Below are 52,485 nucleotides of genomic sequence, written 5' to 3'. Positions count from 1 at the left end.
TTTTTTTTTTTTTTTTTTTTTTTTTTTTTTTTTTTTTTTTTGAGATGGAGTTTCACTCTTGTTGCCCAGGCTAGAGTGCAGTGGCATAATCTCAGCTCACCGCAACCTCTGTCTCCCGGGTTCAAGCGATTCTCCTGCCTCAGCCTCCTGAGTAGCTGGGATTACAGGCTTGTGCCACCATGCCCAGCTAATTTTTGCAGTTTTAGTAGAGATAGGTTTTCTCCATGTTGGTCAGGCTGGTCTCGAACTCTGAAGGGGTGGCCTGCCCCTCCACACCTGTGGGTGCTTCTCGCTAGGTGGAAATGAGAGACTTGAGAAAAGAAATAAAGACACAGAGACAAAGTATAGAGAAAGAAAAGCGGGGCCCCAGGGGACCAGTGCTGTGCTTTCAGAGGACCCACACTGGCACTGGTCTCTGAGTTCCCTCGGTATTTATTGCCAAACAGATAAGGGAGTAAATAAGCAGTAAGGCATACAGGTACACGGAGCTGTTGCATTTTCCCAGGATCGGGCAGGAGACAGATGTTTTTCTTTTACTGAGATTTAAAGGAATGGTACTGACCTTTAACCACAAGCAGGCTTTAAACATTTGCCTAACAAAGCACATTCCTTACCTCCCAAAATCCTTTCAACTTTAATTAGCACAGCAATGTTTCTAGCAAGGACAAGATTGGGGGTAGAGTCACAGATTAACAGCATCTCAAATACAGAGCCAAATGGAGTCTCTTAAACCTACTTCTATCTATAATAACACAGTAACAGGCTAACCTATCTTTTCCCTACAGAACTCCTGACCTCAGGTGATCAACCTGCCTTGGCCACCCAAAGTGTTGGGATGGCAGGCATGAGCCACCATGCCTGGCCCAAAGGAATGTTACTGAGTAACCCCTTAGAGGTGATTTCTTCCTGAAAGAGAAGAAAACAATGAAGGGAGAGTCCTGTAATCCTATTTTATGTCTTACTTCAATGTTTCTCAAACTTCAACCGCTCAAATATCCTTTTTCAATGTTTGCCCTGTTTCTGCAGCAACGATTAATATCGTCATGATTGCTTTCATTTCCACATAACATCCCCACATTCTTATTTACTTAATAATTGTATTTAAAATGAATTTGTTTTCTAAAACCATTTAAGAAGTACCTGTAAATGGAAACTTTACAGCACTCCTATGAATGGAAAACCAGTTTCAAGTGCCATAACCTAAAAGGGAAATAAAATCACGATTAATAAATTATAGCTACATGCCACCACTAGGTGTGGTAGATTGAGTTATTGGGTCCAATTCTTCATTATCCTGATGTAACATAACACATTCTCTGTCTTGCCATAGCCTCATGGCAAGTCAAGGGATGGAGTACAGATGTGTTATGCCCATGGGCCTTTTCCCTTTGTTGATTGTGCTTTGTATACTTTCACTGTAGTAAATTGTAGCCGTGCGTATGACTGTGTGCTGAGTCTCTCTTGAGTCCTCCTCCCAGGAAAGCATCAAACCTGAGAGTGACCTTGGGGACCCCAACACAGGCCTCAAACCCTGGACCACAATTTTATCAGGAGGTGAGTGCTGTTGACACCTTTCTGGGGCGGCATGACTAGCTAGGAAAAGAAAAATTAATGCAGGGCTGAGAATTCATCCACTCATTCATTCATTCTTTCATTCAACTAATATTTGTTAAACAACTGCCATGTGAAGATGCTGCTCTGGGTAGCTAAGGCAACTGATGTCTGTGGCCTCATGGAGCTTACATTCTAATGATGAAAACAGACAATGTCAAGTAAACCAATAAGTGCAAAATGAAATATAGTTTGTGCTAAATTCTGTGAAGTACTAAATTCTGTGAAATAAATCACTGTGATAGTAACTTTGAAGCCAGTTTAGACGGGGATGGTCAGGGAAGGTCTTTTAGAAAAGGTAACATTTTGAGCTAAGAACCGTATGGTGGAAAGGAGACAATTATAGTTGAATCCACATTAGAATGCGCTCAGCACCACGGACAGAGCACACCAGCGGCAAAGGCCCTGAGGCAGCGGCAAAGGCCGTGAGGAACCAACAAGGAGGTGGTGGCGGCCAGGGCGACCAGGAAAGCGAGAGTGTAATGGGATGTAAGATAAAGAGGCGCCCGGGCGCGGTGGCTCACGCCTATAATCCCAGCGCTTTGGGAGGCTGAGGCGGGCAGATCACGAGGTCGAGAGATGGAGACCATCCTGGCTAACATGGTGAAACCCCATCTCCACTAAAAATACAAAAATTAGCTGGGCGTGGTGGCGCGCGCCTGTAGTCTCAGCTACTCAGGAGCCTGAGGAAGGAGAATCGCTTGAACCCGGCAGGCAGAGGTTGCACTGAGCCGAGATCACGCCATTGTACTCCAGCCTGGGCGACAGAGTGCGACTCCGTCAAAAAAAAAAAAAAAAGATAGAGAGGCATCCAGAGTCGTGAAAGCCACAGGAAGAGCTTTGGATTTTATTGTAGGTGTATTGGAAAGTAGTGGAAAGTACTGAGGAATGGTGTGATAGACTGTGGTTTACATTTTCCAGGGGTCACCGAAACTGCTGTGTGGGGAATGCACTAGAAGGGGCAATAAAGTAGGATGATCAATTAGGAGGCTCTTGCAGTAAACCAGGTGAGAAGCAACGGTGGCCTGGAATAAGGCAGTGGCAGTGGGGATGGAGAGCAGTGGGTAGATTCAGGATTTGCTCTACAGGAGGAGCTGAGCGAACTCACTAATGGCTGGAGTGTGAGATATGAGAGAACAAGAGGAATCAAGGGAGACTTCCGGGCTTTGGGCCTGAGCAACTGAGTGCTCTGAAGTGCACTAATTGGGATCAAGTTTATTTCGTGGGGAAAATTCAGAGTTCCCTTTTGGGCATGTTAACTGTTGGATGCCTGCGTTTCTGAGGTCACCTCCAGAAGAGCCTGGATTACCCGAATAGCCCCATCAGAGCCTCCAGGGGTGAGGGTTGCAGTGTGGGCTCAGGAATCAACTCAGAAGAGCGCCTACATCTAGCACAGGTGGTGGTGAAATGACACTTGTTCCTATCCATGTTGCAGAACCAGTTCAGCAGGGCTCTCCCTGATGCTGGAATAGTCCAGGCACACGCTACCCTGTGAGGCTGGGAGGCACTGTCCTGCGAGGCTGGGAGGCTGCTCATGGTGCTGAACCATTCTGGCCTGAGCTGCCCGGGGCTCCGATGGATATTAGCAGGGCTGTCCGTGGTGCTGAACCATTTCCAGCAGGGCGTACCCTGCGAGGCTTGGGCTGTTTGCGGTGCTGATCCATTCACATCACGAGTTGCCCTGGGGGCTGTCCGTGGTGCTGAATTTGTCCGGTATGAGTTGTCCGCAGTTCTAAACCATTCAAGCATTAGCGTTTGGTGGTGCTGACGCTGTACACAGACTAGCAGAAGATTTTTTTCCTCTCCTTTAAAGAACCCATCCGCCTGGGGAAAGCCCTGCTGTTGCCTGGAAACAAAGATCTCTGGGCTGTGGAGAGCATGGGATGAAAGCAGATGAGGGCAAGAACTGCAAAGTCATTTTTAAGTGACAGCTTTGGTTCTCAGGACAGCAAGGCCTGGCTACAACCTGATTGAAATTATTAACATGAAGTTTCCCAAACAGCTCCGAAGAGGGGGGAAAGTACAGAAAGGAAATTCAAAGAAAGAGATGCCCAGGATTCAGGCTGTTGGTTATTCTGTGTTGGGAGAAGCAGTGGAGTGGGGGAGGAGAGGACTATATAAGTATACGTGAGTTATTGGCAAAGCCCTATTTTTTATGTTGCAAGCTGGGGTCACAAGAGGGATGTTATTGTAGATTTACAGAAATGCAGCATGGCTACAGTTTCTCATGCTTCCAAATACAACCCATCACATACGTTGTAAACTGTGACTGTTATTTTAGTGTCGCTTTAACTGGTGAATAGACACACCCATCATCTTTTTGTCAGGGTTAGTCTTGAATTATGTGGGTTTTGAATCGTACACCCTCTGCAAGAGTGAGTCCTTCACAAAATCAAACCTCTCTTGAATTGTTGAATGGATGAATAACTATTCTTCCCAATGATCTGGTCACTAGAAAAGGCACAGCTTCCACAGTCACTCAAGAGACAGACATTTAAAAAGCACTCACTATGTGCTGGACATTGCAGGTGACACCCCGTATGCCTGAAGCATATCCTCTATGCCTAATAGGATGATATTCACAACTCTTCAAGGGCCAGAGAACTTTGGGGCTCTGACTTTGAGCTCTTTGTTTACCTAGAACCACTGTGATATGGCTCTTCACTATCTTTCTATTGTATCCTCTAATGAAGTTGCTGCCCCGGTGAGTTTTGATATTTCAATTTCTCAAAATAAGCTGGAGTTCATTACGTCATGAATATTTCTTTTTGCTTACTATCTGCCTTGTTTCTAAAATGGTACAGACCCATGATGGTAGGGGCTGTGTGTTTCTAATTTACCTCTGAGCCTCCAGAACCTGGAACATGTCTTGGCACATACCAGATGGCCTATGAATGTTTTGAAACAGTCGAATGAATGAAAGACGGTGTTTGTAAACGTAAACTATCTCAATGTTTTAATGCTGGTAACTCATTACATTAAAAGGAAAATGAGTGATCCACACTGTGCTCATCAGTTGGCAGGATGCAGTCTATGATCTGCCTGGTTGAGACATTCAAGATCATAGACCCCTGCTGAGCAAGACTCTGCCATAAGACCACTTCATGGGCCGGTGACCTGTTGTTCTATCCTCTAGTACATCTGCTGTGGCCCATAAGGCAGGGTTCTGTGGCACCAAGCAGGGATTCCTATCAGTAGGGACCATCCCACAAGGAGAGGAATCTACTTCATGCTTTTTGACAACTGCAGGGAATTAATCACATTATGTGGATGTATCTCCTTTATGTGACTGTCTCCAAATGGTGATCATTGGGGAGCCTCGGATCCCCTCGAGCAGGTCAGCTTGGAAATGGCATATCCAGGATTAAACCCAGAGCAATATGTCCCCAAAGACATTCTTGTTTCACTACTACTAAAAAATTTTCCATTTATTTAAGATGGGGTTGCAGGGGGAAGAAGTATGATTGAAATGGGAAAACTCACCTTGTTATTTAGAACCTAGAAGGATACAAGTACTTGGGGGTGTATGGGGTAAATCATACAAGGGCAGTGAGCTGCCAAGTCTGCTTAGAGAAACAGGTTCTCCTAGCCATTTCCAGCCCACAGGGTTTTCCTGCAGTCTCGCTAGAAAAATGATTCCAAAGACAGAATCACTACACATCAAGTAACATTTATTGAGAGCTTAATGTGTCCTTACCAAGATCCTGTTGGTTGGGTGTTGTTATTATACTCATTTCACAGAACAAAATAGATTGTTGTGGATGGATATGAAAAGGTCTCCAAGACACATCATTTCATGGGAGGATGCGGGGAGCAAGTTGCAAAACTACAGATGTAGTCTGACGTGAATTACGTGAAAACCCATCAACACATAAAACAATGTCGATATTTTCTGTGGGCACACAGATATGTGTAAAAAGTCTTCACAAGTTAAAAACACAAAAAGTATTTAAAAGAAAAAATCACAAGATTACCAAGTTTACCAAAATTACATTTGTTCTTTCATGATAAAAAAGAAAGCGGTAATAATATTAAATGATTAAATGATTACCACATCCAGAAAGTTTGTGAAGTCTCTTCAAATCTCAGCATGGCAAAACTCAGAGATATTTATATATATATTGCTAAGGAGTCCAGCTTACAGGAAGTGCTCAATGTTTTATTATTTGGGGACCAGGACTAAACAGGGTGAATCAATCTGGTATGTTTGGTCAACCTCAGGATGCAACCTAATTTTTCTTCCTATCATATGTCATGAATGTGATGATTTTCTTTTCAAATGTTTTGCTCATAAAACAAAGAAGTTAAGAACTTTGTAAAGAAAGAAGAAGAAAAGCCAAAGATACCAACAATTGTAAGACACATTTCAATGTGAGAGATATTAAAATGTAAATAACTAACAACTCAGCATCAATAAAATATGATTTACTGGCCGGGCGTGGTGGCTCACGCCTGTAATCCCAACACTTTGGGAGGCCGAGGTGGGCGGATCAGCCAAGGTCAGAAGTTCGAGAGCAGCCTGGCCAACACGGCAAAACCCCGTCTCTACTAAAAATACAAAAAAAAAAAAAAAAAAAAAAAGCCGGCATGGTGGTGGGCGCCTGTAATCCCAGCTACTTGGGAGACTGAGGCAGGAGAATCGCTTGTACTTGGGAGACAGAGGTTGCAGTGAGCCAAGACTGCACCATTGCACTCCAGCCTGGGCATCAAGAGCAAAACTCCATCTCAAAAAAATAATAATAATTTACTTATCACAACTTATCCAATAACAACAGTGCATATCTCATAGTATGCAGATGGTAGGCATTTGGCATGGTTATTATGGAATGGGTAATAGTAACCAGGTTCATTCTATGTATAAGAAAAGTGAAGCTGAGGATCAATGCATACACACACACACCTCAAGAGAATTCTATGCTTTCTCTTCCTCTCAAATCCCTGCTCAGTCATGGGCACTGGCTTCAGCTGGCTTGCTGGAGGATGAGATGCCCAGGGAGGAGACGGGAGTCATCTTGGACAAAGTTATTCTGGACCAGGCAGCCCACAGCTGACCACATTTGAACACATGAGGCCCGCTGAGGCCAGAACTATCCAATTTAACTTAGCCCAAATGGCCACGTTCATGAGCTAATAATGCTTGTTATTTTAAGTCACTAAGTTTTGGAGCGGTTTGTTACACAGCAAAAGCTGACTGATACATTTTATATACACAACTGACAATCAGCAGAGAGCACTACTGCTGGTACACGTTATATACACAGCTGACAATCAGCAGAGAGCACTACTACTTCTATATAGGTTGTTAATTTATTGAAATGTTTCTGTGAAAGTCAGTAAATAGCTGCTCACTGAAAGCCCCTGAAGCCCCCTCACTTAAAGAAAACACAAATAAGACACATATTGTTCTTTGTTTTGATTTAATTCTGTAATTCAGAACTCCTACCATATTCAAATATTCAACTTATTTCTCACCCAGCTGAATCCTGATATATTTAGCCAGTCTTCTAAAGATGGACTCTTGGGTGTTGCCAATTCTTCTAAGCAAAGCATCAGTGAACACTTGGATGAAAGGAGAATGTCTTCCTTAGATACCTATGTAACTGTCTTCTCTTTGCCAAGTGGGTCTCTGCTCAAATGTCACCTTCCTAGAGTGGCCCCCTCTGACCACTGAAGTTGAGGTGGCCTCCGCCTTCACTCTCCATTTCATCTCATTCTCTGGTCATATCCAGAAATTAGGAGTGGTGGTTCCATATGGCAAAAGACTTTGGTTTGTTCATTGCTGGGTTCCCAGACCCTGGAACAGTGCCTGGCACAGAGTAGGTGCTCAGATGTTTGTTGAATGAATGACTCCCTGCTCACCCCCAAAGTTGATTTCTTGGGATTCCTACTTATCAGAGGGCACAGAAGTTCTGAGTATTTATATATTAGGTATTCACTCTCTTACTTCCTTTTTTCACTTTCTTTTTCCTTAAAACAGCTACTCACCCACCACTAAGGGGGAGAGAAAAAAATAGCTCAGGCTCCTTCCTGACCCAAATTTCTCCTCCTCCTTTCCACATGCATCTGCTCACACCAACCTCTCTGTGCTACATTGGATCAACAATGAAAAATGCCAACTTCACACCTACCTCTTCCTTCCCTCCATTTCTTTCCACCTCTCAATCTCTCTGTAAAACAGGTGATCAGCTATATATAAACATTTACATCCCTGTAGGCATCTCTTAAAAGAAACTTGCTCCCAAAAAGATCCCCTTATGAATTTTCATGCCTTGAAAAAGATTTACTGGGCAAATAAGTACATGTCACGAAGGAAATGGAAAATCTATTGAGCCTTATCGGGTGGCGCTGGGGAGGAGGGAGTAGATGGATGGATATAATTCCTAATATTTGTCCCTGGTCTTGGTAGACAAATAAGCACCAGGGAAACTTGTTCTGATAACAGACATGGAGCTTGGTCATACTTAAACCTTACATCAACCTTAGGAGATGATAATGAAAGTATTATTGGCTGGGTGTGGTGGCTAGCACCTGTTACCCCAATGCTTTGGGAGGCTGAGGTGGGATCATTGCTTGGGCCCAGCAGTTCGAGACCAGCCTGGGAAACACAGAGAGATCCCATCTCTACAAAAAAATTTTTTGAAAAACAGCCAAATGTGGTGGCATACATCTGTAGTCCCACCTACTGAGGAGGCTGAGATGGGAGGATCACTTGAGCCCAGGAGGTTGAGGTTGAGGCTGCAGCGAACCATGATTGTGCCATTGCACTCCAGCCTCAGGACAGAGCAGGATCCAGTCTCAAAAAATAAAATGAAAGTATTATTACACTGATAATGATAACAACACATAACAAAACTTCCCATGTGTAAGTACTGTTTTTTTTTTTTTTTTTTTTTTTTGAGACAGAGTCTCACTGTATTGCTCAGGCTGGAGTGCAGTGGCATGATCTCAGCTTACTGCAACCTTCATCTCCTGGGTTCAAGTGATTCTCACATCTCAGCCTCTCAAGTAGCTGGGACTACAGGTGTGCACCACCACACCCAGCTAATTCTTGTATTTTTAGTAGAGACGGGGTTTCACCATGTTGCCCAGGCTGGTCTCGAACTCCTGACGTCAAGTGATCTGCCCACCTTGGCTTCCCAAAGTGCTGGGATTGCAGGCGTTAGACACCACATCTGGCCGTTAGCCACCACATCCAGCTGTAAGCACTGTTCTAAATGCATCATTGTGTTACTTCACTCTGCCTTATAGTGTTGTCAAGAAGAAGTGAAGTAACATAAAGCAGATACTATCGCTATCCCCACTCTACAGATGAGGAAACTGATGCACCAGAGAAACTAAGTCACTTTTCCGAAGTTCCTCAACAGAGAAGCGGCAAAACCAGCATCTGAATGCAGTAGTCCGTCTCCTGGAAATGGCAACATGATGTTGCTACTTACACTTCATTGGTTAGAAGCGAGTCACATGGCCACACCTAGCTGCAAGGGAGACTGGGAAATGCAGCTAAAATGTAAGGGTTCTAGCACTATGGAAGAAGGAGGGACCAGATGTTGGGAAAAATGAACAGTCTCTACATACCCACCCTGGACCCTTGAAGATCTGAAAAATCAGAAGTTTGCAGTTATTCCTCAGGATGGGTCAGGGAGTAACTGAGATAAGTGTTCTTATACATTGGTGGTGGGAGTACCAATAAAGACATTGCTCTGGGAAGGTGCGTCAGTTAGCTATTGCTATACAACCAACCATGGCAACATTTAAAAGCTCAAAACAGAAACAACCATTATTTACTATAGTTCATGAAGTTATGAACCAGCTAGACAGTTCTGCTCATCTGTCTTTGGCTGATCTTGGCTGGACTTGCTCCCATATCTGTCCACAGCTTGGACTGTGAGTTGGGGGTTGTGCTGGCTGGCCTAGAATAACTTTGACCAGGATGACTTCCCCCATGGGCCTGTCATCCTCCAGCAAGCTAGCTCAAGCCAGTGCATATGGCTGAGCAGGGACCTGAGAGGAGGAGAGAGCATAGAGGCATCTTGGGGCTTAGCCTGTGAATGGACATGCCATCACTTTTTGGCAGGGTTGGTTTCCCGGAGGCCTCCCTCCTTGGCTTATAGATGATTGGCCCTTCGTGCATGTCTGAATCCTAATCTCCTTGTAATTACACCAGCAGATTGGATTAGGGCCGGCCCTAGTGACCTCATTTGACCTTGATCACCTGGGTAAAGGTCCCATCTCCCAATACAGTCACCGTATTGGGAAGTACTGGGGTTAGGACATCAGCCTATCAATTTGGTGGGGAGCACAGTTCAGCCTGCAACGCTCACCAGCCCAGACCCCTTCAGAGCTGTGCTCTCCTATTGGAGACCTAAGATTGATACAGTGGAGTTGGATGCTGTGTTGGATCATAAATCCCATTGGCTTTACTTTCTTTTTATTATTATTATTTTTCCATAAGTTATTGGGGTACAGGTTGTATTTGGTTACATGAGTAAGTTCTTTAGTGGTGATTTGTGAGATTCTGGTGCACCCATCACACTGCACCATATATGTTGTCTTTTATCCCTCGCCTCCCCCTCCCACGCTTCCCCCCCAAGTCCCCAAAGTTCATTGTATCACGGATTCACCTTCAAAACCTACCCACAATCCATTACCTTCTCACCACCCCTGCCTGGTCCCAGCCACACTCACCCCTCGCTGGGACAACTGCAGGGGTCTCCCCACTTCGCCCTTGCTCCATTCTCCCTGACCCCAGCCTGTTCTCCACACAGAAGCCCTTCATGTCCCTCCTCTACCCATAACCCTCCATGGCTCCCACCTCACCCAGTCAAGCTGCAGTCTTCACCCTGCCGGCCAGCGCCCCACCTGATCCGGCCCCTGTCTGCTCTCCGTCCTCTTGTCACTCTGCCTCAGCTGTGGGCAAAACCCCAGGCCTCTGCCCTGGCTCTTCCTTCTTCCTGAAACACTTTCCCCCATATCCCTACCCACCTTGTCCTGCCTCTGAGTTTCTGCTTTCCCGTCTCCTCCTCAGGGTGCCTTCCCCCTCCACCTTCTTAAATCTGGAACCTGCCCCGACCCTCCACATAGTACCCTCCTCTTTCTAAGATTTTTTCTCCATGGCTTTAAAAAAAAATGTCACTTCCCAGAAGAACATCAACCCCACAAGGCAGGGGTTTTGTAAGTCTTCTTCATAGCTGTTTCTCCAGTCCTTAGAACTTTACCTGCTTCAAACAGGCACAGTCTGTGTGTCTTCTAATATAATTTATTCCAACACAGTCTGTATGTCTTTGAATATAACTTAGCCATGGAGGGTTATGGTCAGAGGAGGGATGTGAAGCGCTTCTGCGTGGCGAACAGGCTCAGGGTACGGAGGATGGAGCAAGGGTGAGGCGGGGAGACCTCTGCAATTGTCCCAGCAAGGGGTGAGCATCGCCAGGACCAGGCAGGGGTGGCAATTTATTCTGTTACTGTCATGGCTCAGATTTGCCACCCCAAACAGCTGGGAATTTAACCTTTTAATCCTGTACCTGATGTCTATATATGCTGGTATCACCCTGGGCTTTGGGTAGCAGGGAGGGCCAGCCTCTCCTCAAATTCTATGTTTTCTTTTTGGGCTGCTGTAACAATATCACAGACTGGGTGGCTTATACACAACAGACATTCATCGCTCACAGTTCTGGAGCCTGGGAAGGCCGAGGTCAAGGTGCCAGCAGATTCAGTGTGTGGTGAAGGCCCATTCCCAGTTCATAGATGGAGCCCTCTTGCTGTGCCCACACATGGAGGAAGGAGTGAGGGAGCTCTCTGGGGTCCTTTTCATAAGGGCACCAATCCTATTCACGAGGCCCCACCCTCATGACCTCATCACCTCCCAAAGGCCCTATCTCCTAATACCATCACCTTGGGGGTTAGGGTTTCAACATGTAAATTTTGGAGAGACACACACATTCAGACCATTGCACCTTTCTTTCAGGGTGTGGAGCTGGTCCTGGGAATTGGCTGACCACCTACCAGAGACTGCACTTCCCATGACCCTTCACGTGCAGGAGAGTGCAAGGAACACTGCTCACCGGTGGAAGGAGAGGAGAGCTATGTGTCCAGAAATGGCTTGGCCCTCCCCGGTCTGCTGCCCAGATGTCTACTTGAGAAATTATGGGCTCAAGATGGTAGAGGGAGCTTGGATCCCTGAGTCACCCCGTGGAGTAGATCCTCCTGCTGAGGGACAGCAGCAGAATCAGACTGATGCATGAGGAATACTTTCCAGCATGGGATGTCTCCTGGTCTCTGGGGCTTGTTGATGCATCCAATCCATGCCAACCAGCACGAGGTCTGCGACCTCACCCAGAGCCTCACCCCTGTGCATAAGATGCTAGGACCATCCCCAGGTACCAAGCGAGCTCAGCGAGCACCAGCTCTTAAGTGGTGGAACTAGCAGCTGGGCCCAGGATTCCCTGACCTCAGACCCCACCTGATTACTTGGTGGCCCTACACAGGCTGCAAGCCAGGAGTCAAATCTCCTTCTTCCCCAGGGGTATTTTGTGAGGCCTGTCTAGTCCAGGCCCAAATCGCGTATCTTTTTTGTTTGTTTGTTTTGAGATAGCCTCTCACTCTCCTACCCCGACTGGAGTGCAGTGGTACAATCATGGCACACTGCAGCCTCCAACTTCTGGTCTCGAGTAATCCTCCCACCTTGGCCTCCAGAGTGGCTGGGAGGGCAGGCACACATCATCACACCTGACCCAAAACAGCGTTTCTTAATAAATATGTAAATTTGTTGCCATTTAGACATCAGAAATATTGCACATAGCCGGGCGCGGTGGCTCAAGCCTGTAATCCCAGCACTTTGGGAGGCTGAGATGGGCGGATCACGAGGTCAGGAGATCGAGACCATCCTGGCTAACACGGTGAAACCCCGTCTCTACTAAAAAATACAAAAACTAGCTGGGCGAGGTGGTGGGCGCCTGTGGTCCCAGCTACTCGGGAGGCTGAGGCAGGAGAATGGCGTAAAACCCAGGAGGCGGAGCTTGGAGTGAGCTGAGATCTGGCCACTGCACTCCAGCCTGGGCGACAGAGCGAGACTCCGTCTCAAAAAAAAAAAAAAAAAAAAAAAAAGAAATATTGCACATAAAAGTCTGGCTTTTCAGCTCCATGATCTCAAATAAATTATTAGTGTTGTGAGCCTGTTTCTTCAATCGAAAGAGAGAATAGTATTACCCTATATTAATAATGTATGTAGCTCTTATATGTATGTAGCTCTTATATATAAATATTTAAGACTCTATACAATATAAACTTTCTATTAATAAACAATAGTATTTATAATAAAATATTATTAGGGCGATAAGGTGTGTGCTGGATAGTGCACCTGCTTGACTCAAGTAACTCATGTTCATGGCCCTACACCTGGCCTGTCAGGGGTCATAGAAAAGTCTGTGATCTCGGAGAGGATCCCTAGCTCACCTCATGTAATTTGGAAACTGCCACCACACTAGGATTCTGAAGGAAGAGCTTCCTTCTCTCCCCCCTATCTGAGGCTGTGAGCTGAGGCCCAGCCTCTCAGTTGGACCATTCTCAGGCCAGGAATCCGCAGCTGCCAGGGGTGTCCACCAGGAGGCCCCTTCGTCACGCTCTGGGGCAGGCGCACCGGGTTCCCGGGTTCTGATTGGGATTCTAGGCGGGGAGGAGCAGAAGGGCCTTCCCTCTGCAGCCTGGGTCTTCTGAGGCTGCCCCTCAGTCAAGGCCTGGGTCAGGAGACTTCTCCAGCTGCCCACGCTAAGGCCGAATGCAGGGGATTATCTCTGGCTGGGACAAAGGTGTATGAACCATGCCTTTTATTTTCAGATGCTTTGATATCTTGGAGGTTTGCCGACCTTGGAGGGACTGTCCCTCCCAGATCTGGGTGATTCCTAGAGACGGCAAACAACCCCGCTGACAGCGTACCTTTCACAAGCAAATCACCCAATCCAGAGCCCACACCTAGCAACTCCCCCACTGGGCTCCCACACTCAGGGGCTCTGTGCACCTGTCCTCATCACCCAGGGCTGAGAACTGGACAGCCAGGGCAGCCCCTGTGCCCCAGAACCGCTAAATTACTCAGAAAAGCCAATCCCGCTCCTTGCTATGGAAGCCACAGAGAAGCTCCTGCCCCTGTCTTCCCCCAGCCCCTCTGCCTCCTGATCTGCCCTGGGCTTCCCTGTGTGGCCTGGCACCGCCCTCTCCTCCCAGGAACTGTAGCAACTCTCTTTTCACTCCCTGGCATCTCCTGACCTATGGGCCTCACCTCCATGGAATAAGAATAAAACCCACATTTAAAATCAGACAGGGGCTGTGGACAAAAGGCTGAGGAATCCAAGTCAGATCCAGGTCTCTAGGGACTACATTAGGCCCAGAGAGGAATGGGCTGCTGCCTCAGAAAACTCACTTGCTTATTCATGATTCAGCCAGGAAGCATTTATTGAGCACCTGCCATTAACTCTTTCATTCGACACACATTTACTGAGAACTCACTATGTGCCTGTGCCGTGCCAAGTGCAGGGGAAACAACAGTGGGCAGAACCAGTAACATCCAGATCTCTACCTGAATGCCCTGTGGAGACGGATGGCTAAGAAAGAAAACAGGGGCTGGGCGCGGTGGCTCAAGCCTGTAATCCCAGCACTTTGGGAGGCCGAGACGGGTGGATCACGAGGTCAGGAGATCGAGACTATCCTGGCTAACACGGTGAAACCCCGTCTCTACTAAAAAATGCAAAAAACTAGTCGGGCGAGGTGGCGGCGCCTGTAGTCCCAGCTACTCGGGAGGCTGAGGCAGGAGAATGGCGTGAACCCGGGAGGCGGAGCTTGCAGTGAGCTGAGATCCGGCCACTGCACTCCAGCCCGGGCGACAGAGCGAGACTCCGTCTCAAAAAAAAAAAAAAGAAAAGAAAGAAAGAAAACAGGTATCGATACAGACTGCAGTGCGTGCGACGGGGAATACGAAGCAGGGGAAGAAGGGTCATCAGGGAGGGCCTCCTATCAGTTAGGGTTCTGCAGAGAGGCATTAGTGATACAACTTAATATATTTACATATGTCCTATCATATAGATGGCCTTTAGATCATATATATCCCATATAGATATATCATATATATGCTATTATATATATTATGTATTTATTATATATACATTATGTATCCTATATATATATTTTTTTAGACAGAGTCTCACTCTGTCGGCTAGGCTGGAGTGCAGTGGCACGATCTTGGTTCACCTCCGTCTCCCGGGTTCAAGTGATTCTCCTGCCTCAGTTTCCCAAGTAGCTGAGATTACAGACACATGCTACCACGCCCAGCTAATTTTGTATTTTTAGTAGAGACGGGGTTTCACCATGTTGGCCAGGCTGGTCTCAAACTCCTGACCTGAGGCCTGTCTCGGCCTCCCAAAGTGCTGAGATTACAGGCGTGAGCCACTTTGCTTGCCCTTTTTTTTTTTTTTTTTTTTTTTTTGAGAGAGAGAGTCTTCCCTTGTCACCCATGCTGGAGTCCAATGGCATGATCACACCTCATTGCAACCTCTAATTCCTGGACTCAGGCAATCCTCCAACCTCCGTCTCCTGAGTAGCTGGGACTGTAGGCACACGCCACCACACCTGGTTAATTTTTCTAATGTTTTTGTAGAGATGAGGTCTTGCTATGTTGCCCAGGCTGGTCTCAAACTCCTGGTCTCAAATAATCGTCCCACCTTGGCCTCCCAAAGTGCTGGGATTACAGGTGTGGGCCACCATGCCCTACCCTATATATATCTTCTACATATCCTTTTATATACCTCATATTTCTTGTTATACATATGGCATATGTATACTTTTATATATAAATAGATTTAATTTAAATAAATGGCTCATGCTACTGTGGGAACTGGCAAGTCCCAAATCCATAAGGCAGGCTGGTAGGCTAGAAACTCAGGCCAGAGTTGGTACTGTAATCCTGAGGCAGAGTTTCATCCTCTCCAAGAAACTGGTTTTGCTCTTAAGTCCTTCAACTGATTAGATGAGGCCCACCCACATTACAGATAATAATCATTTACTTAAAGTCAGCTGACGTGGGCGGCATCCACGTCTATAAAGTGTCTTCTCAGCACCACCAGGACTCACTGTGTGATGGGACTGCTGGGCACTGGAGCCCAGCCAGGCCAACACGTGAAACTGAGCATCACGGACCTGAGGAAGCTCAGTGTGGGTGCCGGGCCAGGATGGGAGAGTCCCCTTCGGTGGGAGTGGGCTGGGTCAGCGCTGGGACTGGACGAAAGCACAGGGTGGCTGCAGCAGAGTCAGGAGGGGAGCAGGACGGGAGGTGGGAGAGGCTGCGTCACACAGGGGTTTGTGAGGAGTCTGGCATTTACTCTGAGTGAGTAAAGGGGTCATTCAGACCCCACCCAGCACCCACAACCTCTACCTCAAGGCCAGGCTTGGGTCAGGCCTGGGGACGCAGGGACACCGGGCCCCGCGAGGGTGAACCCAAAGGCCAGCACATAACCCCAAATAGTGCCTTGGACAGATGTATGGGATAGGAGACTTGTTAAAAAGTAGGTTCCTGACCTGCTTGATTCCTGCCAAATCCACATTTTCAGGAGGGTAAATATAATTTGGCTTCAGTAAGTATCCAACTGAGGAACTGGGGGGTTGAATGGTGCCGTGGACTGCAGTCCAGCTTCTGGAGTCAGACTGGGTTTTAATCCAGGAGCTGTGTGACCTTGGGCAGCTGGCTGAACCTCTGTAAGCCTGTTTCCTCATCTGTAGAGTGGGGGTGATGAGAGTACCCCCTCAGAGGTGGACAAGGTGACTCCATCAATGTGGCCGCTATTCTAGCCCCCTTGGGGTTCCTCTTGGGGAAACGTGGAGCCCCGAGTGGGGAACTTGCCCGGGAGGCAGGAGACCAAGGATGTGAAACCCACCTGGTACCACAACATCCCCCCGAGAGGAGTCTCAATGCCCTCCACATCAGCTTGGGTTGCAGGGAAAAGAAATAGGAGGGACCTCTGAGGTGGCCCGGTTGGTTCTCTGGATGGGAGAGGGGGGCTGGTGGTGGTGCGGCCTCGGTCCCATCTCTGCTTCACACACTGGGAAGTAAGGAAACCAAGGCCAGGAGTCAAGTCCTGGGAAATTCAGTATGTCCATCTCTAGAAGTAGTCCAGTGTAGGCAAGGAGCACGGACCTCAGAGTCCAGGTGGACCCCAGCTCACACCCTGGCCCCTCCACTTCCATGCTGTGTGCCCTCAGGAAGTTCACCTTGCCTCACTGAACCTCAGATTCCTTATCTGTACGATACACACATGAATCCCTATCTCAAGGATCTTGTGAGGGTTAAATGAGCCATTTTATCTCTCCAAAGGGCCTTAGAAGATCTTCTCCTTCCATTTTGTCACTAAACGGTAGTGAGATCTTGTGTACATATTAGCTAATAATTGTTGACCAATGTAACACCCCATTCTCTGCAGTGCATACATATTCTCATTTATTCCCACAACAGATGCAACTAAAACAATGTCTGATCAAGACTTGCTGCTGGAAACCACCACAATCCCACGCGGGAAGCCAGCCTGAGGATGATGCTAACTCATGAAGGGAGAGCCAGAGAATCACAGAGAACCAGAACTATGGCTCCAATGAGGAGAGCCTGGATCAAACCCACCCTGAGGCCTACTTGACTGCCAGAATTTGAAACACGGTCCACCTTGGCCGGGCGCAGTGGTTCACACCTGTAATCCCAGCACTTTGGGAGGCCGAGCAGGTGGATCACGAGGTCAGGAGATCAAGACCATCCTGGCTAACTCGGTGAAACCCCATCTCTACTAAAAACACACAAAATTAGCCGGATGTGGTGGTGGGCGCCTGTAGTCCCAGATACTCGGGAGGCTGAGGCAGGAGAATGGCATGAACCCAGGAGGCGGAGCTTGCAGGGAGCTGTGATCACACCACTGCACTCCAGCCTGGGCAACAGAGCGAGACTCCATCTCAAAAAAAAAAGAAAGAAAAATGATCCACCTTGTTTATACATGCCAGAGTGGCTGTTTTTCTTACTTGCAGAATGTGCTTGCTGATATAATTTTTTTCTGTATTATTTCTTCGTGTACACCAGTGTCAAGGAGTGTGGAACAACTGGAAATGCCAGGACATTAGCAACCAGTAGTATCAAATTGTAAAAGAAAAAGGATGGTCTAAAAGGCCCCAGAGAAAGTACACTTTGGGGAACACTCATGTGTAAACAGAGCTTCAATCGGCCTTAGGAAACTCACTTGAAGTTACTGATATGGTCTGTTGGTGCCTCCCCATATTCACATGTCGGAAACATGATCCCCAGTGTAACAGTATGAAGAGGGAGGACCTTTGGGAGGTCATGAGGTCAGGGCCCTTGTGACTGGGATTTGCACCCTTATAAGGGGCCTGAGGAAGTGTGCTGTTTTCAACCACGTGAAGACACACATCAAAGCACTACCTATGAAGAACATGGCCCATCAGACACCAAATCTGCCAGAGCCTTGATCTTGGACTTCCCAGCATCCAGAACCATGAGTGACAAATTTCTATTGTTTATAAAAATTACCCAGTCTAAGGTCTTTTGTTACAGTAGCAGGAAGGGACTTAAGACAGTTGCCTTCACATTTAGCTGCAAAAATCACTATAAAAATAGTCTGTGCTTAGATATATATACTTATTGAATCCATGCATATTTAATCCTGAATATCAAACCTGCTGTTGTTTCTTTTCCCTCTTGCCCCTCCCACAATCACTGAAGGCGATTTTGACCAGACAACTGGCCAAAACAGAAGACTGTTTAAAACGACATAGTCTCCCTTAATTAGAAGTTTTATTTTTAAAAAATGTAACAGAACACTCTAAGAAACTTTGGCATTCAAAGCAGTAGTTACTGTTATTTGCTAACGTTGAAAAAAAAAAAATTTTTTTTCCCCCTCACAAACAACCGGCAAACTCCTGCCTACTTCCTAGCTTGGTGGCTTCCGGCGCGCACTGCAGGGAAATGGTGGGTAGAGGGATAGGAAAGCCCTCACGCTCCTAACCCACTGAGACAATGCAGATGGTGACAAGCTGCATCTGGACTCCAGGGTGTATCTGACAAAGGGGGAGATGCCTCCTCCCTCCCCTCCACCAGCTCCACTTTCCCATGGAAGAAACAGAGATGTGGAGGCAGGCATGACCTGTCCAAGCTCGTAGGACAGTTACTCAGAGAGCTCGTCTGGAACCCTGATGTCTGTTACCAGCGGCCATGGCTCAGCTACAGTGAACCCTGAAATGTCCCCAGATACGTCCGACACCAAGGGGCTTGCTTTCTGAGGCTCAGTAAGGAGGGGGCATGTGTGATCAGCCCCTCCACAACCCCACATTCCTGAGGTCCCCTGACCCCGGGTCCCCACCCCAGGGGAGAACTTCTCACAGCACTGCTGACAAAGCACGCATCCCTCTGACATCCGTCCTCAGCACCGCCAGGGAGAGCCCCGCACCGCGGCGGGCGCTCAGATGTGAATCCGCAGGTGGCGCGTCAGGTTCGTGTTCCGGCTGAAGGTTTTCCCGCACTCGCCGCATCGGTAGGGCTTCTCGCCCGTGTGGATCCGCTGGTGCACAGTGAGGGAAGAGTTCTTGATGAAGGACTTCCCGCACTGGCCGCACCTGTACGGCTTCTCGCCGGTGTGGATCCGCTGGTGCTCGATGAGGTAGGCGCTCTGGCTGAAGGCCTTGCCGCACTCGCCGCACACGTACGGCTTCTCCCCGGTGTGCCCGATCTGGTGCACGATGAGGGACGAGCGCCCCGTGAAGTGCTTCTTGCAGATGTAGCACTCGTAGGGCTTCTCCCCGGTGTGGATGCGCTGGTGCTGCGTGAGCGAGGAGTTCTTGCTGAAGGCCTTGCCGCACTCGCTGCACTCGAACGGCTTCACCCCGATGTGGAAGCGCTGGTGCTGGATGAGGTAGGAGCTCTGGCTGAAGGCCTTGCCGCACTCGCCGCACACGTAGGGCTTCTCGCCGGTGTGGTTCCTCTGGTGCAGGGTGAGCGAGGAGCTCTTGTTGAAGGCCTTGCCGCACTCCTTGCAGGTGTACGGCTTCTCCCCGGTGTGCGTGCGCTGGTGCTCGGTCAGGTGCATGTTCTGGCTGAAGGCTCGCCCGCACTCGGGGCACACGTACGGCTTCTCCCCGGTGTGCGTGCGCTGGTGCACGATGAGGTGCATGTTCTGGCTGAAGGCCTTGCCGCAGTCCCCGCACGCGTAGGGCTTCTCCCCCGTGTGGATCCGCTCGTGCTGGGTGAGAGAGGAGGTCTTCCGGAAGGCCTTCCCACACACGTCGCACACATACGGCTTCTCGCCCGTGTGCGTGCGCTGGTGCACAGTGAGGTTCATGCGCTGGCTGAAGGCCTTGCCGCAGTCCCCGCAGGCATAGGGCTTCTCGCCCGTGTGCACCCGCTGGTGGATGGTGAGGGACGAGCGCTCGATGAAGTGCTTCCCACAGGTGTCGCACTCAAATGGCTTTTCTCCCGTGTGGATCCTTTGGTGCTTTATCAGGGACGAGCTTCGGCTAAAGGCCTTGCCACACTCGCTGCAGTCATAGGTTTTCTTCTCCACGCAGGGCGTGGGGGGCTTGCTGAGGTCCGAAATACTGGAGAAGTTCTTGTCACGCCTTAGGGGTGGACAGGCCCCCTTTTCTGTGGGGTCGTCCAGCCGTGGTGGAACCAGGACACAGCTTTGGTTGGCAAACGCCTTCACTTCATGACATCCGGGTACTGAGCCCCCCAAGAGTTTGTTCACCTGGGGAATTCCTAGTGGCTCGCACTGGGCACCCGCATCTCCCCGCGGCCTCTCTGGCCAGCTGTCTGGTTCCCACACTCCTTCTGAGCCAGGACCCCTGGCACCGTTCCTCGTCGGTCCCCCTGTGGCCACCCCAATAACAGAGGGTTTGTCTTCCGAAATGTCATTCTTTGGATCCAACTCTTTCATTTCAGGTCTAGTCTCCCAGTCTGAAAACAAAACAAAACAAAAACAGAAGATGCAAATATATGTAGTTAAAGATGCTGGGAGTGAGGAATCTCCACAGCCGGAAGAAGCAAATGAAACCGACCCCAGTGAGGCCCAAGGCACAGAGCGAGTTAGCTAAGAAGAACGTTGGATCAGAGAGGGAGGGAAGTGGGAGGCATGGACCTGAGGCCAATGTGGTTTATGAGGCAGAGTCAACACAGGAGGTGAGCAGGGAGAGCAAATGTCCCTTCAGAAGAGGGAGGACAGGGGCACCAGGAGCTCGGAAAGGGCACGCCTGGAGAGAAACTGCAGCAGTGAGCTGGGCTTGCAGAGAGCCAAGGGCGGGCTCTGCAAACCTGAGTAGGAATTATTGCAGCCGGCTACTGACTTGCAGGGCCTCCTCACCTCATCCCACAGACCCACAACCAGTCATGCTCCTCAAGCAACAGTTTTTATCAGAAATAGTAAGATGGCCAGGTACAGTGGCTCATGCCTGCAATCCCAACACTTTGGGAGGCCGAGGCAAGGATTGCTTGAGACCAGCCTGGACAACAAAGTGAGACTCCCTCACGCGCCCCCACCGCCGCCTCTACTAAATTTTTTTTTTTTTAATTAGCCAGGCATGGCTGTTGTCCCAGCTACTTGTGAGGCTCAGGTGGGAGGATCACTTGAGCCCAGGAATTCGAGGTTGCAGTGAGCTATGATCACGTCACTGCACTCTAGCATGGGTGACAGGGTGAGACCCTCTTAAAAAATAAATTAATTTTGAAAAGAAAAAGAATAAAGAAATAATAAATAGCTAGCATTTACATGGCACGTGTTGGTTATTCTCTACTCCTTCGACCCACTTTCTATTCTCCACCCTTCTCTGACCTGCCCTGTACTCAGGATGCTGACTTTAACCACTGGCTTCCTGTGTGTTTGGCCGAAGGCAGGAAACTGGAAGTGAAATGAGAGAAAAATCGGGCATTTCTCCTGCCCCTTGGCCACTTCCCTGGTGTAACTGCCCTGGGGTTGCTGGCTGCGAGATCCCCTCCCCTGGCTGGGGCTCTGGCTCCTGCTAGCTCATCATGTACCTGCCCTGGCTGGCCCCAGACCTCCCGCACCCCGGCCCTCTTGTCAGCCTTAGCACTAAGAGTGTTCGTACACACAGGACTGCTCACTTGAGCCCATAATAAACACATGACCTGAGGTCTCACAATTGCTTCTGTTGCTCCGTCACACCCCTCTCTGCTGCCTGGTTCTTGGGTGGCAGGCATTCCGTGGAGCTTGGGTTCAGACCCTCTTCTCTGCTCATCCACCCTGCCTGGCTAACTACCTCCGTACCCACAGCTTCAATCACCTTCCATGTGTATCCTGTTCATTTCTAAACCTCGATTTCTAGCCTAGGTGGCTCTCGGGAGTCTAGACTCTAAATCAGGGGACTCATTCCCAACATTTAAAAGTTGCTGTCCATGTGGCTGCCAGCTCATAAAAAACATGAACACACAGCCACATGGAGCCTCATTCTTATGGGCGACAAGACGCTGCATGGGGCAGCAGCTGTCCCCCTACCCTATATAAATGATCCACCTGGTAGTTCCTGAGGCCACCTGAGTTTGAGACCCCTCTTCTGAATCACACCAGACCTGCAAAGCCACACGAAGTGAGTCTGGATCTAAATGTTATCCACAGGCTGATGCTGCTCAAACATGCACCTGCAGCCCAGACCTGCTTTCTTGGCTATATCCAAACTGTTCAAAAAAGCCCAGCATCTCAACTGGATAGCCCAAGCCTAATACATCCGATACGAAACTTGGGATTTCAGACTTTCCCCACGAAAACCATTTTTTAAAAAAGCAAAGCCCATCAAAGAGACTTAGTAAAATAAATGAGACACGGAAGGATGAATGCTATGTGATTCCACTCATCTGAGGTACCTGGAGGTCGCAGTCCCAGAGACAGACGGCAGAACAGAGGATGCCGGGGGCTGAGGAGCGGGTGGGAGTTGGTGTTTAGGGGATAGGGTTTCACTGGCGAGAGATGAAAAGAGTTGTGGGGATGGATGGCGGTGATGGCTGCACAACAACGTCAATGTCCTTAAGGCCACTGAACTGTACTCTTAAAAGTGGTTAAAATGGTACATTTTATGTTCTATATATATTTTTCACAGTTTTAAATATAAAATTTAAAAAATTGTTTTAGAGAGACTTAGCAGACACCCTGACTTGCCCTTTCCCTCCCACCGTCCTGACCGTTGGCAAGCGTCGCTGTGCGCAAACAGCCTGGATCAGACCAAATCCCCCGGTCCCCACTGACAAAAGAGCTGGCTGGCCACCACGGGTCCTTGCCAGAAATGCAACAGCAGCTCCTCTCTCTCCTCCCCACCCCATTCTCACCCCTGCGATGCGTCCTCCACTCCTCCAGGAGTGTGGTCTTCTGAGGAGTCAGATCAAGCCCTCCCGTGGCCTTCCTACTGTACTGAGAATGATGCCAGCACCTTCAGCAGCCTCAGGGCTCTCAGCACCCAGCTGGCCTTCTTAAGTCGTCCCCTGCCCACCCTCCCTCCCAACTTCTCATCACCATTCTCTCCCTCTTGTCCGTGTGTTCTTCCTGCCTCAGGGCCTCTGCACCCACTGTCCTGTGGACCTGCCATGGACGTCCTTATCCTTCAAGCCTGTTTCCCCACAATCCCGCGGGAGCCTTCCCAATCCACCCTACATAAGGAAGGAAGGTCCTCCTGCCCACTTCTTTATGAACACTCAGTGACCTGTGGCAATTTTTCTCTGCCTGTCCCTTGATCTGCTTATTATCGGCCCCCAGCAGGAGTCAGCTCCACTAGAGGCAAGGGCCTTGCTCACCCCCCAGCTCCTCACACAGCCTGCACACGGAAGGCACCAGATAAGCGAGTATGGAGCGCTGGCAACACGCCTGGCACAGTGCTAAGCAATTTGCATGGATCTCTGGAGACCCTCACAATCATACTTGAGTTACGTACCGTAGTAGACAGTTATGACCATCCCCATTGTGCTGACGAGGAAACGGAGATTCCAAGAATGGAGTCAGAGATGTACTCAAGGGCACAGCAGGATTCAAGCCCTAGCAGTGTGGCCCCTGAGCTGTGGCTCCTGAGGAGTGGCTATATTACCATGCATCACTTTTCCCATCTCAGACGAAAAGAGCTGAGAAATACTTAATGCAGGTGAACGATAGTGGTTTAGAGACCCTAGTCAGGGTGTGGCACAATGCCCAGATGTTGGCACAGATGGTAGTGTGGGATGTAGACTCGGTGGAAAGAAGACTGTCTCCAGGGGTGATGGTGAATTTGGTTTGGGGCCCAGGGAGTCTGAGACGCTCTGGAATATGAGCTGGCAGCGATTGGAGAGGACCAGGAGTCTTGGTTGTGAATACAGCTGGAAGTCTCCTGGAGTGAACATGACCTCGGGAAATCAGGAGAGTTGGGGGAAGAATACCAGCAGAGGGACGGGGAGAAGGAAGCCACTTCCCTTTCACAGGTTAAAACCCTGCAGTAGAGATCATCTGCAAACAGCAAACACTCAGCGCTGAACCATGACAGTTGTGAAAACACAAGTCCACCCCACCCAGATTAAAACTACCTGATCACACCTTTTCTCTAATCAGGTCAGCAAAAGAACAGAAAGTCTGATGGCAAGGCCACTGTCATGGGAGACATCCCAAGCTTCTGCACAGGGCAATGTCGCCAAAAGCCGTTAATGTGCAAAATGCCATTCATTCCTTTTGATACAAGTGTAGGTGCACTGTTTTTTCACATTGCTAAATCTCTTGTCCTTCATGGTTTTTCAGTTTTCTGTCTTTCTATGCTTGTTTCTGATTACAAAGTAATTTACACTTGTTTTTAAAACATCAAACGCCAAAATGGAACGGAGAAAATGGAAGTCTCTGTAATCTCAGCACACTGGGGGGCTGAATCAGGCAGATCACTTGGTCAGGAGTTCGAGACCAGCCTGGCCAACGTGGTGAAACCCTATCTCTACTAAAAATACAAGAATTAGCTGGGTGTGGTGGCGGGCACCTGTAATCCCAGCTACTTGAGAGGCTGAGGCGCCTGTAATCCCAGCTACTTAGGAGGCTGAGGCAGGAGAATTGCTTGAACCTGGGAGGCAGAGGTTGCAGTGAGCTCTGATCATGCCACTGCACTCCAGCTTGGGGGACACAGCAAGACTCTGTCTCAAAAAAAAAAAAAGAAAAGAAAAGAAAATGGAAGTCTCCTGTAATCTTACTCACCAGAGTTAACAGTTTGGTTTATATTTTAGACTCCCCTCCAACACATACCTTTAAAAAAATACACACGACACACCTGTACATGCACACACACATTTTTCCAAATGGGGTTTTCATCCAAGATGGAGTATAAAGGATGAGATTCCCTTGAGCCTAAAACAAAATATATAAAACAATGGATGTGAAGACACTGAATATCAGGCAATGAAGTGCAACAATCCCTGAGACAAGAAAATCAAACAAGGTGGGTCCTACGAGTGCCCCAGCTTACTGCCTGGGAAGTTTCCAGGCTCTGACAAAGGAAAGGTAAATTGAGGTACAGTCTGGCCAACTCCCCAAGTTGAGGAGATGGAGCTGAGAGACCAAGGCAGATAGAGTTCCCAGACAGACTAGAGAGGAATGAGCTGCACAGAGAGTGTTCCGAAGACCTGCAAGGAACTCCCTCCAGTATTCAGCAGAGTATTGGTCAAAACATGCAAGTCAGGAAACTACCCAACACAGGAAAAAAACCATCTGAAAGGATTTGAAAACAGTGCCCAGAGCTGACACAAGGCTGAGAAGAGTGCCTTTTCCTACCAGACTGTAAAACTTTGTCATTCATGGGGTTTTGGGCAGAACACCCAGAATGGTCTTTAGGAGAATGTCATTCTAGACTGGGCACGATTCATAAAAGCAAGATCTGAAAGGATGACATTGCTTGGTATTGATGTAAAGGCAGACAAACAGATGGACAGAACAGGATTCAGAATTGGACCCACACTTGTATGGACAAGTGATTTTTGACAAAAGTGCAAAGGCAATTCATTGGAGAAAGTGGTCTTTTTAACAAATGGTGTTGGACAACTGGACATACATTTGTTCCCCCTCCCCACATACCCCAATAAACTTGGATTAATACTTTATATCATATTAAGAAATTTAAATAGATCAAAGAACAAAATGTAAAACCTAAAACTATATAACTTACAGAAGAAAACCTCTGAGGCCTTGGGATAGGCCAAGATTTCTTACAAATGACACCAAAACCAAAAAATTGATAAACTGGACTTCATTGTATTAAAAACTTCTGCTCTTCAACAAATAGCGCTGGGGCACCTGGATGTTCACATGCAAAGGAATGATGCTGAGCCCCTTTCTTACATCATTCACAAAAATTAATTCAAAATGGATCAAAGACCTCAGTGAAGAGCTAAACCACTAAAACCTTAGAATAAAACACAGGAATAAATCTTCATGACTTTGGGTTAGACTGTTTAGATATAATGCCAAAAATACAGGCAACAAGAACAACAAAAAATAGATACATCGGACTACATCAAAATTTAAAACTTTAGAGTCAGAAATAATGCCATCAAGAAAGTGAAAACACAATCCACAGAATGGGAGTAAATATTTGCACAGCATATATCTGATAAAACTTGTATCAAGAATACATAATGAACTTTCAAAATTCAATAATAAAGAACCCAACGGGGGGAAAAAAAAAACAGGCAAAAGACTTGAATGGATACTTTACCAAAGAGAATATACAAATATCAAATAAGCTCATGAAAAGATTATCCGTATCAAATGAAAAGCACAGTGATGAGACCACACACCTACAAGTGTCAGTATCAAATAAAAGTGCAGTGATGAGACCACACACCTACAAGTATCAGTATCAGATGAAAAGCGCAGTGATGAGACCACATACCTACAAGGGAGGCTAAATTTAAAATATAAAGCAATTGGAATGAAGCTTGTGCACTGCTGGTGGAAACAGTCACTTTGGAAAACAGGTTGGCAGTTTCTTAAACAAGTTAAATATACATGTAGCACATGATCCAGACTTTCCACTCGACAGAAGGAAAAGCAAATGTCTACACAAAGAACTGTTCACAAATGTTCACAGCAGCTTTATTTCTAATAGCCCAGAACTGGGCTGGAAATGACCCAAATGGTGATAACCAGGCGAATGGCTAAGCAAATTGTGGCATACCCATACAGTGAAATAATACACAGAGATAAAAATAAATGAAATATGAAACATGCAATGACATGGGTGAATCCCAAAATAATGCCAAGTCAAATAAAAAAAAAAGCCAGACCAAAAAAAAAAAAGGGTACATACTGTATGATTCTATGCATATAAAACTGGAGAGCATGCAAACTCAACCACAGCGACATAAAGCAGACCAGCGGATTCCTGAGATGGGGGTTGAGGAGGGGGAGAGAGGGGTAATAAAGGAGGATGAGGAAACTCTTGGGGATGATGGATATGTGTCCTTTATCTTGATCACGGTGATGGTTTCCTGGATATGCGCTACATCAAAATGCATCAAACTCTTCACTTTATATATGTGCGGTTAATTACAGGTCAATAATACCTCCAGAAAAGCTGTTAAAGAAATAGGACCACACTCTGATTCCAAAAGCGAGTGTTTTCACCTCACAGTATGTTGTGGGACATCTTTTCATGGCAGTGCCTACAAACAGTCCTCAGCTTTGAAGAGAGGCCTGGTTTCCATCATATTCATAGGCCTTGATACGTTCAGTCAGTCTTAGGCAGCTGGGCATTTAGGTCGTTTTCCTTGATTTTTCTTCCCATGGAAAACTTTGCATACTTACGTGAGAATTTCTAAAGGACAGATCTCTAAAAACGGAATCCTTCAATATTTGATTGATAAGGCCAAGCTATCCTCCAAAAGAGCTGTTGCAACTTTATACCCCTACAATGAGAGTCCTTTTCTCTATAGCCTCATAATATAGGCTATTATTCTTTTTTGATCTTTGTGTACCTCATGGGCAAACACTGCTGGTATCTCAATTTCTGTGTCTCCAGTAGTAAGGTTTAAAAAACTTTTATAAAGTGTAACTTTGTGTATTTCTGTATCTATGAATCACCAACTCATAAGTTTGGTCCATTCTATCATTCGCTTAGTCTTTTTCTTATTCCCAGGAGCTGCTAACATAATTATGACCCTTTGAATGTAAAACACTTGAGAAATATTATTTCCCATACCATCATCTATCAACTTTATTTTTAGCTTCAAGTAGAGCAAATTTTAAAACTTTCCATGTAGTCAGATCTGTTGATCTTTTTTTTTTTAATTTATTTGTGGTCCTGAAGTTATGGGCCAATGATGAGTAACTCAACGAAGCTGCCCCTTACCCAGTGAGACCAGGTTCCTGTAGTTCTCCAGCATGACATCCCTGTACAGGTCCTTCTGGGCAGGCTCCAGCTGCTGCCACTCCTCCTGGGTGAAGTCCACAGTCACATCCCTGAACGTCACTGACTCCTGTAAGAGGAAACCCACATCCGCTCATCGCAGGGCCCTCCTTACAGAGGCCTAGTGGAATGGCCAGAAAAGCCAAGAGGATTTAGGGGAGGCAGATGGGATGTAGCTGAAGTGATTTCAATAAGATGCAGGGTTCTAAAGGGATCACTCACAGTTTTCTCTGTGTCTAGTTATATTGGGTTGGCACTCTGACAGAGAAATAAATCCTATATGAGACATTCTGGAACAGAAGGTCACAGATCTGAGAACCAGATGCAAAGGAACTGAAGGCAAAGTGAGTCTAACCCAGTGAATCAACAAGTGCATTAGGAGCACAGCAGAGGCAGAGCCCCAGATGGAATCCAGGGGCACAGCTAACTTTTCTGAGCCCCTACTAAGCGCCAGGCAGCAAGCCCAGGTCTGGGATACAGACACAAAAGGTTCACGAACTAATTCCTCATGGCACAGACAGGCAAAGACACGTAACTTGGTAAATGCAATCAATCATGAAGGTATGAAGAGAGGTCTCCAGGTGCCTGAGTAATGTCAGCTATAGGGGGTGCCCAGGAAGACTCTGAGTAGTCTGTGAAGAGAACTGGTGGTTGGGTCTTTAGGGGGAGATTCTGGGTAGGTAAGAGAGTTTGGATCAAGATTCGAAGGTAAAAAGGCAGATGAGACTGCTGGGGAGTGGAGAGAAGTCCACGCGGAAGGAGCAGCGCTTTGTGGTAGATGTCACAAGCCTGTGGACTGAAAGAACCTGGCGGAGCAGGGTGGATGGTGATGATGAGGTAGGCAACACCAGACATTATGCAGCAGCTGCTATGTGCCGGTTCTACTCTAAGTGGTTGGTATGGGCTGAATTGAGCCTCCTCAATTCATATGTTGATGTCCCAACCTTCAAGGCCTCAAGAACATGACCTTATTTGGAAACAGGGCTGCTGCAGATGTAATTAGTTAACATGAGGTCATCCTGGAGTGGGGGTGGGGGCCCTAATCCAACAGCACTGGTGTCCTTATCGAAAGGGGAAATTTGTTTTTTAATTTTTAAAATCTCAATAGTTTTAGGGGTACAGGTTATTTTTGGTTACAGGGATGAAATGTACAGTGGTAAAGTCTGGGATTTTAGTGCACCCGCCACCTGAATAGTGTACATTATACCCAATATGTAGTTTTTGATCCCTCACCCCCCTGCCATCTTGCCCCCTTCTGAGTTTCCAAAGTCTATTATACCACTCAGTCTGCCTCTGTATATCCATAGCTTAGCTCCCACTCATCAGTGAGAACACACAGCATTTGGTTTTCCATTCCTGAGTTACTTAACTTAGGATAATGGCCTCTAGTTCCATCTAAGTTGCTGGAAAAGACATTATTTCATCCTTTTTTATGGCTGAGTAATATTCAATGGTATGTGTGTGTAGGTATGTGTGTATGTGTATAAATGTGATATATATATGTGGGCATGTGTATCGCATTTTCTTTATTGGTTGATGGGCACGTATTCATTGGTTGATGGGCACTCAGGTTGACTGCATATCTTTGCAATTGTGAATTGTGCTGCAATAAACATACACGTGCAGGTGTCTTTTTGATATAATTACTTATTTTCCTTTGGGTTGACACCAAGTAGTGAGATTGCTGGATCAAATGGTAGATCTACTTTTAGTTCTTTGAGAAACCTCCATACTGTTTTCCAAAGAAGTTGTACTAATTTACATTCCCAGCAGCAGCGTATAAGCATTCCCTTTTCAACACATCCATGCCAATCTATTGTTTTTTGACTTTTTGATAATGGCCATCCTGGCTGGCGTAAGGTGGTGTCTCATTGTGGTTTTAATTTGCATTTCAGAAAGGAAAAACATGGACAGAGACAGACATGCACACAAGGACAAGGCTGTGTGAAGAATGGAGTTATGCTGCCACAAGCCAGGGAACTTGCCAGCAGATGGGAGACAGGCCTGGAACAGAGCCTTCCCTTGAGCATTCAGAGGGAGTATGGTCCTGCAGATACTTTGATCACAGACTTCCAGCCTCCAGAACTGTGACAGAATAAATGTCCTTTGTTTAAGTTGCACAGTCTGTGGTACTTATTTACAGCAGCCTTGAGAAACAGATACTGTGCTTGGCACATATTGATTCGTTATTAACTTAAAACAGACCTACGAGGCAGGCACTAACATATAATATAGTATGCCTGTTTAAAAGTGATTAAATGATTGTCTTTCATCCCCAAAGCCCGCCTTCCACACTCTGCACAGAGGTCTGCGGGCTTTGATTCAGCGATCTGGTGCTGTTTCTACCTTAGTAGCTACTCTCCATTAAGCTCTGTCAATAGGGGGCACTGGAGGGAGGCTGGAAGGTGGAGATAAAGAAAGAAAAAGAAAAAGAAAAAGAAACCAAGGCACAGAGAGGGTAGGTTCCTGGACCAAAGCACACAGCTAATGCGTGGGACAGCCATGCTTTGAACCCCATGGGCTGTCTCCAGGGCCCGAGTCTTCATCCTTGCAGGCTGCTGCCTCTCATGAACTACCCAGAGCGGCAGGTAATGAAAACTTGTGGTGCCCAAAGGTGTATTCCTGACTCTGACCTCTGACCCCCACCCTGTCCCCACACCTGCTCCGCCCCTTGGGCTCTGCTCCAGCCCTGCCAGCCTTCCTTCTCTCTTCGAATATACCTCAGGGCACTTGCACTAGCTATTCCCTCTGCCCAAAATGCTCTTCCTTCAGGTCTGGCCTAAGCTGGCTCCTTCTTACTCATTCTTTGGAAGGTTTGAGCAGGAGAGGGACAGAATCTAATTTAGAATGTTACAAGTGCACTCTGTATTTGCACGCCCATGTTCCTAACAGCACCACTCACAATACACAAAAGGTGGAAGCAACCCAAGTGTACACTCACAGACGAAAAGATGAACAAAATGTGGTCTGTATATACAATGAAATCTTATCAGACTTGATAGGGAAGGAAATTCTGACACATGTGACACCATGGGTGAACCTTGAGGACATTCTGCTCAGTGAAATACGCCAGTCACAAAAGGACAAATACTGACTGCAACATTCTTCTTGAAACACTGTCCAACTCAAATACTGAAATATTCCTCTCTGACACTCCTGATAGGATAACAGACTGGAACAATGTCTATGGAGTAGCATTTAGCAAAATCTATCAAAATGAATATTCAAATTATTTTGAACACTTTAGACTAATTCAGATATATTGACACACATGCAAAAACATACATGTGTAAGGATGTTTATTATAGCATCAGATGAAGAAGTTAAAAGACTGAACACATCCCAAATAGCCATCAGTAGGGGTTTGGTTAAATTAGGTCAGCGAATCCACCACAGTGGAATACACACAACCGTAACAAAAAAAGGGGGCAGCTCCTTAGCTGCAGATGCAGAATGATCTCCTGAATATACTGTTACATGAAAAAACAAATCAATGCCCAGAACAGTGTGTCTAGTTTGTTAACATTTCCATAAGAGGAAATAATAAGGGACATTTATACATATGTGCCTATATAGGTGCAGATTTTTTTTTTTTTTGATGGAGTCTTGCTCTGTCACCCAGGCTATAGTGCAGTGGCGTGATCTCGGCTCACTGCAAGCTCCGCCTTCCGGGTTCATGCCATTCTCCTGCCTCAGCCTCCCGAGTAGCTGGGACTACAGGTGCCTGCCACCGCGCCCGGCTGATTTTTGTATTTTTAGTAGAGACGGGGTTTCACCGTGGTCTTGGTCTCCTGACCTCGTGATCCGCCTGCCTCAGACTCCCAAAGTGCTGGGATTACAGGCGTGAGCCACCATGCCCGGCTGGTGCAGACTTTTTATGGAAGTGAATGCAAGAAACTGGTAAGAATACACAGCTGGTGAGGATGTAAAATGGTTCAGCTGCTTTGTAAAACAGTCTGGCATTTCCTCAAGTGACTAAGCACCAAGTTACCTTATGACCTAGCACTTCCATTCTTGGTAGGTACCTAGGAAAAATGAAAACAGAATGCCACACAAAAACTATACACTGACGCTCCTGGCAATGTTACTTGCAATAGTCCCAAAGTGGAAACAACTCAAATGTCCATCTCCTGACGAATGGACAAATCATGTGGTTCGTCCGTACGACAGCTCTGACATACGCTGCAACATGAAGAAACCTGGAAAACATTACACCCAGTGAAAGATGCTGGACACAAAAGATCATATTGTATGCCTCATTTATATACAATGTCCAGAATAGGCAAAATCCATATTGTATGCCTCAATGCCTCGTTTATATACAATGTCCAGAATAGGCAAAATAGAATGAAGGTAGATACATGGTTGCCTAGGGGTGAGGGCGGGTTGGAGAGAAATGCGGAGTGAGTGCCAGTGGGTATGGGGTTTCTTTTTGGAGTGGTAAAATTTTTAAAAAATATTGTGGTGATGGTTGCATAACTCTGCAAATAAACTAAAAAGCACTGGATGTTAACGTGTCTACTCTATATAGGTGGATTTTATGATATGTGAATTATACCTCAACAAAGCTCTTAAGCAAAATAGTATCTGGTAAGAAGAGTAGGTGATGCCATTGGTTTCAAGATGGGGAGAGGAAGTGGGAGAATTCATTTTCCCAGTTTACTAATTTTCAAATAGGTGCATTTTACCTATTGTTTTTTCAATTAAAAGGTTATTATACATATTATGCCTTTAGAATGTTCAGACATTTTATTTCTGGATTATTTATTTATATCTGTCCCAACAAGACACTCCAAAAATTGGGCAAAGCTTCATGCATGAAGATGTCCACTCCATTTTATTTCTATGGGCAAGCCTTTGGACAACCATAACATCCATGGCATGGGATTCATTAAATAACAGCCCACCCCCATGGCCAATTATATAGCTATTTTCATTACAAGATTATGCAGAGCTTTTCCATGTAGAGTTGCCTCTGGGTTTCCAAAATTATAAATACCATTTTATCTCAACCACATGAAAAAAAACACACATGAAAAACATGGAAGGAAATGTGTCAAAATGTGAACAGCAACTGTATCAGAGTGACAGTGTGACTATTTTCATGTTTTGTGTGTATGTGTGTGTGTGTGTTAGCAGCCTCCAAGGCAGCCCCGAATGATCCCCAACTCCTGGTATCCACAGCCTTATGTAGCCCCTTCACTGTGCCAGTGTGGTTCTGTGTGATCAACAACATATAGCAGAGGTTAGTATGGTGTCACTTCCAAGGGAAGGTTATATGCACACTCACCATTCACACTCGCCAAAAGGTGGAAGCAACCCAAGTGTACGTAAGCAGATGAGTGGATAAGCAAAATGCGGTCTGTGCATACAATGGAATATTATTCAGCCTGTTTTAAAAAAACATCTGACACACGCTACAAGGGTGAACCCTGGGGACACTATGCTCAGCAAAAGAAGCCAGACACTGAAGTAAAAGTACTGCACGATTCCAAGATTTAAATGAAGTATCAAGTCAAATTCATAGAGACGGAAAGTGGAATGGTGGCTGCCGGGGGCGGAGGCGAGGGGAATGGAAAGTATTTGTTTAATGGCTGTAGTTTCAGTTTTATAAGATCAAAGACTTCTGGAGATGGATGGTGATGGTGCTGCACATTAGGAAAGTATTTAATGCCACTCAACTGTACACTTAAAAATGGTTAAGATGGCAAATCTTACGTTATGTGTATTTTAGCACAATAAGACATTTAGGGGAAAAAAAAAGACAAAAAGGTTATAAAGATCACAGTTTTGGTCCTGGGCACGCTCCCTCTCTTTTTCCCTTGGATTACTCTTTGGAGCAACCAGCTGCCCTGTAGAGTCCTTTGGAGAGGCCCATCTGACTAGCAGCTGAAGCCTCCCACCAATGTCAGTAAGGAGCTAAGGCGTCCCACCACTAACCACTGTGTGAGCCTCTCAGAAAGGATTCTCCAGCCCTGGGAAGCCCTGAGAAGACTGAAGATCTTGAGCCTCAGCCATGTCACTGCCCCATTCCTGACCCTCAGAAACTGGGTAAGATAGTAAATAATTGTTGCTTTAAGCAGCTGAGTTTGGGGATAACCTGTTACACAGAGACAACTAATACAGGGAGGTGAGTGTTTTTGTTTGTTTGTTTTTTGTTTTGAAAGACAGTGCAGTGTCTAAAGGGCATGTCTGGGAAGTACAAAGACCTGTTTTCAAACCCTGGCTTGGCCATTTTCTAGCTATGTGAACATGTGAAAGTGAACATCTTCAACTACCTAACCTCTCCAGGCTTCAGTTTCCTCCTCTGTTAAAAGGGGATAACAGCATCTGCCTCATGGGGGGGTTATGAAGTTGTGTCTGCCTGGGCCACCAAAGAATCCTCAGGTCCTAGAACAGTGCCTGGGACTTAGTAGGTACTCAATAGATGTTTGTACAGCAAATGACGGAATCCTTAAATTTCTTACATGGTACCTTGAACAGGCCTGAGAAAGCAATCGTATGTGATAAGAAGACACATAAAAAGCTACCTGCTTTGAGTATTTGCCCAAAATGAGCATACAACTCTCATACTCTCAATTTTCATACTCTCAGGGCTGTGAATCAGAAATGCCCAGTCCTGCTGCCTAAGCAAGGAAAATGTGGGTACCTTTCCAGGAACCATCAATGGTTTAAATACATCAGAATAAGTATTAGATACCATTGATCTAGAATTCCTGTTTAGGGGGTAAAAATTCAACCGTGCTTTTCTGGTAGCCCAGAAAATTGAAAATTAAAACACCAGTTAAATTTCTGATCCAGTTATATTTTGCTGGATCAAATTACCCATTTTCATACTCTCTTTCAATGTAAGTCAGTTTTGATAGACAATGGTAAGTGGGTAGACTGGTCGAAAATGGCCTCAAATCCGTCACTAGTGGAGTCTAGTTCCCCTATCCTTGAATCTAGGCTGGCCTGAGGGACCTGCTTGGCCAATAGAATCTGGCAGAGGTAATGTTCTGGGACTCTCAGGCTAGATCACAGAAGACTTCCAGCTTCTGCCTCAGCCTCCTGGAACACTTGCACTGGGAGAAGCCAGTCATCACAATAGGTGTCTCATTACTCACATGCCATGCTGTGAGGAAGCTCAAGCAGCCACAAGGAAAATCCATGTGGAGAAAAAGAGATGCCCACCAATGCCTCAGCTATGCCATCCATACCAGAGCAAGAGACAGACATGTAAGCAAAGAGGCCAGCAGACTACTCTCGCCTAGCTGCCATCCAACTGCCACCAACAAGAGATGCCAGGCACGAACTGCCCAGCTGAGCCCATCAACCTCACAACAGTAATAAATTGTTGTTTTTTGAGCCATTAAGTTCCGAGATGGTTACTACCCAGCAAAATACAACTGGATAGGAAATTTAACTGGTGTTTTAATTTATAATTTTCTGGGCTACCAGAAAAGTATGGCTGAATCCCCTAAACAGGAATTCTAGATCAATGGTATCTAATACATATTCTGACATATTCTAAATATGTTCATTGATGGTTTCTGAAAACACATAGAGTGACACTTCACCCCTTCACGTATTCATTCGACCAATATTTATTAAGTGCCTGTTATGCACCAGGCACTGGGCATACAACTGTGAATAAGACAGACATGGTATTGGCGCCAGGTTTCTTCCATACTAATTCATTAGTAAATAATGATAAAAATAACTAATGTTCATTAAACATATACCACATGCCAGGTATTGTTCTAAGCCCACTGCACACATCATCTCACTTAATCTTTAAAACAACCCTACTATGTAGGCACTTTCATGAGCTCATCTGTTTTACAAAGGGGGAGACTGAGGCACAGAGGTCACACAGATGGGAGTGGCAGCATTTTAAACCCAGTCAGTTCAACTCTCAGCCCCAACACTAGATGGCCTCATCCACATATAATACCGATCTAGCCGGCATCAGGGCCAAGGAGCAGCTTAGTCTGGATCAGACCCTGAGATGGATGGCATGTCTTTTTCCAATAAAGAAGACAGTTGGATAAATATAGCAGAGTGTCCCAGCTGGCGCTTCTCTTCCAGATAGATCACAAGCGATCCTGAAGCTACTTCCAGGGATGGTGCTTGACAGTCGACCTCCTCCCTCGTGTGACGAAGGCCTGCACATCTCACATTATTGCTGGCTGATCACATCATCCATGCATGACTCTACCACATGAAGATCTTGAGCCACGGTCACAGATTAAATTTCCTATCCAGTTATATTTTGCAGGGTAGCAGCCATCTCAGAACTTCATGGCTCAAAAACAACGATTTATTACTATTTTGGGGTTGATGGGCTCAGCTGGGCAGTTCGTGCCTGGCATCTCTTGTGTCGAGGTGGCTGGATGGCAGCTGGGCTAGAGTAGTCTGCTGGCCTCCTTGCATACATGTCTGTCTCTTGAGCTGGTAGGGATGGCACAGCTGAGGCCTTGGTGGGCATCTCTTTTTCTCTACATCGCTTTTCCTTACGGCTGCTTGGGCTTCCTCACAGCATGGTATGTGAGTAATGAGAGACCTACTGTGTCCTACAGAGGGACCTGCTGTTCTGAACTGAGTCAGTGGTACAACCCCCATGGCACAAGGAAAGAACGGGAGCTCTGAGCATGCACCGCATATGAGATGTATCTGGGCCTGAAGCTAGCTGCACACATTGCTATTTTGCCCCATGGGGGTTTCAAATTTGTTTTTAATTGTTACTCACATGAAAAAAACATCCACAATTTACCAAGAAAATGAATTTCTAGTTTCTCTTTAAACACCAAAATATCTGGCCACTGTAGGCCGGAGCTGAGTGGTGGCTGGCCCTTTGATGGGGCAAGAGAGCTCCAATTTGCCATGGTCCCCACCTGCCCACTTATTTATGTAAGACACTCAGAATGGTAGTGCATAGCATACAGCAGGCACTCAACAACTGCCAGCTATTGTTATCGACACCCAGAGCTTGCTGGCTCTCTCCAGCATACTGAGTCTCCCCACCACCAACTAAACCCCAAGGGGAGCCCTCACCCCCGCTGGCTAGTCCCTCCATGGTCCTAGGGTACCTTTCTAGGGCTTGGGCTCAGGATAGCCTCCTCTGCCTCAGGGGTCACCTTTGATAGAAAGTGGTTGGGCTGGTGGTTCAGAGTGTGAGCTCAGGAACCACACTCCGAGACAGAATCCTGGCTCTGCCCTTCACAAGCTATGTTTCCTTGGACAACCGTCTTTCTCTTTCTGAGCCTCATATGAGAGGCAGGCTTCCTGATAACAACGTCTCCCTCCACAGGGTCATGAGGTTAAATGTGTAGAAATATGGTCCAGGCACAGTGCCTCGTGTGACGGAGGAAGCCCTCAGCAAATGTCGACTCTTACTATTATTATTTAATTTTGATATTTAACATATATCTTATGTACAACTATAGATCCTTATATGACATTATTTGACCTTTTGGCCCAATACATCTTTCAGGCAGTCCAGCTAGTAATTCCTCCTTTTCTAAAAATTTGAACTACTTGATTGAGGTGTGACTGATATAGAAAAAGCTGTACATATTTAATGATGTACATAACTTGATGAGTTAGCAGATGCATACACACCCATGAAACCATCACCACCATCAAGGCCATAAATGGATCCATTACCTCCAAAAGTTCCCTCTCACCCCTATATTTACGTATTTAACAAAATTGTAATATAACAATTCCTTCTGGAAGTCTTCCCTAAGTATACCCACCTAATTCACTCAGTAACTACTCACTGAGCAGTCTCCAGGCACCAAGCCCAGACTGGCACCAGAGTTGTGCTGAGACACAGAACACAGCCTTCCAGGTCTGGGAGCCCATCGTGTTGGGACAGAAGTGCTACAAAGGGCCTCTGAGTTCTCTGCATGTACGTGTCCAAGGCCACTTTTTCTAGTACTCTACCTTTTTCTGTTTGCTGTCTAATGACACAAACCGTTTCACCACAGGGAAAACTCGAAAGAGCTAAAACCAGACAGGCTCAATTTTTTAAAAAATCAGGATGTAATTACACTAGCAGTAATTTTTAAAAAACCAAACTTAAACCAAAACTCCCAACCCTGTTGAAATAAAAACAAACAACAAATCTTTCTAAGTTATGTAAGTAAAAGAAGAATTTGAGGCAAGAATCACAGATGAGATAAAAATGAAGGCATCATGGTGCAATCGCTTAGGAAAACAGTCTGGTGGTTCCTTTAATGGTTCAACAGAGTTAACCATGAGACCCAACATTCCACTTTCAGGTACACACCCAACAGAACTGAGAACGTAAGTTCAAAGACTTATACATGAATGTTCATAGCATTATTCATAATAGCCAAACAGTGGAAACGACCCAAATGTCCATCAACTGATGAAAGGATAAATAAAATGTGTATAACCATGCGGTGGAATATTGTTCACTCAAAAAAAGGAATGAACCACATAGATGAACCTTGTAAATATTATGCTAAGTGAAAGAAGCTAGTCACAAAAGACCACACAGTGTATGATTCCATTTATTTGAAATGTCCAGAATAGTCAAATTCATAGAGACAGAAAGCTGATTATCGGTTGCCAGGGGCCGCGGACTGATGGGGGAAAATGGAAATGAGTGCCAATGGATACTCAGCTCCTTTTCAGGACGATGAAAATATTCGGAAATTGACTGTGGTGATGGTTAACACAACTCTGTGAATGTACCCAAAATCAATGAATTGTACACTTTGTGGTACGTGATGTGTACTTCAACAAAGGTTATCAAATAAATGAAGACAGAATAAACCAAAGCTCCCAAATAAGTCAACTGACACATTTATATAGCAAAATAAATTACAGGTAGATTCAAAAGTTCATTGTTAACATTCAAATGATAAATGGCAAAAGGAAGAAAATATAGTTGCTATATGACCTGTGGATGGAGAAACCCTTTCACAACTTAAAGATGAAGAAAGACACCACAGTGGGAGAAACCAACAGATTTGATTTTAAAAATAGGAAATGCTGTGCTCGCTTCGGCAGCACATATACTAAAAGATAGGAAATGCTTTTTTCATATTTTTATGAAAAAATAAGGCAAAATAAAGAAACAAAAAGCAAATCTGGGAAGAATATTTGCAACATATATTTACACACACACATTTACTTCTGTGAAGTCTTTAAAGCATACTCAGATTCCTGTAGACTGGTAAAGCACAAGGTGGATCATTTCCCTGCCCACAGAAATGGCCAGTAAACATTTTCTAAGACTTGAACTTCACTAATAATACAAACAGTGCTACTCGGAAAGATATCACTTGGCACCACTTGTGCCCTATCAGACTCATAGTTTATAGCTTTCATCATTTATATCCATTTATCATTGATTATCATGGTACAATATTACACCAGTCTAAATATATCCAACATGCAGAATAAATGCCTGACAACAACCATATAAACCAGCGGAGACCTGCTCAGGCACGCTGGTGGGAATACCTACTGCCATAACTGATTTGGAAAGTAGTATCAAAATACCTCAAAAACACCCAACCCAATCTTCCTCTTCAAGGAACTGCTCCTAAAGAAATCATGTAAGACACAAGGAAAGATTTATGCCCAGTGTCCCTCACGACACTGTTTATAACCAAAAAAAGAATACTTGGAAACCAATAAAGGTCCAACAACAGAGGAACCATTAAGTAAACCAGGGTATGGCCACTGAACAACACTTTGATGTGGTCATTAAGATGGATGTTAGGCCGGGTGCGGTGGCTCAAGCCTGTAATCCCAGCACTTTGGGAGGCTGAGACGGGTGGATCACGAGGTCAGGAGATCGAGACCATCCTGGTCTACACGGTGAAACCCCGTCTCTACTAAAAATACAAAAAACTAGCCGGGCGAGGTGGCGGGCGCCTGTAGTCCCAGCTACTCGGGAGGCTGAGGCAGGAGAATGGCGTGAACCCGGGAGGCGGAGCTTGTAGTGAGCCAAGATCGCACCACTGCACTCCAGCCTGGGCCACAGAGCGAGACTCCGTCTCAAAAAAAAAAAAAAGATGGATGTTACAAAGGAGTTTTTAATGATGTGGAGAAATGCTGAGGATGAGATCTCTGATGAAAAAGCAATCTTTAATATTAAAATTGCTTAGCCAGACTCAAACATTCCAGAGTGATTATCTTTTGGGGTAAAATCATGGGTGAATTTGTGGGCCTCATTCCCATAAGCTTTTGTACTTTTGTCACACATGTAGGCATCCACAAGGAGCATTTAGTGTGTCTGCTATTTTAAAGGTGACACATCCAGCATGGTCTTGCATGAGTTTTTTTCACTCAATGTCACATATCTAAACCACCACTTCCCACAGGTGCCCACCTGTGTCTCCTGAGAGTCCAGAGAGCTAGTTTGGCTATTCCAAAGCTACCCTGTCCCCCACAACTGACCCCACAGCCAGGGTCAGCATCATCTGTAAGCACAGCCCTCCTCATCAGGACAGACACAGCCCCAGAAGATGGGACTGGGGGCCTTGGAGAGGGTTCGAGCAGCAAAGGCTCACCCAAGGCAGGAATCCAGCCTTTGGAAAGGAGAGTGACAGGGCAACATGACTCACCAGTGCCTCATCAGTCAGCAGCTGAGCAGCCATCCCTCTGCTGCCCACGGTGAACAGGAAGACAGGCCTAGGGGGCCAACAGAGCTGTAGGGAGAAGAGAGACGGAGGCATGCTGAGAGACCAGGTCTAGGCTGGCCTCACATATGCAGACGGGACAAACCACACACACTGAGAGATAAGCAGAGACAGACAGACAGACAGACAGACACACATACACACATACCAACAGTGAGTATTTAGAGGGCTTACTGCATGTAGGGTACTTGAACGTATCTCACTTGATGTTCTAACCATCCTGGAAGGTAGGTACTATGTCTACTCACCCATTTCACAGATGAGGAGACTGGGGCCCAAGGAGATTAAACCACTTGCTCAAGATTACAAAGCTGGGACTGGAGTGAGGCAGAGTATGTCTGGGTCCACACGCTTAGCCACTAGGCTACAATGCCTCACAAATGCACTCCCATGCACACTCCTACAGATACAGTCAACACACATCCACTCACACACATTCCCGCAGGCTGCTGAGGGCCACCGGACACCCTGCCTTCTCCCAGTGGCCCTGCCCGGATCCCTCCCTGAGTGTGAGTGCTGGACTGAGGCCCCCTGAGATGCCCCAAAACCGCCTGTGGCCTCTTTGGGCACTTCCCCCAGACTTCATGGGGTTACCATGAGGTTCAACTAGCAGATATGAGTGTAAGGAACTTCCACCCAGGGGCTCTCAGAGCCAGATTCGCCTGGAAAAGTGCAGCTTGGTTCAGTTCTCTTTCAGTTCTCCTGACAAGCTCAGGACAAAGTCTCAAGTGGAGAGGTATCTTAACATCCCTGCAACCCCTCACTCACCCCTTGAAACAAAAGAAAAGCAGGAGAATAAGATCCTGTCATCTGCAACAACACAGAGGTCATTATGTTAAGTGAAATAAGCCAGGCATAGAAAGACAAACTTTGCATGTTCTCACTTACTTGTGTGGGCTAAAAATTAAAACAATTAAACTCATGGAGATAGAGACTAGAAAGATAAAGAAACCAAAGGCTGCGAAGGGTAGTGGAGTGGTGGGGGGAATGTGGGGATGGCTAATGGATATTAAAAAAACACAAAGGGTTGCAGTGAGCCAAGATGGCGCCGCTGCACTTCAGCCTGGCAACAGAGCGAGACTCCATCTCAAAACAAACAACAACAAAAAACACAAACAACAACAAAAAACACATACACACAAAGAATAAATAAGACCTAGTATTTGATAGCACAACAGGGTGACTATGATCGATAATAATTTAATGATACATTTAAAAATAACTAAAAGTATAATCAGATTGTTTGTAACACAAAGGATAAATCCTTGAGGTGACAGATACCCCATTTATCCTGATGTGATTATTACACATTGTATGCCTGTATCAAAATATCTCATGTACTCCATAAATATACTAACCCGCTACATACCCACAAAAATTAAAAATTAAAATTAAAAAGAAAAGCAGGGTTCAGGACCCAAATTTAGGGTGACCATAATATCTCATTAGAACTAGCTGGCTTTACTTCTATTTGTTTTAATGTTTGTTTCCCTTCTTACAGCAAAACTCAGCTTCTTTTTACAGCAGTCACACAGAATGCCCTTTTAAACTAAGTTGATTTAAATTAAAAAAAAAAAAAATCAGTGAGCCAATTCAAGTAAATGGCAAAGTAAAAAAATAAGATCCATGGCACAGGTTAGGGCAAATTCTTGGAGTTTGAGACATGTTGGCTCAGTCCTGGCTTCTCCCGTGACAGGGGGCTCACTACCCGTGCCACCAACACCTCTGACTGGAAATAAGTTTTTCTTCTGCTATAAACAGAAACATGCCTCTCTCCATCTCCAACCCTTCAGGATCACCCAGAAAAACCTCAGTCCTCTCCAACACAATACTCTTTTAGCTCAAAGTACCAGAATCACTGGGGATGCTTATTAAAATATCACTCAGAATATATATTCCTACCCCCCCTCCCAGATTCTCTGAATCAAACTACCTGGGTGGGGCCCCTGAATCAGTATTTCTAAACAAGTTTCCCAGGAGATTCTGACACCTCTGAAAGTGTAAGAACCACTAAGACAAAGAAGAGCCTTTCTTAGGCCAAATGGCCCCAACTTCCACAAGTGAAAAGTAATTTTAATTGTAGTGGGGTATATATATATGGCTAAGTTGGCAGAAGCCTTTGGTACTTAATCAGGAACAATTTTGCCCCCTCCGGAGACATTTGTCAAAGTCTGGAGACATTTGCCAAATTGTCATAATTTGGCAGGGGAATACTATGGGCATTTAGTGGTAGAGACCGGGGATGCTGCTAAACATCATATATGCAGGGGACGGGCCCCACAACAAAGAATGATTAGGCCCCAAGGTCGGTAGTGTAGAGGCTGAGAAGCCCTGTTGTAGAACAAAAGGATCACAAAGGTGTGGGCCTGGGGTTCCTACCACTTAACGCCTGTATACAGGCACCACACCCGGCCAACTGTAATCTGAAGGGGTGGCCTGCCCCTCCACACCTGTGGGTGCTTCTCACTAGGTGGAACGAGAGACTTGAGAAAAGAAATAAAGACACAGAGACAAAGTATAGAGAAAGAAAAGCGGGGCCCAGGGGACCAGTGCTGTGCTTTCAGAGGACCCACACTGGCACCGGTCTCTGAGTTCCCTCAGTATTTATTGCCAAAAAGATAAGGGAGTAAATCAGCAGTAAGATGTTCCATTTTCCCAGGATCGGGCAGGAGACAGATGTTTTTCTTTTACTGACCTTCGACCACAAGCAGGCTTTAAACATTTGCCTAACAAAGCACATTCCTTACAGCCCAAAATCCTTTCAACCTTAATTAGCACAGCGATGTTTTCTAGCAAGGACAAGATTGGGGGTAGAGTCACAGATTAACAGCATCTCAAATACAGAGCCAAATGGAGTCTCTTAAACTTACTTCTATCTATAATAACACAGTAATAGGCTGACCTCTCTTTTCCCCACAGTAATCACTCAGTGAAAACGTCCTCTGGGTTAAAACTCTTCAAAACTCTTCCTTGGCTTCCCCCACCATTAGAAATCACTCAAAGTCTTCACTGCCGCCCACACAGCCCTTACAATGTGCCCCGATGGCCTCTCCCCTTCCATCTCCTCTACTCCCCTCTCCCATGCTTGGCCCCAGGCACCCTGGCCTTTGCATCTGCTGTTCCCTCTGGAGGGAGTGCTCTTCCCATGACTAGCCCCACTTCCTGGTCAGCTCCAATGTTACTTCCTTGGAGAAGTCCTCCACCCCCAATCACCTGACCTCAAGCAGCAACTCTCTCCCCCTCTATTTTCTTGCAGTACAAACCACTATTGACAACAGACTTTTTTTAAATAGTTGTTTTCAAGTTTGTCATCTGTCTTCCCTCCATGAGAATAGAAGCCCCCAGGGAGCAGGGATTATCACTTTTAGATTATATTTCTGACATCTAGGACAATGTCTAACACACAGGAGGCACTTAGACATCAAGCTGAATGAACAGATGAGCTAACTTCTAGTGCTGGCCAGGATTCAAAGGAACAGGCCCTCTCACACACTGGTGAGGGAATGTGAGTCGCTCAACATTTTTCTGTAAAGTGAGCGGGCAATACACAAATCCCATAACCCAGCAACCCTGTTCCTGGGAATCTGCCCACACCAATAAAGCTCCGTGTAAAAATTACATACAGGAAAAAAAGATATTTATGGCAGCATTGTTTCTAGAGGAAAAAAAAAAAAAAAAAACACACCCTGAAAACAAAATTAATAAAATTACTAAAGGAATCAAATCAATGGTAGGGTCTCCATAGTACGAAGTATCAGGTCGCCTCTGTGAAGCAGTTAGTTCTGCATCTGTTGACATGTCTGTGGTTTCACTAAGTGAGAAAAGCAAGTTACCCAGTTTTATGCATAACTTCAGCCCCTTTGTGAAACAAACAAACCAACCCATGTGGATGTGGACACATCTGTACAGCGTTTTCCAGCCTGGGAAAGGTTGTGGAATGAGGCTGGGTTGGTATCTGGAGGGCGTGGAATGGGAATGAGAAAGGGGTAGGGGTTATTAATTATTTTTTCTTTATCTTCCTTTGAACTGTTTCCCTGGGTGTAGAAACCTCATATCACCATACACATTTTTGAAACAGAATTTAATTTAAAAAAATATATTCCTTGCAGATCAGTGGTCTCTGACTTTCACCCCTGTCCTATGATGTCAAGAACACTGGCCCATTTTGCCAGACCACAGCAGTGACCAGAGCCCACTTACCCAGTAGGCACAGAGCCTGGGGCCCATGAAACCTTTAGGGGCACGTAGGAAGGTCTTAATTTCCTTTAAAAATCATAAGAAAAGATCTAATCCAGCCTAGACTACATTTGTCTTCCTATTAATGAAATAACAAAATGTAACTTTTAGTGCTTTAAAAAGCCAATGGAGCAAGAGGTCCATAAAGGCAAAGTACCCTTAAAAATCATACAGCGGCCCTGGAAGTGACTTGTCCAAGAGTACTTGCCAGTGACTGTTGAACCTGGTTTGGCCTTAGATCTGGATTCTTCTTCCTCTGAGCTTTTTAGCATTTCCTTCCTTTCTTCCATTTCTACTGTTTCCAAGCAGAGATTCCCTTAGGGAAAATCCTGCAACCTTGTGTCAGCTGAGCGGAAAGGGAAAAAAGGGATCTCCCATTTGTCTAGTGGTTAATTGTGGGAGCTGTGGAACCTGGATGCCTGAGGTAACCTTGGGTGAGTCACTTAGTCTGAGACTCAGTTTCCCTGTCTGTAAGATAAGGATGATGACGGTCCCTACCTCAGAGTTACTGGGACACCTATAAATGGCCAGCACTGGCTGCAAACACATTCTGTGAACAAATCAACCTCTCCTTGGTCAGAACAGAGTAGGGCACAGAGACCCTTTAGGAGTCTGATTCCCCTTTAAGAAGATCCTGTGGGAGGCAGAAGAAACGGCCTTCCTTTTCCCCTCCTCCACCCTGCCCCTGTCACTCCCAGGCCCCTATGCCTCCAGAGCCTTCTATGGGCAGGAAGAAGCCAGGGAACTGTGGGCGGGCAGACTAGGAGAAGTGTGGGGTGAGAAGGTAGTGGCTCTGCTAGGCCCCCTTGTCCAGGCATACAGTCTTTGGAAGAGGCACACCCAGATGCATCCACCTCTGCAGAGTCACACGCAAACATCAAGAAACACTCAGACACAGGTGGACACAGAGATAGGGAAAGATCCCGACAGGACTGGACCCTGGAGAGACACACCCCTACATTCAAGCCAAGAGACATGCATGGAAAGACCAGACACAGTGGACACCCAGACGGCACCCTCACACCACACAGAGACACCCATGGACAGAGATCAAGGCTGACACACCCACACCACCAAAGACAAGGACACAGGCAGTCACTCAGAGACATCACCACACGTGCATAGGCAGAGACCCGGAGAGACACAGCTCCACAGAGAGACCAAGACTCTGCAGAAGTGGGACACACACACACACACGTTACCACACATAACCCACATGGACACACACGGACACATTCACATCCATTCCCAGACCCGGCCTCTGGACGACATGCAGTTTCTCTCACACACACACACTCACCATCTCCAGAGACACAGCCGTACCCTCAGGAGGACACCATCTGTCTCACACACACACACAGACCCACACAGACACCTTCACAATAGCCACCGAGGCTCAGCCTCATCCTCAGGATGATCCGCACCGCCTGCCTCTCACACAGGCCACCTTCCCCCCAGGATGGCCCTGTGTCCATGCAGCTTCCCTCCCTCCAACCCAGGCACGCCTCTCCCTGCCTGGCCCAGGCCTCTCCTCAGCCCCTCAGCCTCTCCTCAGTTTCTCCTCAGCCGCTCAGCCGCTCCAGGCGCCCCTCGGTCCCGGCCTGCACGCCCCCCCCTGCGCCCGCATGCCCTGGACCTGCACCCAGCCCTGCACTCCCCGTACCTGGGCCTGCACGCCCTCTCCCCGAGGCTGTGCCCTACCCGGGGCCAGGGTACGGCCCCCGGCACAGGTAAAGGGTGGGCGGGAGCCCGCAGCCACACTTACCGGCTCGCCGCTCTGCCAGGACAATGAGCGCGCTCGCTAGGCCCGCCTGGCCGCAATGCGCCTGCGCGGACTGCGCCGGACTACGCTTCCCAGAAGCCCGCGCGCGCCACTTCCCCTCGGGCTTTTCCAGCCGAGCCCTGCGCCCAGCCGAGCGGAGCCGAGCGGAGCCAAGTGAGCTCCTCTAGCTCCCAGAGGCCACCGCGGCCAAGGAGACGGGGGCAAGAGGGAGGATTGAGCGGAAGGAGGCAGAGAAAGGGGAGGAGAGAGAACAGACGGAGGAGGAAGGATGGGAAGAAGGTTGGAGGGAAAGGAGGGGCGGGGGGGGAGGAGGGAGAAAAGAAGTAGGAGGGGTGGGAAGAGGGATGGAAGGGGAGGAGGGATGGGGAGGGGCGGGGAGAAGAGATAGGAGGGGAGGGACTTGGGGAGGAGGGAGGAGGAGGAAGAAGAGATGGAGGAGGAGTTGGAAGAAGGGTGGAGGGGAAGGAGGAAGGGCTGGGGAGAGACTAAGGGAAAAGAACAGGTCAGAGAGAAGAACCAACAGAAAGAAGAGGGAGGGAGGTGGGAGGAGGGAGGGGCAGGGAGGCAGGAAAGGAAGAGAATGGAGAAGGCAAGGAGGAGGAAAGAAGAAAGGGTGGAAAGGGGGATGAGAAGGTGGCCAGAACCATAAGGAAGAAGAAAAGGGTGGCAAAAGGAGGAAAGAGAAAGTCGAGTTAGGGAGGGCAGGACAGGCTGAAGAGGAAGAGAGGAAAGAATGGGTAAGGAGAGGGAGGAGGGAAAATAGAAAAGGACGAGAGAGAGAGAGAGAGAGAGAATAGCCAAGTCCCAAACAAGCCAGTTTTAGCAGTCATGATAAAAGAAATCCCCTTTGCTTTAACCTTGACAGGTAAAGTAACTTTGAAATGACCCATCCACTTTTGTTCTGTTTCTGCTTTCCTCAGCCCGTTTCTGTGTATGAAGCCATATTCCTCTGCTTGGATCACCAGAACACTAGTTCTATTTTATAGCAGGAGGTGTGGCTGGATTCTAGAATTGCAAATAAAAGACAAGTAGAACTTTAAATGTCAATTCCCTTTATCTTTAGATATAAGAAAAAAGCATCAATCCTTGTTGTTATGAGTTTCCTTTGTTCTGGCCCCGGTCTCCACGCCTTATGATTTATAAACAATCTTCACAGCCAAGCTACTTTTCAGATGAGTTGGGTAATACAGACAGGGGAGCTTACACAAGAGGAAAGGTAGGAACCAGGTGCCTGGCTGAGGCCCTTTTCTATAGTAAACCACAAAGCCAAGTTTAAAAACATTTGCTGAATGTCTGGCCACAAAACTGTCAATAGCAGCTAACCTTAGGTGGTGACTAATGATGTATTTAAGTGAAATCTTTTACTCAGAGATAAATGTGGATTTGTTCACGTCAAGTTGTAAAACATAATACAGAAATCATACAGACCTATGTCTCTTAGGTAATTTCACCCAAGGGCAACATCTTGCAATATCACAAGTAGGATACTGATGTCAGTCCATTCAAGAGACAGGATATTTCCATTGCAAGGATCTGTTCCAATATTTCTACAAGGATCCATCATCTTGCCCTTTTATAGCCACACTCGCTTTCCTCCAGACTGGATCATTAGTCTGTCCTCCATATATACAATTGTGTCATTTTAAGAATGTTATACAAATGGAATCATACAGTATCTGAATGGTGTGATTGGCTTTTTTCATTCAGCACAATTCTCTGGAGATATATTGAAGTTGCTATATATATAGAACTTAATTAGCTTACATAATAGAAGCTTTATACTCATTGAGTAACATCTCACCTCCCCCAGTCCTTGGAAACCACCATTCTAATTTCTGTTTCTGTTGGGAGCAAGCCCCCAAAATTCTGGCCATAAACTGGCCCCAAAACTGGCCATAAACAAAATCTCTGCAGCACTATAACATGTTCATAATGGCCCTAACACCCATGCTAGAAGGTTGTGAGTTTATGGGAATGAGGGCAAGGAACACCGGGCCCCTCCCAGGGCAGAAAACCACTTAAAGGCATTCTTAAGCCACAAACAATAGCATGAGCGATCTGTGCCTTAAGAACATGCTGCTGCCGCAGTTAACTAGGCCAACCTATTCCTTTAAGTCGGCCCATCCCTTCCTTTCCCATAAGGGATACTTTTAGTTAATATAATATCTATAGAAACAATACTAATGACTGGTTTGCTGTTAATAAATACATGGGTAAATCTCTGTTCGGGGCTCTCAGCTCTGAAGGCTGTGAGACCCTTGATTTCCCACTTCACACCTCTATATTTCTATGTGTGTGTCTTTAATTCCTCTAGCACCTCTGGGTCAGGGTCTCCCTGACCGAGCTGGTTTCGGCAGCTGGCGTCCATTCATGGGGGCTCGAATCCAGGTTGAAGGGTCGCCAGAGCGATGGTTGGAATGGAAAACTAGCTGGAGGGCACCCGAGTACTCTTAAAGCAATCCCCGTGGTGAGTAAGAAGGGGAGCTCGGAAGTGTCAGGGTAACAATGGGACAGGTGTGGGGTCTGGTTTGTTCCGCCTTGGAACTTTTTCACACTGATGAGGAGGAGGAACGAGACTGTAACGAAGTAACAGAAGAGGTTACAGAGCATGTTTATTTGCCAGCTAAAACTAAAGCGGCAAAGGAAGGAGAGGTTCATCCCTACCCTTCTGCACCCCCTCCTTATTATTTTGAAGAAAAATACCCTCCAGATCTTTCTTTTCCAGAGGACATTGGGTGAAAAGTAGTTGCCCCAGTGACTGTTCAAGCAGCACCTTGAGCAACTGCCCTTAGTTCTATTCAGGCAGGAATTCAGCAAGCTAGACAAGAGGGTGATTTAGAGGCTTAGCAGTTCCTTGTTAGAATACACCCCCCAGATCAACAGGGAAATATTGCAGCTACATTTGAGCCTTTTCCTTTTAAATTACTCAAATAATTTAAACAAGCTATAAATTAGGATGGAGCAGGTTCTACTTTTGTAATGGGACTGTTAAAGAATGTTGCTGTTTCCAGTCGGATGATTCCTACTAACTGGGACGCTCTTACTCGAGCTTGTCTAACTTCTGCTCAGTTCTTAGTTTAAAACTTGGTGGGCAGATGAAGCTTCCATTCAGGCTGCTCGCAATGTCCAGGCCCAAGCTCAAATTAATATAACTGCAGACCAACTTTTAGGGGTTGGCGGCTGGACGGGTTTAGATGCACAACTGGTCATGCAGGATGATGCCATAGAACAGCTTAGAGGAGTGTGCATTAGAGCTTGGGAAAAAATCACTTCAGGTGGGGAACAATACCCTTCCTTTACTGCTATAAAACAGGGACCAAGAGAACCATACATTGATTTTATAGCTCAGTTACAGGAGTCTCTTAAAAAGATGATTGAACATTTGGCTGCTCAGGATATAGTGTTGCAGTTATTAGCTTTCGACAATGCTAATCCCGGCCAGGCACGGTGGCTCAAGCTTGTAATCCCAGCACTTTGGGCCAAGACGGGTGGATCACGAGGTCAGGAGATCGAGACCATCCTGGTCTACACGGTGAAACCCCGTCTCTACTAAAAAAATACAAAAAAAACTAGCCGGGCGAGATGGCGGGCGTCTGTAGTCCCAGCTACTCGGGAGGCTGAGGCAGGAGAATGGCGTAAACCCAGGAGGCGGAGCTTGCAGTGAGCTGAGATCGCGCCACTGCACTCCAGCCTGGGCGACAGAGTTAGACTCTGTCTCAAAAAAAAAAAAAAAAAGACAATGCTAATCCCGATTGCCAGGCTGCTCTGTGACCTACCAGAGGGAAAGCACATTTAGTTGATTATATCAAGGCCTGTGATGGTATCGGAGGTAATCTGCATAAAACTACTTTGTTGGCACAGGCAATGGCAGGACTGAGCATGGATAAAGGAAATACTCCATTTCCTGAAGCTTGTTTTAATTTTGGGAAGCATGGTCATACTAAAAAAGAATGTAGAAAAAATCAGCGAGTCAGGCTGCCAGATAGGGGAACAAAGAAAACTGCTGAGCCTGAAATATGCCCAAAATGTAAAAAAGGAAAAGACTGGGCTAATCAGTGTCACCCTAAGTTTGATAAAGAAGGGACCCCGATTTCGGGAAACGCCATGAGGGGCCCGTCCTGGGCCCCATTCTAAACCAGGGCATTTCCAGCTCAGGCCATTCCCTCACTCCCATACATTGTCTGTCCCTCACCACAGCCAGTAGTGCCACAGTAGATTTATGCTGCACAAAAGCTGTGAGCCTTCTGCCTGGGGAACCCCCACAAAAGTTCCCAACAGGAGTCTGTGGACCCTTGCCAGCAGGGACAATAGGATTACCTTTAGGAAGGTCTAGTTTAAGTTTAAAAGGGGTACAAATACATACAGGAGTCATTGATCCAGATTATAATGGGGAAATTCAGATTGTTCTATCTACTTCTGTTCCCTGGAAAGCAGAGCCAGGAGAGTGCATAACACAGCTCCTGATTGTGCCGTATGTGGGAATGGGAAAAAGTGAAATTAAATGAACAGGAGGATTTGGAAGCACAAATAAACAAGGCAAAACAGCTTATTGGGTAAATCAAATTACTGATAAATGCCCTACCTGTGAAATAACTATCCAGGGAAAGAAATTTAAAGGTTTGGTAGATACAGGAGCAGACATTTCAATCATTTCTCTACAGCACTGGCCGTCCATGTAGCCAACTCAAGCTGCCCAATTTAACAGAGCTGGAGTTGGTAAAGCCGCTGAAGTATATCAAAGTAGTTACATTTTGCATCGTGAGGGGCCTGATGGACAACCTGTGTCCATTCAACCAATTATAACTTCTGTACCTATAAATTTATGGGGAAGAGATTTATTACAACAATGGGGAGCACAAGTTCTAATTCCAGAACAAATATATATCCCTAAAAGTCAACATACAATGCATGAAACGGGGTATGTCCCTGGTATGGGACTAGAAAAAAATTTGCAAGGTTTGAAAAAACTGCTTTAAGTGGAAAGACAAAGTTCCACCAAAGATTAGGATATCATTTTTGATGGCGGCCATTGTTAAGCCTCCAGAATGTATACCTTTAAAATGGTTAACAGATAAGCCAATTTGGATAGAACAATGGCCACTAGGTAAAGAGAAACTGGAAGCTTTAGAGAAATTAGTTACTGAACAATTAGAAAATGGGCACATAGCTCCAACATTTTCCCCTTGGAATTCTCCAGTTTTCGTAATTAAGAAAAAATCAGGTAAATGGAGAATGTTAACTGACTTAAGAGCTATCAATTCAGTTATACAACCCAAGGGAGCATTGCAGCCAGGATTGCCTTCTCCTGCTATAATTCCAAAAAATTGGCCTTTAATAGTCATAGATTTAAAAGACTGTTTCTCTACTATCCCCTTAGCTGAGCAAGACTGTGAATGGTTTGCATTTACAATTCCTGTAGTAAACAACTTGCAGCCTGCTAAGCATTTTCATTGTTTTACAGATGGATCTAGTAATGGTAAAGCTTCTTATTTTGGCTCAAAAAGTAAAGTTTTCCAGACGTCCTATATTTCAGCTCAAAAAGTGGAGCTTGTGATGGTAATTGAGGTACTGACTGCTTTTGATATGCCTACTAATGTGATTTCGGATTCTTCATACATGGTTTATTCCACAGTTAATTGAAAATGCTGAGTTGCCGGGCGCGGTGGCTCAAGCCTGTAATCCCAGCACTTTGGGAGGCCGAGACGGGCAGATCACGAGGTCAGGAGATCGAGACCATCCTGGCTAACACGGTGAAACCCC

At 46.3% G+C, this 52,485-nt stretch overlaps 1 protein-coding gene across 2 annotated transcripts; it reads right to left on the bottom strand.

The window, feature by feature from the left end:
* Window positions 1–17,677: 17,677 nt before the first annotated feature.
* Window positions 17,678–47,014, bottom strand: ZNF71 (zinc finger protein 71). Of its 2 annotated transcripts, XM_023184350.2 has the most exons (4): window positions 46,708–47,014; window positions 40,632–40,715; window positions 27,985–28,111; window positions 18,421–20,593 (listed from the first exon to the last, which is right to left on the bottom strand). In XM_023184350.2, exons 2-4 carry the CDS (start codon window positions 40,662–40,664, stop codon window positions 19,104–19,106), a joined length of 1,650 nt encoding a protein of 549 aa, XP_023040118.2. In that variant the 5' UTR covers window positions 40,665–40,715; window positions 46,708–47,014; the 3' UTR covers window positions 18,421–19,103. The 2 variants fall into 2 exon arrangements, with proteins under 2 accessions (XP_023040119.2, XP_023040118.2); XM_023184351.2 differs by lacking the exon at window positions 27,985–28,111 and having other exon boundaries at window positions 17,678–20,593.
* Window positions 47,015–52,485: the final 5,471 nt, after the last annotated feature.

Source organism: Piliocolobus tephrosceles, chromosome 21, assembly GCF_002776525.5.
Source record: "Piliocolobus tephrosceles isolate RC106 chromosome 21, ASM277652v3, whole genome shotgun sequence".
In the NCBI taxonomy this organism is placed as follows: domain Eukaryota; kingdom Metazoa; phylum Chordata; class Mammalia; order Primates; family Cercopithecidae; genus Piliocolobus; species Piliocolobus tephrosceles.
The sequence above is the reverse complement of the archived record's forward strand: the minus strand, read 5'-3'. Positions and strand labels throughout refer to the sequence as shown.

Bases quoted from the DNA above. Each gene is read 5' to 3' on its own strand.
- ZNF71 (XM_023184350.2), bottom strand. From the start codon at position 40,664: ATGGCTGCTCAGCTGCTGACTGATGAGGCACTG. The intron at 28,112-40,631 runs GTGAGTCATGTT...TTCCTCTTACAG, and splicing joins TGCTGACTGATGAGGCACTG to GAGTCAGTGACGTTCAGGGA. The intron at 20,594-27,984 runs GTAAGGGGCAGC...TTTTGTTTTCAG, and splicing joins CAGGAACCTGGTCTCACTGG to ACTGGGAGACTAGACCTGAA.